This window comes from Chrysemys picta, chromosome 3 (assembly GCF_011386835.1).
Source record: "Chrysemys picta bellii isolate R12L10 chromosome 3, ASM1138683v2, whole genome shotgun sequence".
NCBI lineage: Eukaryota > Metazoa > Chordata > Testudines > Emydidae > Chrysemys > Chrysemys picta.
In genome coordinates, this window is record NC_088793.1 from 4592472 (window position 1) to 4663802 (window position 71331).

The 71331-nt window shown below is 47.9% G+C and overlaps 1 protein-coding gene and 2 pseudogenes across 1 annotated transcript; 2 read left to right on the forward strand and 1 right to left on the reverse strand.

Moving 5' to 3' along the window:
• Positions 1-11169, forward strand: part of LOC135982122 (interferon-induced very large GTPase 1-like) — a 12010-nt pseudogene extending 841 nt beyond the window's left edge.
• An 11061-nt stretch (positions 11170-22230) lies between these two features.
• Positions 22231-50849, reverse strand: LOC101936893 (interferon-induced very large GTPase 1-like). The gene is made up of 2 exons (XM_065587363.1): positions 50786-50849; positions 22231-31808 (listed from the first exon to the last, which is right to left on the reverse strand). Exon 2 carries the CDS (start codon positions 31747-31749, stop codon positions 24484-24486), a length of 7266 nt encoding a protein of 2421 aa, XP_065443435.1. The 5' UTR covers positions 31750-31808; positions 50786-50849; the 3' UTR covers positions 22231-24483.
• On the forward strand, positions 44283-44431 carry LOC135982707 (U4 spliceosomal RNA; annotated as a pseudogene).
• Positions 50850-71331: the final 20482 nt, after the last annotated feature.

Consider the following 71331-nt stretch of genomic DNA (forward strand, 5'->3'; position numbering starts at 1 on the left):
TGTAGAAATCAGTGTTCACCTGAGCTCAGCAGAGCAAAGCCAGGCCTGGGCCCAGGAGCAGGACTGGTGGTGTTAAGGGGGCAGGGGCAGGTGGGGGGCAGGCAGGATTGAGGAACAGACAGGGGTGGGTTCAGGAGCAGGACTGGTGGTGTTAAGGGGGCAGGGTGGGGGGCAGGCAGGATTCAGGAACAGACAGGGGTGGGTTCAGGAGCAGTCTGGGGAGATTAAAGTGTCAGGAAAGGGTGCCAGGGACAGGCTGCACGGGCTAAGGGGGAGGTGCCGGAGATCCGGGTGCGGGACTGGCAGGGCTACATGGGGGAACAAGCAGCAGCCGAAAGAGCCGGGGTATGGGGGGTGGAGGGGGGAGGGGGCTGTCTTGTGTCCATGAGCCAGCTGTCCAGGCTTAGGGTGGAGGCCAGGGGTCAGGGTGGGTCAGCAGGGCTAAGGGGGAGGGAGCAGGTTTGGGAGCAACTTAGTGGGGCTAAAGGTGGGGGTGGCGTTCAGAAGCAGGTTGGGGGATAAATGTTGGGTGGGGGCTGGGTTCAGGAGGGAAAAGGGGGGAGCAGAGTGGGACGGATCAATGTAAGGGGGGCGGTTCAGGCGACAGGCCCAAGTTCAGGAATCTGGACGGGTGAGACTAGGACTTGGTGGGCAAGGAGACTGGGTAACAACCTGCTACTGCTATCAGTGACTCAGTTACGTCAAGTGACAGAGGTCTGTGTGGCGGATCTAAAGGTTCCGACCCTGCTGATGACCCATGTGGTTTTCAGTATGATGCCAGATGATGGAATTGCTGTTGAAAAACTTTTTTTTAAAAACATAGGAAATGACATGCAGGCACACACACAAACTATGTTAAAAGAACATTACTACGGTTGCAAAGTTAAGCACTCAAAAGGTAGGAAATGCCAGAAATAAGGTTGCCCAGGCAGTCTTAATGGTACAGCCTTTAATTATATGATCACATACTATTTTTTCCTACCCCTGACACAATCCCGCCCAGAGCACCTCAACAGCACTACATCACATCCTATCCAGCGTCGTAGCCAGGGTGCTCTGATTTAAATCAAAGCCATTTAAATAACTGATTTGAATAATGATTTCAATCAGCAAGCAGGAATTATTGATTTAAATAATTTTAATCTTGTTTTGCATTTGTATCTTTAGATACTTACGTAAAGAAAGGTTGAGTCTCAGTGGTTGCTAACTACGAAAAACATGTTGATTTGCAATGAATTAGAGCCTTCACATTAAATTTGATAGTACTTTTTGCTAACCAGGAGGATACCCTATATCTATACAAATTTATTTAAATAATTACATTGCCTAACATACATTCATTTGGATTCTTAATTTTTACATTTCTTTATTATATTAGAAAAACAGTGAATAATGAATTTCTTATGTCTGAGATTATGTTTAATTTTTTACTTATGATTTGTGTCAAGTTCTATTTTAATGGAAATTGGAATTCAAGTGAAAATGCAAAAAATGCATTTAAAGTTTTGTTCTTATTAGTTAAATAAAACTACCTTAAATGTGCTGAATATAAGAAAAATGTTTATTAAAACATATTTCATATTTAAAACTGACAGATTTATGAAAGGAAGTATTATCTGTAGTTAGTAAATTGCAATATTGTTTCTGTTCATCCCAACCTGCAGGGTTTTAGAACTAGTAGATCTCATTCTCTCAGACCTAGTTTTTATTCATAGAATGGAAGAGGAAAACAAGAGTTCCTGCTTCATCAACTCCCAGTTCGTTTCTTAATTTTGAATGAACTGACCTAGTTGAATAAACTGAGATGAAGAAAATGTTCACTGCACCTGCAGAAGAGGCTACTGCTGTCAAAAGTTAGTTTAGCCCTTCAGCAAACTCTGGTTCCAGGTGCTTAGATAACGACTTCCAGCCATTCAGTGGTTTGACTTTCTTTAAAAATTAGCCAGCAAACATACTACTTCATATTAATTGTATTTTGTTTAAATGATTTTAATACATTATAATAAGTTTAGGCCTTAACATATATTTTGATCATTTCAAATATAATTTCAAATAGGTTTATTTTTTAAAAGAAAAATATATTTAAATAAAAAATCCTTAATTTATTTTTATTTTTTCAAAGTCATAATTTCTTATCCATCCTGTGCCACAGTGTAGCCCATTATATATTACGTATGGCTGGGAATGGAGCTGGCGGAGGTAGGGAGGGAGAGACGTCTTCATGAAAGTGTGATATTATTTTTCTATTCCATTTCACAGCCATGTCTACGGGAAAAGAAAAACCCAAGAATTCAGCTCAGGAAGACCCTGCAAAGGATGAACTAGCCAAGAGACTGGAAACAGTGGGTCTGAATGCAGAGCACTGGCTGCCTAAACTACACAAACAACTTGGAGTTACCTCTACCAAGCCTTGAAACACCTGCAATATGACGACTACCTAAAGTTAGAATGTGACGTACAGCACACATGGGAAAAGCAGGCGCTCCAAGAGCTACTTAAGATAGACAGCAAAGCAACAATGAAGCAGCTGCAGGAGCAACGCTTGGAGATGCTAAAGAAGAGGCAGGAGCAGGCTAAGTCGGCACTGAAGGAGCTAAAAGAAATGCAGGAGAAAGGCAGAAGCCGACATGAGGAAGCTGTAAGAAAGAAAGAGGAGGAGCTGCGGCAAGCTATGGACATCGCCCCAGAGTATTGGGCACCGTCTGAGAAGCCATTGATGGAGGTGATGGAGAATGTGCACAAGCAATTAAGCTTCCTGGAGGAGTCGGTGTCCCAGAGTGAGAATCTCCCTGACAAGGAAGTTTTGAGATGGGCGTCGGGAGGGCTGGCCCTGCAGGGCATTTACCAGACCAAGAAGCTTGCAGAGATGGTGGAGAAGCGAGAACAGCTCATAGACATCCCAGAAGGGTTCGAGCTCTTTGGTCCAGAGCAAGGGCCGTTGTTTGAGAAGAAGGAGTTTTCATCGGCTGAAGCAGAATCCACATTCACAAAGGCCATGGAGAAGCTGGGCTTCAGCATTAGTGTTGCAGCCAAAGGTGGATTTCGGGGGTTTAGTGCTGAAACCAGCTCAGATCACAGCAGCTCTTCAGAATCTGAAGAAACCCACAAATCCCGCTCTGAACACACTTACATTTGCACCACCAAGTACAGCTACATCCCACTGGCCTCATGCTACTTCCCCAAGGATCAGCTTCGACTTTCCAGTGCAGCGCTGCAAGAGTTAAAAGTCATGGAGCAGCTTTTGAGTCACACCCCAGAGCCGGACAAGCTCAACATGCTGAAGAGCAGGGGCGGGAGTTTCTTCAAGAGATTCGGGTCTCATGTAAACCAGGGCCCCCTTCACTTGGGTGGGATATTCTGGTGGAAAGCGTCTTCTGAGGGATTCCGGGCAGAGCAGCTGGACGAGGTGAAGAAACAAACATCTGATGCACTCAGCTCCTATGTTGGGGGCAGCTATAGTGGCTTTGGTTGGAGCATTTCAGCTGGTGTTACTGTGTCAAAATCAGGTTCTGAAGCCTCATTTCAGGGCACAGATAGAAAACGCATGCACACAGAGATTCAGTTGTTTGTGACCAAGACAGGGGGCCCACCTGGAGTGGATTCCCTCACAGCATGGAAATCTGGACTATTGGCCAGTAACAAAACCTGGTCTGTTATTGACAGAGGCTCTCGGCTGATTCCAGTGTGGGACATAATCCTGTCCAATCACAGACAAGATTTTAAAGATGTTTATCAAATGAGCAGCAGCCTCACAAGGGCCTATGAAGCCCTAACAACGCTCAGTGCAAGTACATTGGTTGGGGAGGAATCACTCAGTGCAGTGGATGAGGCCAGATCGTTCTTAGAGGAAATGAAGACCTGGGAAGTCACTGGGGATGAAGAACAGCTGGTGACTCTGCTCAATTTCAAACAGAAGCTAATTGAAAAAACAAAACACAACAGGACCTGGATCAACATCTGCCTGTCGGATAAGGTGCTTCAGGATTTCCTGGAAAACACAGTTTTACTATGCAAAGATTTACCTGCACATAACACCATGTCCACTAAATCTCTGCTGCGCTGCCTTCTGGACCCTCATGTCTATTCAGTTAAGAATTTCCCCAAATCTTCCTCCATCCTGCAGTGGATCTTTCATGAAGAAGAAAAGCAGCAAAAATCTGTCCGTGTTTCTGAATTTGCTGATTTCATTCAAGTCCTACAGGACATGAAGAATTACATACAGGCTGTTACCTATGGGCCTAACTCCTCCCCAGCCGCAGTGGAGGCAGCAAAAGTAAAGGCTAGCTTGGATGTGAGCTTAGCTTTCTGTTCCTTGCTGAAGGCTCTACAGGACGGAGAGCAGATAGACACAGAACTGTTATTGCTCTCCATTGCAGCCAGCACAGGATACCGGGTGGAAAGTCACACTTTTCAGTATCTCCTCGGGTGCCCAGAAATTAACTTCATGTTAAAGGAAATGCAAAGGGCACATGAGAGATATTTGACGCTTAGGGATCAGGATGTTTCCAGAGCTCAGGCTTTCCTGTTACTGACAGGTCTGACAGTGACAACTGAATTCAAAGACGTGTCTCCAGAGGAGAAGAACAAACGTTTGACTTTCATGAAGCGTCACCTGGGAAACTTGTTGTCAGGTGAAGTAGCTAATGTCTTTATGAAGCCTGATGCATGTGATGACTGGAATGCCCTGGAAAGAGACCTAAATACCCTTGTAAAAGGAGAATATGAAACTTCCAGTAGCAATCTGCAGAAACAGGATATAATAAAAGAACTAAGGCATGTCTGTCAAAGGGCTAAGCAGACACCCCTACCAAAGCCACAGCCCGAAGTGCTACCAAAGGATGTTAAAATGTCTGAAGGATTCAGAACTCAAGATTTTCTCAATTTGATCAGACGACTTGGACTTGAAAACTACTATCCAAGGAAAATGGGGATGGCAGATTTCCATGTGATTGACAAGACTTCTTTACATGACAGCCAGCCCAGCACCGAGAGTGAACTGCCATTTTATTTTTTGCAAAAGCTGTTGATGCTGGACTATCGGGTACGGTATCTGGTTTGCAAAGATGACTGTAAAACAAAACAAGGAACAACAAGTGCATTGAACACGTCAAGCAAGATGGACGAATACTCAGATGCAACCTCGGATATCTACGAGGACTTTTTAAATGATGATGAGGGAACTAATGAGTCTGGTACATCAAGGCAGACACACGTGCACCCAATGGACATCCAGATGGCAATTTTTCATTGTGCAGATGACTTCATGAGACAGTATCTTTCAACAAAGCTCGCTTTCTGCCAGTTTGCGCTCCCACTTCTGGTGCCAAATCCTCGTACTTCACAAATAGAATTCCCTCTTTGGTCCCTTAGCCAAGTTAAAAAGAGTTGGCATCATGGTGAGAAATCAGGAGTGGAGACTAGCATTAAAAATTATAAAAACAAACTGATTTATCAAGCAGATACACCTGTGGTGTCCTTCACACGGATTGGTCATTCGCCTCATTCTTCTAAGTCTAAGATCCTGAATGCTCTGCTGAGTAAGCACAAACATGACGTTTTTTTCCATCGTGATTGTAGAGGCAGCAGTAAAGATTGTCTCCTGATGAACGGGGTTGTGGAAATCTCCTGGTACTGTCCAGGTGGAAAGGATGATGACAGATTTGACAATTGCATCGCCTTCACTAATCTTCACGGGGATGCACGAGAGCACGAGCAACAGGTCAGATTTTTACAGGAGATCGCTTCTATAAATGTAGTGCTCTTTACAACTTCTGATGAGAACAAAATAGGCAAGCAAATTGTAAGTGATCTCCTGAAATCTCCAAAGCCTTTTGTATGTCTTTTGACTGAAAAAGAAAACGTTGTAGCAGGTAAATCCAATCTAAACATAAAAATAGGCATGAAGAACAGAAATGAAGCAGAATTAATAGATGAACTGGCAACAACAATTAAAGATTTACTGGCTGGTTCGAACCCCACTTGTAGTCTTGAAACCTGTGTAGAAATTGCTCGTCAGCATCGTTTTCTCATTGACGAAGACAAAGAAGAGTGTAAACAAGCCAAGTCAATGGCACAGACAGTGATGGTCCTCTTCAAGGAGACTAACGTATCGGGCATGAAGGAAGAGCTATTGCCTCTTCAAGGAGAATTATGGCACAAGTGGTGTAAGAAAGATAAGGAACTTAGCCGCTTACAAGATAAAATGAAGAGAAGCATTGAACAGCACCGGAGCCAAATTGAATCAGAAAAACGTGCTATACGACATGATCAGATAAGGAGAGCATCCTCCCACAATGATTTAATGAGGTCGGTGCTGGAAATTCTCCAGTCCCATTCAGAGATCACCAAAAAATATTTCTTGCAGTGGCTGAAAGTATTTATGGATGACCTGATCTCTGACCGCCTTGCAGAACTTCGCCAAAAATACCATGTCTTATGGTCACGAATGCTGGAAGAAACAGACCCAGGGGAAAATGGTGACTCAGAAAATGTATTGAAACGTAACTTGGAAACAGTCTCAGCTGAGATAACTGCTTCTACGATTGGCCTTGAACACATTTTCAGAGAGGTTGCTCAGATTTATGAAGCTCTTGGTACTTTGCCCCAAGAAGATCAACATTTTCTTGAACTTCCCCAAATTGCAGCTGACCTGATGGCTTCAGGGTATCCCGTTGAGCTGATGGACGGCGATGCTTCATACGTGCCACTGAAATGGGTGAGAGCAGTTTTTGACAAGTTGACGGAGAAGTTAGGAGACAAAAAGGTGTTTGTTCTTTCTGTGCTTGGTATCCAAAGCACTGGGAAGTCAACATTGCTAAATGCCATGTTCGGTCTGCAGTTTAGTGTCAGTGCCGGGAGATGCACCAGGGGGGCGTTCATGCAACTGATTAAAGTGGATGAGAATCTCCAACAAAGTCTGAACATTGATTATATACTAGTCGTTGATACTGAAGGGCTTCGGGCCATGGAACTAACCAGTAAATCAACACTCAATCATGATAATGAGTTAGCCACCTTTGTCATTGGTCTTGGCAACATGACTCTGATCAATATTTTTGGAGAGAATCCTTCAGAAATGCAAGATATCCTGCAGATCGCTGTCCAGGCCTTTCTGAGGATGAAGCAAGTAAAGCTCTCCCCAAGCTGTTTGTTTGTGCACCAAAATGTTGGAGAAATAACGGCAAAAGAACAGAATATGGAAGGACAAAGACGCCTCCAACAAAAGTTAGATGAAATGACAGTTACTGCAGCCCAGCAAGAGTTCTGTGATGTAAACCGCTTTAGTGACGTTATCCGATTTGACGTGAACACCCACATTCATTACTTTGCTCACCTCTGGGAAGGGGACCCACCAATGGCACCTCCGAATCCCAGCTACAGCCAAAATGTGCAGGAATTAAAGAGCAAGATTCTCATGGCTGCCAAAAAGGAATCCAAGGGCAGTGTTTTGAGGCTGTCAGAGTTAAAAGTCCGAATCGGTGATTTGTGGAAGGCTTTATTAAATGAGAACTTTGTTTTCAGCTTCAAGAATACATTGGAGATTGCAGCCTACAACAGGTTAGAAAAAATGTTTAACCAGTGGACGTGGCAGTTGAGAAGTCACATACTAGAACTGCAGACAAAACTGAACAATCGAATTAAGAAGAGAGAAATTCAGCATGTCACCAGGAGAAGCCTTGAAGAAGAAGTTAAAGAAAAATATCGTGCCATCATGAATGACACAGAAAGATTCTTCACCGAGGATCAAGACTGTGAAATACTAATTCAGTGGAAAGCAAGTACTGAAAATAAACTGAATGATCTGAAAGAGTCGCTGATTGATGAAACTAAGAGGAAATCTGAAGAATTTATCAAACTGAAGAAGAACCAAAGCAAACTTGTTGAAAAGAAGTCAGAATATGAAAATGAGCTATTCAAAAGAAGCAAAGAGTTGGCTCTGAGATTAAAAGGCAAGGAACTAAGTGGAGCAGCATTGAAAGAAAACTTTGACGGCCTTTGGAAACGATGGGTCTATGAAGTATCTTCAGATGCCCCTTCTGCTGAGGAACCTGACGTTAGCATGGATGTAGAAAACATTCTTCTGCAGCATTTTAAACAGGAACCCAATATCGCAGAGAAAATTAAAAGTTCCTCCCGCAAAAATACATTTTCTGTCGATATTTCCAAGCATATTGTCATGAAGAAAACACTAGGCATCTTCAATAAGACTTTGGATAACTGTGATATAAAGAACATAGAGCAGGTTACAGTTCGCATCATACAGCTTGTTAACATGAAAATTGATATGAAGGAGCAGCAGAGAATGGATTATAATCAAAGTTACATTCACGAAATATTGAATGAAATAAGAAGAGAGGTGGACTCTGCAGCCAAAACCTCAAAATACACATTTAATAATGAGTACAAAATAGAGTTATCCCTGTATCTGTGCAAAATGGCAGCAGAGCGGTTTGAAGACATGCACAGAGCATTTAAGAATGCCAACGATCCAACCGTCTACCTCGAAAAGAAAAGAGACGATTTTTTTAAGTGTTTTCAAATTTCCTGCCAAGGAGCAGCCTCCATCACAACATTTGCTGATTTCTTATGCACCAAGCTTTCTGCAGCTCTCCGCCAGGCGGTCTATGACAAGACTGCCATCGACATAGCCAATGAGATGAGGTCTAACTATTCAGCCTTCAATGGCAATAGATCCAAACTGGAAACCAGTATTCTGATATCCCTGGCGGAGGAGGAAAACTTTGAGAAGTACAGACAATACATTCATTTCCCACGGGACTTCTTAGAGAGTTTTATCAAGAAATGCGTTGATGATTATTGTTTAGACAAGAAAAATCCAAGACTGAAGAATTTCTTAATTATTTCCCTTGAATCTTTCCAGACTCTTGTTCTTTCAGCTATTCGTGACTCGACTAGAGTTGTCAAAGATAAATATGGCAACGTATCCTTGTGGCTGGATGAATTTTGCAACAGACTTGGAGATGACTTAGACCTTCCCAGAAGTGATCTGAAAAGCATTGAACATCAGGAAATAAAGGACATAGAGTTTCTGAAAGAGGCAATGAGTAAAGCTTTGCCCCCGGTCCTAGAAAACCTGAAACAGGAATTTTCTGGGATTGATATGGAGCCATTTAAACTGAAACCTCATAAAATACTAGTTGAACAGCTCTGCGGGTGCTGGGAGCAATGTCCCTTTTGCAAGGCTCAGTGCACAAACACAATACCTGGTCATGACGGAGACCACAGTGTTCCTTTCCATCGTCCTCAGGCCCTGAATGGTACCCAGTGGTATGGAACAGACCAGCTTGTCATTGAGATCTGCTCTAGTCTTGTAGCAAGTGACTACTTCATGGTGCTTTGTGAAAAGAATCAAATTCCATATAAAAATTATAGACAAGTGGGACCTGCTTATGCCAATTGGAGCATCACAGCCGACAACTCAGCGCAGTCTTACTGGAAATGGTTCGTGTCCCATTTCAGGTCAATATTGGAAGAAGATTATTGTGCAAAATTTGAGGGCAAAGGAGCAATCCCTCCAGAGTGGGAGGAGTTTACAAAGGAGGCTGTAATCTCTGAGCTGAAACAGCTTTAACGTTAGTATAGCATCCCCTGTATAAAATGGGGACATTAATGTACCAGACTTTGCTATTGTAGCCATTTATTAGTGTGTTATTTAGTCTTATGGATAATTTATATGCGATTTTTTCCTATAATTAATGTATGCTAGTAGATTTAAATGGTAGGATTATAGGCGTATAAGATGAACCAGTATTTAGGAGTGTTGTGTGTGTGTGTGTGTATATATATTAGACATATGGGTAAAGCCTGGCTGGTATGGAAGGCCTATGGGCTGAGGCCTGGAAGATTTAAGCTTCGCCAGACGAGGTCATAGGCTTAGGAATGCTTGTCAGGAGTGGGTGACCTACAGGTAACTCCATGCCAGTTAGGTCACAAGATTACTAAAAAGATGTGCCATTAGGCGATGGTACGGAAAAACAGATTGCAACAGACAGCAATGTATTGTCCAAGACCACAAGACACCTGATTGTAACACCATGGAATGTCCTGTCCTGACCACAGGTTGCCATAGATTCATAGATTCTAGGACTGGAAGGGACCTCGAGAGGTCATCGAGTTCAGTCCCCTGCCCGCATAGCAGGACCAAATACTGTCTAGACCATCCCTGATAGACATTTATCTAACCTACTCTTAAATATCTCCAGAGATGGAGATTCCACAACCTCCCTAGGCAATTTTTTCCAGTATTTAACCACCCTGACAGTTAGGAACTTTTTCCTAATGTCCAACCTAGACCTCCCTTGCTGCAGTTTAAGCCCATTGCTTCTTGTTCTATCCTTAGAGGCTAAGGTGAACAAGTTTTCTCCCTCCTCCTTACGACACCCTTTTAGATACCTGAAAACTGCTATCATGTCCCCTCTCAGTCTTCTCTTTTCCAAACTAAACAAACCCAATTCTTTCAACCTTCCTTGATAGGTCATGTTTTCAAGACCTTTAATCATTCTTGTTGCTCTTCTCTAGACCCTCTCCAATTTCTCCACATCTTTCTTGAAATGCAGTGCCCACAACTGGACACAATACTCCAGTTGAGGCCTAACCAGCACAGAGTAGAGCAGAAGAATGACTTTTCGTGTCTTGCTCACAACACGCCTGTTAACACATCCCAGAATCATGTTTGCTTTTTTTGCAACAGCATCACACTGTTGACTCATATTTAGCTTGTGGTCCACTATAATCCCTAGATCCCTTTCTGCCGTACTCCTTCCATAGACACGTTATGCATAGATGCTAATGAGAATAAGGGGAACTAAGAAACAACTTATTAAAAATGGGGCACCCCAATATTCATGGGGTGTGGAAGTACAGATAAGGAAAAGAGGGCTGAAACCTTCATGCATATGCATAAGGTGCTAGGTGTGGTCAGAACTACAATATAAAAGAGATTCCCTGGTTGGCTAAAAGTGGGAAGACCCCAAGGGTAACCCTGGCAGGAACTGTCCCTCTATCAATGATCATCCGTTGAGAGATCCATCAGACCCTAGAATATCTTTTGAGTATGACTAGAGTAGTAGTTATTGCATGGGTTTCTGTATGATTTGTATAGACATGGCTAATTGTGATTTTAATTATTGCTTCAATAAAACTCGCAGTACAGATAAGACTTTATACTTGTGATTGTGTTCGCGGTCACTATCCTTGGTCTTCGTGTGTTCCTGGAGTCTGCAAATTTGAGAAATGTCAGGGCTCCCTGCATCCAGGTCACTGTCCCCACCTGGGCTGCGTAAGGAGAGGGCAGGAGAGAAGCAGCTCTTGGTGCCTCCCAGCATGGCCCAGATGGGGAAAGTCACCTGGATGTACGGAGTACTTGGTACTGCTCTCGCTCCCCCCTTCACAGCCCCCTAGGGGGGCACAGAGGAACGTTGGCGGGGGGGGGGGGCAGTATCTGTGTATCACCAGTCGCTCCCCCATGTTCCTCCACTGGCAGGAAGCACAGAGGAATCTGGGCACCCCCCATGCAGCGCCCTCCTGCCAGCTGGGAGCAGTTTCTGACTCCACACCGGTAGTGCACACCTCTGCAGTGCTGCATGGTGCCCCCGGGAGGTCACCTGAGTGGCCCACCCCTAAGGCCAGTCCTGCCCCCACCCCACGTGGACCTGGCCCGAGTCCCTCTCCTGAGCCCCTCCCCTGCGTAGACCTGGCTTGATCTTCTCCTCCCTTCCTCACCCTGCTGCTTGCCCCAAGCTCCACTACTCACCTCCTCAGACCCTTTTTTGCAAAACTGGGTATTTGTCCCACTTGCTCTTGCCAACTGACGATCAACTGGCAAGAGCGAACAGGACAAAGGCCCGTTTTGCCAAAAATGTCAGGATGTCGGGGCAGGGTTTAAAAAGGGGGCTGCCCCAGCCAAAACAGGACATGTGGTTACCCTAGGCTGTAGTAAGAGCCACCAGGTAGCCCAGGCAGAAGTGGGGAGCCCCGGCCCCTCCACCTACCCTGGGCGAGGTGCTGTGGGGCCTGTGTCCCTGCCCCCCAGAGCGCGCTGCCCAGGGCAGGTGGAGGGTCCAGGGCTCCCCATAGTGGATCAGGCTCCATGAGCAGCTCTTACCACCACCCATCTTCTGGCCAGGCGAGGAGGCGGGGCCATGGGGGAAGGGGAGGAGCAGGGGGTGGGGCCCTGTGGCAGGGGATGGGGACCTGTGGTAGAGGGTGCAGAGGGCCCCAAATGTTCTTTGTGCCCAGGGCCTCAATACATTTTAATCCGCCTCTGAATGAGGCCAGTACCTGAATTTCTCCAGTCACATTCAGAGGCGATCAACAAATACTTCCTGCAATGGATGAAAGTATTTATGGATGACTTGTCCTCTGATTGCCTTGCCGCACTTCACCAGGCACATCATAGATTGTACTCTCAAATCCTGGAAAGAAAAAAGGAGAAAATAATGATTTGAAAAATTCCTTGCTAAATAATTTAGAAACACACTCAAATAAGATCAATGGTTCTACAATTGGCATGGAACACGTGTTGAGAGCGGTAGGTCAGATTTATGAAGCTCTGGATGTAACTAACCAAAATGATGAATGTTTTCTTGCACTTCCTCAAATTTCAACCCATCTGATGATGTCAGGGTATCCCATTGAGCTGATGGACAGTGATGCTTAAAATGGGTGGGAGCAGTTTTTGATAAATTAATTAAGAAGTTAGGAGACCAAAAAGTATTTGTTCTTTCAGTGCTTGGCATCCAGGGCACCTCTCCCCAAGTTGTTTCGTTGTTCACCAGAATGTTGGAGAATTAACGGCAAAAGAACAGAATATGGAAGGACAAAGACGTCTCCAGGAAAAATTAAGTGAAATGACACATATGTCAGTCCAGCAAAAGTTCTGTGATGTAAACCGCTTTAGTGATGTTATCTGATTTGATGTGAACACCCACACTCATTACTTTGCTCACCTCTGGGAAGGGAACCCACCAATGGCACCTCCGAATCCCAGCTACAGCCAAGATGTGCAGGAACTAAAGAGCAAGACTCTCTTGGCTGCCAAAAAAGAATCTCAAGCACCAGTGTTGGAACCTGGGGGTGGTGGGCAGGGGGCCGTGACCTTTCCTTTTAAAAGTGGGGGGCATTCCTCCCCCCTTTTTAACAAAAGAAACATATGCTCTTTGGGAAAAACATGATCATACTCAGAGGTGACGCGTAGGGAGGGGGCATGTGGGGTCACGTGTCCCCACCGGATTTCTGCCAAGGTTCACCCCAGAACAGGGCCAGCAGAAGCCTTTTGGCACGGGGCGGGAAGAGACAGGAGCTGCTTCCAGCTGCAGGGGGGAAGAAGGGGTGACCTGGCCTGTGACCTGGCCTGGCAGAGCTCATCCCTTCCCTCCCACAACCGTGCCGCTGGAAGGAGCTCCCATCCCTTCCTGCCTGCAGAGTCCTGAAAGGCAGCTAACGCCTCCAGGCTGCTGCTGGCCACCGACATAATCCGCCACCTCCTGTCTCCCAGCTGCAGCACAGGCAAGAAAGGGTTAAGTCCTAAGGAGGCGTTGTGCACTGAGCCCCCCGGGAACCTGACTGCAGGGGCTTCAGCGGAGCCTGGCCAGAGATGGCTCAGAAGGGGGGGGGGGGCGCCCCCTGCAGGAAGAGCGGCGCTGCTCGCTGGGACCAGGACCCAGACCAAGTGGGGGTGTGGGGGGCGGGGGAGGGGAAGAGGGTGCTAAACCCGTGCTTGGGGGGCTGCAGTGGAGCCTGCGAGTTCAGGGTGGGAATGGGCTGGAAATCACTCCCTCCCCCCCCCACTCTTCGTTTTTTCATTTGTTCGTACTATAATTATACCCTAAATATTATAATGTGGCTACATTTTGCATTCTGGTTATTTATGTGACAGCTCTACTCTGCGGGATATTTAAGCAGTATTTTAATTCCTCTGCCACTTTGGCCTTGCCCCTCCCTCCCCTCCACTTCTACAAAGGTGCCGGCGCCCTTGATCTCTGGGCAGTGTTTTAAGGCTGCCATGTTTAAAAGTCTGCATTAGTGACCTGTGGAAGGCTTTGTTAAATGAGAATTTTATTTTCAGCTTCAAACACGCCGGAGATTGCAACATGTAGAAAGTTAGAAATAACGTCTAGCCAATGGTCCTGATGGTTGAGAAGTCACGTGCTAGATTTGCAAATGAAACTGACCAATCGAATTTGGAACGGAGACATGCTCTGTATCACCAAAAAGCAACAGAGGGTCCTGTGGCACCTTTGAGACTAACAGAAGTACTGGGAGCATAAGCTTTCGTGGGTAAGAACCTCACTTCTTCAGATGCAAGTAATGGAAATCTCCAGAGGCAGGTATAAATCAGTGTGGAGATAACGAGGTTAGTTCAATCAGGGAGGGTGAGGTGCTCTGCTAGCAGTTGAGGTGTGAACACCAAGGGAGGAGAAACTGTTTCTGTAGTTGGATAGCCATTCACAGTCTTTGTTTAATCCTGATCTGATGGTGTCAAATTTGCAAATGAACTGGAGCTCAGCAACTTTCTTTGGTGATACTTGTATCACCAAAGAAAACCTCAAAGAGCAAATTCAAGGAAATGATGATACCATCATGGAGGACGTAGAAAAGTATTTCAGTGAAGACAAAGGCTGAAATGTTGAGCCGGTGGACAGGAAGTATTGAACTGAAAGAGTCGCTCATTGTTGAAACTAAGAGGAAGTCTGAAGAACTTATTGAACTAAAGCAGAACCAAAGCAAACTGGATGAAAAGAAGTCAGAAGATGAAAACGAGCTTTTCAAAGAAACCAAGAGCTGGCTTTGTCTTTAAAAGGCCAGGAACTAGTGAAACAGAACTGAGAGGGAACTTTAACTCGCTATGGAGCCAATGGTTTTTGTTGAATCTTTCCATGTGGCTGGGTCAAATATCCAGCAGCACTTCTCAGTCCGCAGCCTTTTTGTGTTTGCAGCAGAACTCCAGGATACCACACGGTGACCTCAGGTTTTAGGGGCTGTGACCTCTGATTTCAGAACTCTGTTTTTCTGCCGCTTCTGCCAATGCCCAGGAGATGGCAGCGGTGTAGAACACATTTCTTTGATCTCTTTCTGATGGCAGGCTTTTCATGTTGTCTCTGTTTCAAGAACTGCATTCCTCTTGTAACCCTTACCATTAATTTCCACCTTTAAGCAATTTATTTTACTATTTCAAAGTCATATACAGTTTAGGTGTTTATATCTTTCCATATTCCTTTTCTTTCTTGTGTCGTACGATTCATGCCATTTTTATAGCGCAACAATCATTTTAAAAAAGAAAACAAAAAATCCCTTATAGTTCCCCTAAATTTTGTGGCCCTAGTCGGAACGTTCTTTGTCATCTATTACCTTTCATTTCACATCTTTCAGGGCTTAAAATGGAACAAGAACCATCATCTTAGTGAAGGAACAAGAGCCATTAATTATTTACCCTAGAGGTGTATATCTAATTCATAAGGCAGACAAATGTACAATTTCTGATTTGGGGTGAAGATATATTGGATGTCTTTAGACAATCAGGAGCTCGGACCCATATCTGTCCATCTTTCTGTAGGTCACCCAATAATCATCCTTGCCTGCAGAAGCCACTCAAGTCCGTCTGCCGCCCTCGGCAAAAGTTGAGTGTGCCACGCCTCTCCCCACTCAAATTTGGCCTGGCCGCCAGGTCAGATCTGCCGCTCTAGGCAGCTGCCCGGAAATCTGCCACCCCAGGTAGCTGCTTTGTTTGTCTATAGCTAGAGCAGACCCTGCTTAACTGGTTCCATTTACAGTTTCTACACCACCCTGTGCAACTTAATGTAACTCCAGGACACAAGCGCTACTTTGCACAGGAAAACAAGGTGACCGTCTTGTCTGTCAACTTTTGGGGAGTTCTTTGTGGGTTAACAGAGAGTGGCAGGGAAGGTCTAGCCACATGCAAATCCAGGAAAGGCTCCTGTCCCAGTGAGTAACACTCGCGTGAAGAGTTTGTTCAAACGTTCCATATCCCGTTCCTGGGGGAAGAGAGCTTCTGGCGGGAGTGTACTGCGCGCTGCTGAAGACGTGGATTGCTGGTCACCTGTTCTGAGCAAACGGAGGGGGGGTGAACAAAAGTGCCTCTTGCAAAGGTGCGGTTTTGTATCTTTGATACTGGAACACAGCCATGGCTTTCCTGTTTCAGAGCTAGCTGGAACTGTCGTTATTAATGCTATGTTTCAAGGTATATTGGATATCGGTGCATCTTGAATTGACTAAAGCATCTTCCAGCAAGGCTCCAGTCTTGATTTGAAAACATCAAGATATAGAGAATCCACCACTGCCCTGGGCAGTTTGTTCCAGGGGTTGATCACCCCTTGCCCCCTGTTAACAAGAATTGTGCCTCACCTCTCCCCAGGAAGGCACTTATGCCCCATAATCTAGTCACCTCTCAGGCTTCTTTTTGATAAACTAAACAGCTTGAGCTCCTTAAGTCTCTCACAATGAGGCATTTTTCCCAGCCCATGAATCAGGGGTTATTCACCTGCTCGGTGACAGATTAGAGAGGATCTCAAAACACTACATAAAAATGAGAAGCTGTCATTACCTCCTGCCTTTTCTGTCTATATAATTATTATATTTATTTAAACTGATGGCAAATCTGGTGTCCAGGAGATCACGCCATTTTCCCCAGGTCATTCATCCAACGTGGATCCAATTGCAGAATCAGAGTCATGGGGAGAAAAGTGACAAACATCCCAGCCCAGACCTGGATCATTCACGTGTCCCCTCTTGTCCTCTGAGAGCCTGATGTGGGTGGAGGGCAGCAGTCTAAGCCCAGCTCTAGTAACCTCCCCATCACTGCCAGAAGAGATGCTATGCCAAAGGGTGAAGAGGAGACGACCGGGGGAAGCCAGGTACCATAACAGGAGCAGCACATGCCAGGAAGCTGTGACGCACTAAGGCTGTTTAGCAGGGAGGTCGGCCCATCCATCTAGCGCTGTCCTGACAGTTTTGCAGCCTTTAGTTTAAGAATTTGGACACCCACAAGAGCGTCTGTTCAGAGAGCTGCCTTGCAACGAGACAGGAATGGAGACCAGCTCTAATGTGTCTGTCCTGGATGGTGAGGGGAGGAGATGAGGTTTCCACACAAATGTAACATGCAGCTGGGAGGTATTTTAGGCAGAAGAGGAAGCCAAGATGGCTCAGGGGATGGGAGCTGTTCTATTTCTTCTGATTGCTGGAGAGCTCTGAAAAGTGACTATGTGAAAACCTAGACATTTATTTGGTTCTCAGCACCACTCAGCCCTATGCAATGACAATGGGGATAATACTTCCCCACCTCAGGGTCTGTGCTCTGTGCTGGAGATAGGGCAGTCAGATACCACAGCGATGAGTCCCTCCCACACACTCGAACCCTGACCAGCCTTTCTGTCCGAGTGCAGCTCTTGCAAAAAGGCTTTTCCCCTTTATGGAGCAGATTTACAAGCTTAACTCCAGCTCAGTGGGAGATTTTTGCTTGAATATATTGAAGTGTAAGTCCTGGGGCCTGATGCCCTGGAGAGCAGGGAGCTCACTAGGGACACCTGTTGGTGACCAGGGAGAAGTGCAGCCCAGAACCCCAGGTGACAGAAGCTCCATGCGGGAGGGAGCTCTCTGCTGCCATCTGCTGCTGAGCAGGGGGAACTGACTGAATGGGCTGGGCCTCATTTGCATTTCAGCTGTGTGATAGTTTGGGGCATTTTGGTCAATATGCAGTTAAGTGTAGAGTTCAGGGTGATCAAACATCATTACCCCTGTCAGGTAACAAAAGGGCAAGAGAAATGCACCAAATATGCCTGGGGTGAGGGGTCACCCTAAGCAAACCAGTCTGCTTGGGTAGCAGAGTATGGCACTAAAATAAACATAAAAAGGAAGAAAAATGGGGGGGGGGGGGGATTTTTGGAGGCTGCACAGGTCCCTAGCCAATAGGGGAGGGTTTGTTAGGAGCCAATCGGGAGAGGGCTTGTTGGAACAGTCCCTATATAAAGGGCTGCTCAGCAAAGCTGAGGCAGTCTCTCCTTGGAGTGCTAGGGAAGAGGGCTGGCTATCTGGAGGGAAATACCTTCCTGCAAAGCTGTGCTGGGTCAGGGGAGCAGCAGGGCGCTCCAACCTGACTAGCTGCCAGGCTGCAACCCTGATCCAAGGGCTGATAAGGTGCTGGGGCTATGGGGGAAGTGTCCCTACTTGCCCATGAGGAGAGTGGCCTAATCCAGACTGCAATCTGCCCCTGAAGGAAGGGGCTAGACTAGAGGCTGCAGTTAGCCACTGAGGCAAGTGGTGGGACTGAGGACTGCCTGTCCTCTGCAAGGGGGGAGCTAGCGGTCAGGGCACAGCCAGAGGGCTGTACCCCAAAGAGGGTACCGCGGTTCAGGACCAACACGGGTCCAGATAGTGGAGATGTAACAGAAGGGATTGCAGAGGAAACCGCCAGCAGAGGGTGCCCTGGGTGTCTACAGAGCTAATTCCCAGCCTGACCTGCAGGAGGTGCCGTGGCAGTGAGCCCACACTGTTACAGATGCTCACGCAGAGAGAAGGACAGAGTTTGACTATTGATAAAACAACCTGGCTAGGAGGGGAGGGGAGGGGAGAGGAAGTCTGATTTATGACATGTACAGATATTGTTGATTTATTATTACTAGATTATCGAGTTTATTCTGTGTCTCCTTTTCTCCCAGTAACATTCTTTGCTTTGTGCAGTGGCCTTGGTGCATGCGAGGGGGCAGTATTGCCTATCTAGGGTGCCCAGAGGGGTATTTCATTTTCCCAGGCTTCTGGGTGGGGTTCGAGCCAGCGTTAAGTTTTCAGAGGAACCCCCATGGCGTCCAACCCGGCCCTCTTTGATGCTGCCAACACCTGGCTGAAGGGTTACACAAGGAACCTCCTTTCTGCACCTACCGGGAGATGCTTCGGGGGATTAGCTGGCTCAGAAGCTGTGTCCCATAAAAGGGTTAGTTTTGGTCCACTCCTCTCTTGCCTATGTTTGGCTAAGGATGCGTTGGCTAGCCAGGCAGTGGTTCAGGGCACTGGGACTGCATTTGCTGTTGGGCCTCTTGGGGCTTGTGTTCGCTAGGAAACGGGTGCGTTTTAGAAACCTGATGGCCACCTCAAGTCAAAATCCTACTGCAGATGAGGCAAGACATAGCTTTAACCAAGGCCCTGGAGCTTGGTGGACAACCCAGCCCATGGCCTGGCACTTTTCAGATACCTGAGCCATGAGATTCACTCATTTGTAGACAGACTGTCCTGTCCCCACACATTCCTCCCCACCCCACGGGTGCCCCAGAAACGCTTCTCCCCCCTGCTCTCATGTCTGCTGGGCTGGTGACAGCACAGTCTTGACAACAGCAGCACAGAGGAAGCAGCCGGAGCTGCCAAACAGACTGTCAGGAGCAGTGCTGGGCAGTGATAGCGGTCCAGCTGGGGGCAGATGGACCAGGTGAGTTACAGGGGCAGGGTTGGGAGAGAAAGAGCAAGGGGGCTGGAGGGAGCCGAGTGGCTTGGAGTCATGCAGGACTAGGGAGAATTGGAGGCTACAAAACTTGGAGAGGGGAGCCAGGGGATTTGAGGCTGGGGAGGGGATCAGGGAGGTGGTGGACAGCAGGAGGGTGCCTGGAGTGGAAGGCGAGGGTTGCCAACTTTCCAGTTTTTCAAAACTGGACACTACAGCCCCCCACCCCCATGGCTCGCTCCCCTGGGAGCAGCACTAACGGCTGCAGCTAGGACATTAAACGTCAAACTGCACACTTACGGTGTCACCGTTTGTCATGTTTGGTGGAGTAATAGAAAGCCCTGACAAAATGAGGAGAAAACAATAACATAACAGTATAATTTACATTTGATGCCAGCTGCTCTCAAGATTTAAAAAAAACAAGGCACTAACGTGGATATATTAAGTCAACTGTATTAAGATAATATATTCTGAATTTTGTTTTAACCTTTAAGCCGGTAAAAACCACACCCAGAAGAGAGCAGGCAGAGAGTTTGGTCCATAACCCAACACCACGTCCCCATCACAGACAATGTTTCTTTTACAGATCAGTTACCAGCCATTCCTTAGAATACACACTTCTGTATCATCAAGTGACTGAGAAGCTGTAATTGTCAGGGGTTTCTTGGGATCATTTTTCGGTACGTCATTGACTCTCAACACATGGTCTCTGTTGTTCAAACCTTTGCTGAGTGTTGTGTCAGAAAAGTCGGGGCGGGGGCAATCGGGGCACCGCGGAGGTGGGGGAGGGGTCAGACCCCAGAGCGAGGGGACAGAGAGAGCTGGGACCCTGGGCGGCTGAGAAGGAAGTACCTACCTCCTCTCCACCAAAGCTGGGAGCCCGTCCCTAGGCTTCTCTCCAGCCCATCAACTGAGCTACCGCAATAGAAGCTGCTCTTCCTGCCCTCTTGGCAGTGGAGGCTGGTTACTGCAGTAACTGGACTTTTGGTGTCCTGTCAGCAGTACTGACTGGACACTGCACAGGTCCAGTTTTGCCTGGACTTTCCGGTCGAAAACCAGGCAACAATAGACTAACCCCTAATCCCTTTAGGATCCCCTGAGGGGGCAGAGCTAACTCATGGAGAACAGGGAGTTAAAAAGCCAGCTCATAAGGGACCAGCGGAGCCAGCAAATGGGAGTTTTGTGAGGGAGTTTAGAGAGGGTACGTGAGAGCCAGATACACCTAGCAAACATTCTCTAACTTAAGGGAATAACTGCCCCCCTCCCCCAAGAAAAAACAAACAAATTCTCATTCACACAGAATAAACAAACAAACAAAAACCCAGCAAGAGTAAAATGAACGCTGGCAGAAGTCCAGCAGCAGAGTCTGTGGGTGGGGATCCACTTTATAGCACTGAATGCAGCATGTAGGATTACCTGCCTTATGCGTGAGTTCAGTGCAAGCAGCTCCTGGCCCTCAGAGACTGACTACGGGCTCGAGACCAGAGTGGCTGAGCTGGAGGACATAAGGGAGACAGAGAAGCACACAGAGGAGACTTTCCAGGATATCGCACCCCCAGTCTGAGAGTCTCTGTACAGTTGAGAAGGATGAAAGTCTCAGGGAAGAAGAACATCAAACTGGAGCAGAGGGAAACAATCCCATAGCTGGGACCCTCCTTTTTTAAGGTCCGGCTTGACAAAGCCCTGGCTGGGATGATTTAGTTGGGGATTGGTCCTGCTTTGAGCAGGGGGTTGGACTAGATACCTCCTGAGGTCCCTTCCAACCCTGATATTCAATGATTCTAGGTGACGTTGTGGTGTCCTCTCGCCCTGAGCATACCCCTCTGGGGGAAGGGACCCCGTTTATTAGGAAGAGACAAATAATGGTAATCGGGGCTTCGATTATGAGATAGTTGGGTTTGTGATGACTGGGAGAACTGCATCTAAACATACATAAAATAAGCTTTCAAATGATACATGATGTGGCTGAGTTTGGTGGGCGCATTAAACTGCAAAAATATGGCCCTTTTTGGAGAGTTGCCACACGCCTATTTTAGGAGCTTGGGCGTTTCTCTCCTGGAGTCCTTTAAATTACATTTGGTGGCTTGGAACGTTACAGACCCAGAGACTGGTGAAAAGGGCTGTTGCCACAGGGACACTTTTAAGGGGAAGATAACTGGGATGTGGTTTCTAGTGACACATATGCCAAATACTGCCACGGTGCCTTAGATTCTTTACACTTCACAAGGGCCAAACCCTGACAGGTGCTGAGTACATGCAACTCCTGTTAACCGCAGCCTCCCATCCATTGATTTCAATGCGAGCTGCTGGTGCGTCTCAGCTCTCAGCATTTGGCCATTCCGTGCAAGCTGGCTGCCTTGGCTTGGTGTTCAGCTAGATTTGATGGGAATCGGTTTGATGGGTGACTGAGTTAGGGGCTGTCTTGGGATCTAGCAACTGAGATCAGATGGGTCATGAGTGCGAACCTCCTGCCACCTAGTGCTCAGTAGCTCCGAAGAGCAATTTGGATATTTTATTTGTAATTACATTGAAAAGTGAGTTTGAGGCCTAGAATTTTGGCAAGGTCCGTTTGATAGAAGCCTGTTTTATTTCAAGGATGTGATTTTTTATGGAGAATGAAGGAAATGTACAGGACAGAAATGTAGTGATAGTCTTTCTAGTTAAACACAGCTTTTCATATTTCCGGTTCTTTCTGTCTTGTGAGCATGTGGTTGAGAAATTGTACAGATGAATATGTAGCCCTAATGAATGATGACACTGTATCATTTTTTCACACTGATGATGTTTATTGGGAATCATGCGTATGTTTTAACAATGAACACAGGTTCTTTCCCAAAGTGAGCTACAGACATTTCAAACTCCTCCCTTTCATTCAGAGATTGACGTGATCTGCAGTAGAGCTGCCTAGGTACAATTATAACCTTACAAAGACACCAAATAATTGCACTACACAAAATTACTAAACAGCATCAACCTGTCGAAATAAGCAACCCACGTACCCAAAGCTGCAGGGCTAATGAACAATCTAAAAGTTAAGAATACAAAGATGAAGAATCAGCTAGTGGAGCACCTCAGAAGGCCACAGATCCAGCTGATGCAAGTTCAAGAGTCCAAGAGAACCCAAAACAGAGCCCTACACAGGATCTTTTATATTCCATCTTTTGAGACTTATTGGATATATAACCATATTGACCACCTTCCGTGACCATAATAAGGTAAGATTGATACATGCCCATTAGCCATATGTGGCTTTTGGGTTTTCATAACTACAACTTAATCATTAATAAGATACCTCATTCATTTCTTAATAATATCTTAATAATTCCGATACATAAATGCAGTCCAACTTCCTAGTTACTGCATAGCAACCAGGTTGCTAACCCAAAACTCCCTTCTTTCAAAATCCTGCCATGTACTGGCCCTTTCATGGTCATTTGTCTAACTTCCCAGAATGAGAGGGCAGAATTTGTGTTCTGGGGTTCTCATTTCATCTAAAATTCCACCTTTAACATAACTACTGCCACAAGGCCTCACACCAATATAACAGGCCCGTAAGCACAGCAAGCTTAATAACCCAGTTACTTATGTTCCCTACTTGCCCCAATGCACATTCCAAGCCAATAAGCAATATACACCCATCAATTTTATACCACTATAATGTCGTTCTGCCTATAGCAAAGCATAAAATCACTCACAAGATGTGACAGGGTCATAGGTCAACAAACAGATACACACCCTTTCTGCTAACTGCAGCTATTACACCTCTACCCCTATATAACGCAACCCGATATAACACGAATTCGGATATAACGTGGTAAAGCAGTGCTCCGGGGGGGGGGGGGGGGGGATGCGCTGCGCACTCCAGTGGATCAAAGCAAGTTCGATATAATGCAGTTTCACCTATAACGCAGTAAGATTTTTTGGCTCCTGAGGACAGCGTTATATCGAGGTAGAGGTGTACAAGTTTAGATAAACAAGACTCCCATACTTCAATGATGAAAAATTGGCATTTAATGTTAAAGTAAATGGTTCTTGCATACAAAGTACTTCTCTATCCAGATATACAGAACAAGGAGCAATGGTCTCAAGTTGCAGTGGGGGAGGTCCAGGTTGGATATTAGGAAACACTATTTCACTAGGAGGGTGGTGAAGCGCTGGAATGGGTTACCTAGGGAGGTGGTGGGATCTCCATCCTTAGAGGTTTTTAAGGCCCAGCTTGACAAAGCCCTGGCTGGGATGATTTAGTTGGTGTTGGTCCTGCTTTGAGCAGGGTATTGGACTAGATACCTCCTGAGGTCCCTTCCAACCCTGATATTCTATGATATCAGAACATTATAAAATTAAAAAAAACTGTTGACCATAATGTAACCATACCCAGATTGTGCATTTAAAATGAAACATGGCAGTGTACATTAAATACCTCTGCACTTTAGTTAGTTCTCCTGCCGTCTGGGCAGGATGGAGCCCACCAAATGTGTTATGCACCTCTATGATGTTCTGTCGTGAACCAAATCTGGCACGTTCTGAAGTAGGCTGCCAGTAAGGGACATGTGGCTGATGCCAACCCACCATTGTGTTTTAGGTCCTCCAGGGTTTTTTTTAATATCCTGCTTTCGTTGGGTTAAAGTCAAAGATAATTCTCACAGGGAAATTGGCATCAGAGTGTAACCTTTTATAAAAATGGTATTTACTAATGGCTTTCTTTGCTCTTCATCTGGCTATTTCTTGCTGAGCGAGTTAATCTTTCATAATATGCTCACAGCAGGGAATTTTTTTCTTTATACGCTAATACACAGGCAGGTGACTTCTATCACTGTAGTTGGGAAAGCTACAGGGCTCTGACATGATGAGGCAACTGCACTACTGTGCACCAAAATGAATAATCTTATTTTTCTCTGAGTTCTGTGAGGGATTAAATATAGTTTACCTTGGATGAGTATCTCCCTAATTCAAAATACAGGAATAATATTTGAAAATGCAGTTGTTTCATACACTTTCAAACAAGAACAACAAATTTGCTACAACAACTTTTCCAGCTCAGAGAGGACATCCTTTTTTGTAATTTGTTTCCACTGAGAAGGGATCTCCCCTTTGCCTTCAAATTTCCCATGGTACTGACTCTCTAACTCTGCCCTGAAATGACACACAAACCATTTCCAGTAAGGCTGCACAGAGGTGTCAGGTGTGATGCTCCACTTGGAATAACGAGGTCCTGCATCCCGATAATTCTTGTATGGAATTTTATGGCCTCCACTCAGCACTAATGAGCAATCACTTGCTACAAGACTGGAACAAATGTCAGTAACTAGATGATTTGTTTTGTACCACTGGATGCCAGTTGTAGCTTGAGGACGATGGAAAGAAAGACTGTGATCTCCATCATGGTTAAATATGGTATTTGTGCAAACAGCATTGCAAAAGGGACACTGCTCCCAGCATCCAGAGAGCTGTTCAGCAAGTATTTCATGTGGTTTTCTTTGAAATGGCTCCATATCAATGACAGCAAAGTCTTTTTTCAGATTGTCTACCATAGGAGCCAATGCTTTACTCATTGCTTCCTTAAGAAACTCTATGTCTGTTACCTCCTGATGTTCAATGCTTTTTAGATCACATCTTGGAAGGGTTAAATGCTGTAGCAGAGTCCTGCAAAATTCATCCAGCCATAAGGATACGTTGCCACTTCTGTCTTTAGTAACTTCAGTTGAGTCGCGAATAGCTGAAAGGACAAGAGTATGGAAAGAATCAAGGGACTTGTTTAGGAAATTCTTCAGTTTTGGATTGTTCTTGTCTAAGCAATAATCATCAACACGCTGCTTGATAAAATCCTCAAAAAGGTATTTTGGGAATTGAATGTATCGCTTGTACTCCTCAAAGTCTTCCTTCTCTGCCAGATACACAAGAATAGAGTTTTCTAGTTTGGATCTGTTCCCATTGAAAGCTGGAAGTGTAGACTTCATCTCACTGGCTATGTCAATGGCAGTCTTGTCATAGACTGCCTGGCGGAGAGCTGTAGCAAGCTTGGTGCATAAGAAATCAGCAAATGTTGTGATGGAGGCTGCTCCTTGGCAGGAAATCTGAAAACACTTGAAGAAATCTTCTCTTTTACTCTCCAGGTAGACAGTTGGATCATGTGCTGTTTTAAATGCTCTGTGCATGTCTTCAAACCTTTCTCTTGCCATTTTGCATAAAAATACTGATAAATCTATTATGTAATCATCATTAAATGTGTACTTTGGGTTATTAGATGCAGAGTCCACCTCTTGTCTTATTTTATTCAGTATTTCATGAACGTAAATTGAACTGTAATCCAGTCTCTGTTGCTCTTTACTATCGATCATTGCTCTGACCCCCTGCGTGATGTGACCTGTAACCTGCTTAATGGTGTCTCTATCACACTTCTCTAAATTCTTCTTCTTCAGTTCATACCATGCTCTCTTTATGGTGACATGCTTGGAAAAATCAATGGAAAACATATTCTTGCTAGAACAGGCCTTAATTATTTTTGCTACACCAGACTTCTGTTTAAAACGCTCGAGCAGGATGTTTTCTATATCAACCCTGATATTAGGATCTTCAACAGAAGGGGCATCAGAGGACACTTCATAGACCCACTTTCCCCATAGGTGGTTGAAGTTCTCTCTCAGTTCATTTTCACTCAATTTCTTGCCTTTGAATGACAGAGCCAACCCTTGACTCCTTTTTAAAAGCTCATTTTCATATTCTGACTTCCTTTCATCCAGTTTGCTTTGCTTCTTCCTTAGTCTGATAAGTTCTTCAGATTTCCTCTTAGTTTCATCAATAAGTGACATTTTAAGATCTTTCAGTTTAATTTCTATCTTTGCTTTCCATTGAATCAATATTTCAGCATCTGGCTCTTCACTGAAATACTTTTCGAGTTGATCCATGATGGCACCATATTTTTCTCTAACTCCTTCTTCAAGGCTTTCTCTGGTGATTTCGAGCATTTCTCTGTTCCTGATTTGATTGTTTAGTTTTGTCTGCAGCTCTAGCATGTGACTTCTCAGATCCCAGGTCCATTGGCTAAACATTGTTTCTAACCTGTTGTAGGCCGCAATCTCCAGCGAGTTCTTAAAGCTAAAAATAAAATTCTCATTTAACAAAGCCTTCCACAAATCACCGATTCGGACTTTTAATCTCGACAGCTTTAAAACCCTGCCCTTGGATTCCTTTTTGGCAGCCATGAGAATCTTGCTCTTCAGTTCCTGCACATTTTGGCTGTAACTGGGGTTTGGAGGTGCCATCGGTGGGTTTCCTTCCCAGAGGTGAGCAAAGTAATGAATGTGGGTGTTCACGTCAAATCGGATAACGTCACTAAAGCAGGTAACATTACAGAACTCTTGCTGGGCTGCAGTAACTGTCATTTCATCTAACTTTTGCTGGAGGCGTCTTTGTCCTTCCATATTTTTTCCTTTTGCAGTTATGTCTCCAACATTTTGGTGCACAAACAAACAGCTTGGGGAGAGATTTACTTTCTTCATCCTCAGAAATGCCTGGACAGCGATCTGCAGGATATCTTGCATTTCTGAAGGATTCTCACCAAAGATATTGATCACAGTCATGTTGCCAATACCAATGACGAAGGTGGCTAGCTCATTATCATGATTAAGGGACAACTTATTGGCTATCTCTATGGCCCGGAGCCCTTCCGTATCAATAACTAGTATGTAATCAAAGTTCAGATCCTTTTGGAGGTTCTCATCCACCTTAATCAGCTGCATAAATGCTCCCCTGGTGCATCTCCCTGCACTGACACTAAACTGAAGACCAAACATGGCATTCAGTAGTGTTGATTTCCCAGTGCTCTGAATGCCAAGAACAGAAAGAACAAACACCTTTCTGTTTCCTAGCTTCCCAATTACTGAGTCAAAAACTGCTCCGACCCATTTTAATGGCACGTATGAAGCATCGCCGTCCATTAGCTCAATGGGATAACCTGAAATCATCAGGTCAGCTGCAATTTTAGGTAATTCAAGAACACATTTATCTTTTTGGACCATTGCATCCAGAGCTTCATAAATCTGACCTACCTCTCTCAAAATGTGTTCAAGGCCAATTGTAGAACTATTTATCTCAGCTGAGAGTTTTTCTAAATCATTTTGCAATCTAGTTTTCAACTTATTTTCTTCTTTTTTCTTTATCAATATTTCAGACCATAATTTGTGGTATTTCTGGTGAAGATCTACAAGGCGGTCAGAGGACAATTCATCCATAAACACTTTCATCCATTGCAGGAAGTACTTTTTAGTGGCCTCTGGATGTGACTGGAGAAATTCAAGCACTGACTTCATTAGGTTATTGAGGGGGAATGCCTTATTTAATTGATCACGTCGTATTGCATATTTATCTGATTCAATTTGGCTGCGGTGCTGTTCAATGCTTCTGTCCTTTTTATCATGCAAGCGAGTAAGTTCCTTATCTTTCTTACACCACCTGTGCCATAATTCTCCTTGAAGAGGCAATAGCTCTTCCTTCATGCTTGCTAAGCTATGCTTTTTCAAGAGGACCATCAATGCCTGTGCCTTTGACTTGGCTTCCTTGCACTCTTTTTTGTCTTCATCAATGAGGAAGCCATGCTGCCGAGCAGTTTTTACACAAGCATCAAGACTACAAGTGGCAATTGAGCCTGCCAGAAAATCTCTGATTGTTGCTGTTATTTCATCTATTAATTCTGCCTCGTTTCTGTTCTTGATGGCTATTTTTATGTTCTGACTTGATTTACCAGCCACAATGTTCTCTTTTTCAGCAAAAAGGCAGATCAAAGGCTTTTGAGATTGCCAAAGATCACGGATAATTTGCTTGCCCCTTTTGTCATTCTGATCTGTATCTGATAAGAGAACCACATTTATAGAAGCGATCTCCTGTAAAAATGTGACTTGTTGCTTGTGCTCTCTTGCATCCCCGTGAAGATTAGTGAAGGCGATGCAATTGTCAAATCTGTCATCATCCTTTCCACCTGGACAGTACCAGGAGATTTCCACAACCCCGTTCATCAGGACACAATCTTTGCTGCTGCCTCTACAGTGACGGTGGAAAAAAATGTCATGTTTGTGCTTACCCAGCAGAGCATTCAGGATCTGAGACTTAGAAGAATGAGGCGAATTGCCAATCCGTGTGAAGGACACCATAGGTGTATCTGCTTGATAAATCAGTTTGTTTTTATAATTTTGAATGGTACTCTCAAGTCCTGATTTTTCAGCACTTTTCCAGCTCTTTTTTACTTGGCTAAGGGTCCAAAGAGGGAATTCTAGTTGTGAAGTAGAAGGATTTGGCACCAGAAGTGGGAGTGCAAACTGGCAGAAAGCGAGCTTTGTTGAAAGATACTGTCTCATGAAATCATCTGCACAATGAAAAATTGCCATCTGGATGTCCATTGGGTGCACGTGTCCCTGATTTGTAGCAGATTCATTGGCTCCCTCACTAAAATCATCAAAAAAGTCATCAAATGTATCTGAGGATTCACTCTCTTTGTCTGTGGTATTCAATGCCCTGGTTATATCTTGTTTTGCTTTACCGTCATCCTTACAAACCAAATACCTGACCCGATAGTCCACCATTAACAGCTTTTGCAAAAAATAAAATGGCAGCTTATCTTCTGTGCTGGGCTGGCTGTCATGTAAAGAGATATTGGAAATTATATGGAAACTGTCTGTCCCCATTTTCCTTGGATAGTACTTTTCAAGTCCAAGTCGCTTCATTAAATTAAGGAACTCTTGGTTTTCAATAGGTGCATATATTTCAACATCAGTAGATTGCACTTTTGGTTCTAATTTTGATGGTTTTGCTCTTTGACAGATGTCTTCTAGTTCTTTTATTATAACCCGTTTCTGCAAATGATCATTTGCAGCTTCAAAATCCCCATTTAAAAAGCAATTTAAGTCTTTTTCCAGTATGTCCCAATCATTCCGTGCACTGTGGTTTTTAAGAACATTTGCTATTTCTGCAGAGAGTAATTTTCCCATGTGATGTTTCATAAAAGTCAAACGTTTATTCTTCTCCTCCGGAGTTACATCTTTGAATTCAGCTGTCACTGTCAGACCTGTCAAGAGCAGGGAAGCCTGAGCTCGGGAAACATTTTGATCCCTGTGACTCAAATATTCCTTGTGTGCTGTTTGCATTTCCTTTAACATGAAGTTAATTTCTGGGCACCCGAGGAGATACTGAAAAGTGTTACTTTCCACACGGTATCCTGTGCTGGCTGCAACTGAGAGTAATAACAGCTCGATGTCTGTCTGCTCTTTCTCCCGTAGAGCCTGCAGAAAGGAAGACAAAGCTAAGCTCACATTTAAGGTGGCCTTTACCTTTGCTTCTTGCACTGCTGCTGCAGAGGACATAGGGTCATAAGTAACTTCCTGTATGTAATCCTTCATTTCCTGTAGGACTTGAATAAAATCAGCAAATTCAGAGACAGACATATTTTTTTGCTGCTTTTTTTCTTCATGAAAGATCCACTGCATAATGGAGGAAGATTTGGGGAAATTCTTAACTGAATAGACATGAGGGTCCAGAAGGCAGCGCAGCAGAGATCTGATGTATACAGTATTTTGTGCCGGCAAATCTTTGTACAGTGATACTGTATTTTCCAGGAAATCTTGAAGCACTTTATCCGACAGGCAAATGTTAATCCATACACTGTAGTTCTTTGTTTTTTCAGTCAGCTTTTGTTTGAAATTGATCAATTTCATCAGCTGTTCTTCAACCCCAGTGACTTCCCAGGACTTCATTTCCTCTAAGAACAATCTGGCCTCATGCACTGCACTGGCTAATCCCTCTCCAAACAATGTACCGACGCTTTGGTTAGTTAGGACTTCGTAGGCATTTCTGAGACTGCTGCTGATTTGATGAACATCTCTAAAATCTTGTCTGTGATTGGACAGGATGATCTCCCACACAGGAATTAGCTGAAAGCCTCGGTCAATGACACTCCAGGTTTTGTTACTGGTCATGAGCCCAGATTGCCATTGGGTGAGAGAATGTGTCTCTGGTGGGCCCCCTGTCTTGGTCACAAACAGCTGAATCTCTGTGTGCATGCGTTTTCGATCTGTGCCCTGAAATGAGGCTTCAGAACCTGATTTTGATGCAGTAACAGCAGCTCCAATGCTCAGACCAAAGCCACTATAGCTGCCCCCAACATAAGAGCTGAGTGCATCAGATGTTTGTTTCTTCACCTCGTCCAGCTGCTCTGCCCGGAATCCCGCAGAAGACGCTTTCCACCAGAATATCCCACCCAAGTGAAGGGGGCCCTGGTTTACATGAGACCCGAATCTCTTGAAGAAACTCCCGCCCCTGCTCTTCACCATGTTGATCTTGTCCGGCTCTGGGGTGTGACTCAAAAGCTGCTCGATCTCTTTTAACTCTTGCAGCGCTGCACTGGAAAGTCGAAGCTGATCCTTGGGGAAGTAGCATGAGGCCAGTGGGATGTAGCTGTACTTGGTGGTGCAAATGTAAGTGTGCTCAGAGCGGGATTTGTGGGTTTCTTCAGATTCTGAAGAGCTGCTGTAATCTGTGCTGGTTTCAGCACTAAACCCCCAAAACCCGCCTTTGGCTGCAACACTAATGCTGAAGCCCAGCTTTTCCATGGTCCTTGTGAATGTGGATTCTGCTTCGGCCGATGAAAACTCCTTCTTCTCAAACAACGGCCCTTGCTGTGGACCAAAGAGCTCGAACCCTTCTGGGATGTCTATGAGCTGCTCTCGCTTCTCCACCATCTCTGCAAGCTTGTTGGTCTTGTAAATACCCTGCAGGGCCAGACCTCCCGACGCCCGTCTCAAAACTTCCTTGTCAGGGAGATTCTCACTCTGGGACACCGACTCCTCCAGGAGGTCTAATTGTTTGTGCACATTCTCTATTACTTTCTTCAAACGCTTCGCAGGCGGTGCCCAATACTCTGGGGCGATGTCCATAGCTCTCCGCAGCTCCTCCTCTTTCTTTCTTACAGCTTCCTCATGGCGGCTCCTGCCTTCCTCCTTCATTTCTTTTAATCCCTGCAGTGCTGTTTTAGCCTGCTCCTGCCTCTTCTTTAGCATCGCCAAGCGCTGCTCCTGCAGCTGCTTCATTGTTGTCTTGCTCTCCGCTATGTTAAGTAGGGTTCGGAGAGCCTGCTTTTCCCATGGGTGCTCTACTTCACACTCCAGCTTTAAATAGTCTTCATAGCTTAGATGTTTCAAAGCCTGCACAGAGGTAATCCCCAATTTGTCTCGTAGTTTGGGCAGCCAGTGCTGTGTACTCAGTCCCACTCCATTGAGTCTCTGCCCCAGTTCTTCCATCTTGGGGTGTGTTTCCTTCACAGGGGCGCTCTGAACTGGATCATCACGGTTTACCTCCTCTGCAGAGAAGGATTTAAACACAGGAAACATATTTTTGTCACTTCCTCATGAACACGTTTACCCTCCATCAGATTGTTTCCTGAATCTTGATGTACTGAAGTATTCTGACATTTTACCAGTGCTCACCCTGGAAAAATTAAAATATTGCTATCCCCACCCTGTCCCCCAAACCCCATACACACTGCACTAATCCAAACCACGTCTATGCACTCGCCCCATAGGACTAGGGTGGACTGGCCGTTCCTTTTCAGCAAAGTCTCTGGTCCTTAATTGTCTAATTTTTTCGCTCTATCCACCCAGGCCTGTTGTTTTATTCATTTCTCCTACATGCAATCTTTTTTTTTTTAAATCTTCCTTTTTTAATGGTGTTCCTTTTATTTTTTTAAAGGATTCACTCTTCTATTTTGTTACCTTCCCTTTTTAAGTACTCTCTCCATCCCTCAGTTGATTTTCTCTTAAGTTGTATTACACAGTACCTAGAAGCCCTGAGCAAGTTCAGGTTCCAATTGTGATAAGAACTTGTGTGTGGAACTCAGGCACAGAGAGATTAAGTGATGTGCCCAAGGTCACAAGGGAATTGAATCCAGAACACTCAAGTCGCAGGCCAGTATCTTTACCAGAAGCCCATCCTTCCATTCCTCAGTTGTCCTTTCTTTCTTATTCTCTGCTTGGTGTTTTTGTGTGGATGTGTTTGTGTGTGTGTGTCTCCCCACCCCCAATTTCTATTTGGTCTTTTCTGTTCCTATTTTTGTCCCTGGTGTTTCTATTTCTCTTTCCCCTTTCTTGGCCATCCCTCATCTGTCTTCCCCCTTAGTTCTATCTCCATCAGTCCCCTTCTCTTCTGCAAAGGACCACAATCTGTATTCCCTCCCTCCAGGGCACTCAAACTCTGCTGTGTCTCCTTCTGTATTCATCTTCGTTCTTTCCTTCTCTTCTCCGGGGACCAGTGTGGTGCAAAAAGTGCCCCATTTCTCACATCCCCTCTTCCCTTCTAGTGCCATGGGAAACACAGACATTCCAGAAACTGCTTTACGTGGACAGTTAGTATAGAAGGTGCTGAAAGAAATGCAGGAGAGAAGTATCATCTTTCATTCAGTATCAAAAGGTCGACTCCCATCCCCAGCTGACCCGCGATGTCAGCCTCTATTGCCCACTTATTAAATTTTCAAACACCTCTGTGCTTTCCCCCATGCTGTCCCACACGCTTGGGAGACGTTCCCCGTAAACATCAGCAAAACTAGCTCACTAGCCTCCTTCAGAACCCTCCTTTGCCATGAGGCCCACAAAACCCTTGACAACGGGTAGGCTGCTGGTGTGCTGAGACCGCTGCCTGTCACACTGACCAATATTGTCTGTGTTTCCTTGTGCTCCCCCAGCGGCCTGTCAGTGCCCATCTGTTGTCTCTTGCCTTAAACGTAGATCGTCAGGTGTTTGGGACAGGGAATGTCTTTTTGTTCTGTCTGTACAGCGCCTGGCGCAATGGGGACCTGGCTCATGCCCAAAGCTCTAGGCACCACGATAACATGGCTAATAAATAATAAAAGTAAAGGCTGCCATGAGTAAACAGCTCAGAAAAATCAAACTAGTAAATGTGGCTTTGGACATGATTCATTTTAGTCCCTAAACGACCTTTGCTCCACACAGCATTGGCTTCCCCTCACTTTTGGTGCAAATTACTCACATCAGAAATGAAGGATCAGACGGAGGTAATAGAAAGAATTATCTACAGTACAGGACAAATCCTGCATTTAAAGCTTCCCGTGAAATACTTGATGACCTTTGTTTTGGGTCAGTGTCACCCTTTTGTGCCATGGTGGTTGCAGGCATAGGCACCAACTCTGTGGGGTGCTCCAAAACAATTAGTGGGTCCTTAGCACCGAGTGGTGGCCCCACAGATCAGCTCCTCCCCCTCCCTATCCTCCCAGCCATTGCGATCAGCTGTTCTGCTGGAGGGAGGGGAAGGAGCAGGGATGGGACACGCTGGGGGAAGAGGCGGAACTGGGTGGCAAGAAGCGGGGCAGGAAGAGGGGGAGGGTGGGGGATTGGGGGGGGGCTGGGCCTGCGGAGGAGCAGGGATTGAGCACCCCCCCGCACAAGGAGGAAGCTGGCGCCTGTGGTTTCAGGAACTCTCAAATTATTAGGAGTAGACCCATCAGCAGGTCTGACTCCTACAGCATTGCAGGGGTAGGCGGAAAGATGGACCCAGTTGGGTCATCCCTTCTCACAGCGCCCCCTGGAGACAGAACTGTGCAAGGGTGTCCTTTGCAGTGCCTCCCCCTTACTCTTCCCTCCCAAGCGATAAGGACTGGAGAGTTAAAATTTAAGGGAGGAGCCAACCCTTGGAAACCTGAGAAACTAAACCTGGCAGGAGCAGACACAAAAGAGCCTTAGCAGGTCCTGCACCAGGCACCCTCGGACACCAGTGATGCCATCAGGCTGGTAGTCTCTTGCACCAACCCCCTCTAGCCTGTCCCTTCCCCCTCTCCTTTCTGGATCACCTCTCCACTCCTGTGTCCTTTCATCTAGCTAATTTCCTCCTAACTGGAGGCCTTGGATGAACAAGGAAAGAAAACAGAAGTAAGGAAACAGAGGTTAACAATGGACAAAGTGTGAATTCACAAGTGGCCTAGTAAATAATTCATAGCTAGTAAATAAGAATTTAAGAACCGCCAGACTGCGTCGGATGAATGGCCCATCTAGCCCAGTATCCTGTCTTCTGACAGTGGCCAATGGCAGGTGCCCCAGAGGGAATGAACCGAACAGGGAATCACCAAGTGATCCATCCCCTGTTGCTCATTCCCAGCTTCTGACAAAGAGGCTAGGGACACCATTCCTGCCCATCCTGGTTAATAGCCATTGATGGACCCATCCTCCATGAACTTACCTAGTTCTTTTTTGAACCCCGTTATAGTCTTGGCCTTCCCAGCATCCTCTGACAAACAGCTCCACGGGTTGACTGTGTGTTGTGTGAAGAAATACTTCCTTTTGTTTCACCTTAGAGACTAACAAATTTATTAGAGCATAAGCTTTCGTGGACTACAGCCCACTTCTTCGGATGCATATAGAGTGGAACATACATTGAGGAGATATATATACACACATACAGAGAGCATGAACAGGTGGGAGTTGTCTTACCAACTCTGAGAGGCCAATTAAGTAAGAGAAAAAAAACTTTTTAAGTTATAATCAAGATAGCTCAGTACAGACAGTTTGATAAGAAGCAAGTGTGAGAATACTTACAAGGGGAGATAGATTGAAGTTTTTCTTTTCATTGAATGACAGACCTGCGTGTGGCTATATTACAACAGAAAAAGTTCAAAAACAGACTCCAACAAGAGACTGCTGAGCTGGAATTGATATGCAAACTAGACACAATCAACTCAGGATTGAATAAGGACTGGGAATGGTTGAGCCATTACAAACATTGAATCTATCTCCCCTTGTAAGTATTCTCACACTTCTTATCAAACTGTCTGTACTGAGCTATCTTGATTATCACTTCAAAAGTTTTTTTTTCTCTTACTTAATTGGCCTCTCAGAGTTGGTAAGACAACTCCCACCTGTTCATGCTCTCTGTATGTGTGTATATATATCTCCTCAATATATGTTCCACTCTATATGCATCCGAAGAAGTGGGCTGTAGTCCACGAAAGCTTATGCTCTAATAAATTTGTTAGTCTCTAAGGTGCCACAAGTACTCCTGTTCTTTTTGCAGATACAGACTAACACGGCTGCTACTCTGAAACCTTCCTTTTGTTTGTTTTCAACCTGCTGCCTATTAATTTCATGTGGTGACCCCTAGTTCTTGTGTTATGAGAAGGAGTAAATAACACTTCCTTATTTATTTTCTCCACACCAGCCATGATTTTATAGACCTCTATCATATCCCCCCTTAGTCATCTCTTTTCCAAGCTGAATAGTCCCAGTCTTATTAATCTCTCCTCAGATGGAAGCTGTTCCATACCCCTAATCATTTGTGTGGCCCTTTTCTGAACCTTTTCCAAATCCAATATATATTTTTTTGAGGTGGGGCGACCACATCTGCACACAGTATTCAAGATGTGGGCTTACCATAGATTTATATAGAGGCAACATGATATTTTCTGTCTTATTATCTATCCCTTTCTTCATGATTCCCAACATTCTGTTTGCTTTTTTGGCTGCCGCTGCACATTGAGTGGATGTTTCCAGAGAACTATCCACAATGACTCCAAGATCTTTCTTTGTGGTAACAGTCATAGGCGCTGACTCCCTGGGTGCTCCGGGACTGGAGCACCCATGGGAAAAATTAGTGGGTGCCCTGCACCCACTGGCAGCCAAGCTCCCCCTGCCCCACCTCCTCCCCCGACCGCTGTTTGGTGGTTGTCAGAATGCTCCAGGAGCAGGGCCGGCTCTAGGCACCAGCAAAGCAGCAGTTGCTGGGGGCGGCAGATTTGCAGCGGCGCAAGAATCCAGCCTGGGAGCTGAGAACCAACAGGAGGCCCTGGGAGCTGTAGTTCCTTGGTTAGCTCCCTGCCTATAGAGCCAGCCCTGGAGCAGGGAAAGAACTACATTTCCCAGCATTCCCTTGGCCACTAGCAACAGGAAAGGGAGGGGGAAGGAGTATGGAACTGAAATCTGCAGCTTGCTGTGAATGGTAGGAACAGAGCCAGCTCTAGGTGTTTTGCCGCCCCCCCACCCGCCCTGGGCTCCCCCCGCACTCCTGTGTTGCCCCTGCCCTGGACTCTCCCCCGCCCTGGGCTCCCCCTTGCCCCCCCCCGCACCCTCCTGCAGCCCCAGCCCTGGGCTCCCCCTTGCCCCCACCTGCACCCTCCTGCTGCCCCAGCCCTGGGCGTCCCCGCCCACAACCCCTGCCACCCCAGCTCTGGCCCCCACCTGCACTCCCCTGCTGCCCCAGCCCTGGGCTCTCCCCCCACCCGTACCTCCTGCCGCCCCAGCCCTGGGCTCCTCTCCCCACCCGCACCCCCTGCCGTCTCAGCCCTGGGCTCTTCTCCCCACCTGCACCCTCTGCCACCCCAGCTCTGGCCCCCACCTGCACTCCCCTGCTGCCCCATCTTTGGGCTCTCCCCGCACCCGCACCTCCTGCCACCCCAGCCCTGGGCTCTTCCCCTCCCCCCCCCCACACCTCTTGCCGCCCCAGCCGTGGGCTCTCCCCCAAAGAAAGAATTGGGTGGAGTAAATGGACATTGCACCTCTCTATCTGAAGCCTAGCAAGGGAGGTACGTGGATCCCACTAGAATTTAAAATGAAAACTAAGGGAGGGGAGGCTCTGGACCTGGGCAGCTTTAGATACAGTACCAGGCACGTAGGAGGATTTCCACTTCTGAGCCATGGACGCAGAAATTGACTTTTCTTTTCCAGATTTGAACACCCCTCAAAATTCAGGAATGCTCAAGCTCAATTTGGGCAGCTGTTACTTCATTTCCCCCAAATCAAATCTACTGATCCACTGTAACTTGCTGTAGAAAAAGTAGAATAAATTGAGCAAGAAATGCTTCCCGGTGGTTATTAGGACTGGAATTGCTATTTTCAACAGCCATTGCCTTTTGTTTGTTTGTTTGTTTAAAGGGAAGACAGTGATACTGCATTGGCAAATTCCCCATAGAAACAAAGAATGGAACAAAAGAATAATAAAGGCACCTCAACTTTTCCTCATTTATGTAGGACAGTCTTATAATATGCATCCAGATATCCTCCAGTCACACAAGCTGAAAATTGTTCCACTTTACTGCAGTTCTGTAACCATATGGGAACCAATCCTGTCTGTGTTCTGTGCACATCCAAAATTCCTGCTGAATGACCCGCCCTGGGAGCGAGTTACCAGTGACCCAGGGCTGTGGCAGAAGGAGGGTGCAGTTGGGGGGGGGGGAGGGGGAGAGCCCAGGGCTGGGGGGGGGGGGGGGAAAGGGGGCAGCCAAATTTTTTTTTGCTTGGGGCAGCAAAAAACCTAGAGCCGGCCCTGTTTATGAATCTGTTGAACAATAGTGATCCCAGTACAGACCCCTGGGGGATACCACTATTTACCTCTCTCCATTCTGAACACTGACCATTTATTTCTAGCCTTTGTTTCCTGTCTTTTAACCAGTTACTGATCCAGGAGAGAACCTTCCTTTTATCCTATGACTGCTTAATTTCCTTACGAGCCTTTGGTGAGGGACCTTGTCAAAGGCTTTCTGAAAACCTAAGTACACTGTATCCATTGGGTCACCCTTGTCCACATGCTTGTTGACCCCCTCAAAGAATTCTAGTAGATCAGTGAGACATGATTTCCCTTTACAGAAAACATGATTCTTCCCCAACAAATCATGTTAATCAATATTAGAAAATTCTGTTCTTTATTATAGTTTCAATTTATTTGCCTGAAATTAGCCTTACCAGCCTATGATTGCCAGTATAACCTCTGGAGTCTTTTTTTTTTTTTTTAAATAGCATCACATTAGCTATCCTTGTCTTCTGGTACAGAAGCTGATTTAAATGATAGGTTACATACCACAGTTAGTAGTTCTGCAATTTCACATGTGAGTTCCTTCAGATCTCTTGGGTGATACCATCTGGTCATGGTGACTTATTGCTGTTTAATTAATAATGTGTTCCAAAACCACCTCTAATGACACCTCAATCTGGGTTAGTTCCTCAGATTTGTCACCTAAAACGAATGACTCAGGTTTAGGAACTTCCACTTTTGAAAGGATGCCTTTTTGCCTCTCACTGCTTCTTTTACTTTGGTGTTTAGCCACGGTGGCACTGTTTTGGTCCTTACTATGTTTTTCAATTTAGGGTATACATTTAATTTGAGTGTCTATTATGGTCTCTTTAAAAAGTTTCCATGCAGCTTGCAGGGATTTCACTTTTGGCACTGTAACTCTATCATATCCCCCCTTACTAAAGAAGCAGTAAGAAGAGTGATGTGTGATTAGTTTGCAGCTGTAGTTTTGTGTTCTCGCACACGTTGTAGCTCATGGACAGCTTGTGATCTATACAGGGCTTGAGTCACAAGATTAGAAGCCAGTCATAAAGCCTGTGATACAATGTGGAAAGTAATGTGCGTGTGTTGGTGTGTTTTAGAATATGTACCTAATCTCATAGGTGCTGACTCCATGGGTGCTCCAGGGCTGGAGCACCCATGGAAAAAAACCAGTGGGTGTTCAGCACCCACCAGCAGCCCTGGCAATCAGCGCCACTCTCTCCCTCCCAGTGCCTCCCACCCGCCGCGATCAGCTGTTCAGCAGCGTGCATGAGGCTCTGGGGGAGGAGCATGGGTGGAGCGCGGTTGGGGGAGGGGGCAGAACGGGGCGGGAAGAGGCGGGGGTGGGGATTTGGGGGAAGGGGTGGATCGGGGACAGGCCTGGAGTGGAGCACCTGGGGTGGAGAAGAGTGGAGGTTGAGCACCCCCCTGGCAAATCAGAAAGTCGGCACCTCTGCCTAATCTGATTGATAATTATGCACTTTGGAGTTGTGGTGCACCCTATCCCACTGCCCTACCCCTGAGCCTGGTCACCTCAGGTGTAGCTTTATGAAATGCCAAAAAAAGAAACCTCAGTGACAAGTCCACATTTGAACTGAGGGTTTGGATCCCAGAGAGCTGGATGAAGTGTCTCCCAGAACTGGATGGGGTGTTCTGGATGAGCTGAGTGGAAAAGGTCTCAGAGGGAATCCCAACTCTAACTAAACCCCATCCAAAGAATTAAATATAATGTGGCACTAATGACATTTGCAGACCTTCACTGTGCTAGTACGTTCTGCCCTGTTCCCACAGAGCTGGTCTTGTTAGATCTTTGGGGCGGGGACTGTCTTCTACTCTTTTGTTCAGTGGCTGACACACCAAGTCCCTGTTCTCAGCTGGCCCTCAGGCATGGCCATGTCAGGAGTACGGCAGAAAGGGATCTAGGGGTTATAGTGGACCACAAGCTAAATATGAGTCAACAGTGTGATGCTGTTGCAAAAAAAGCAAACATGATTCTGGGATGTATTAACAGGTGTGTTGTGAGCAAGACACGAGAAGTCATTCTTCCGCTCTACTCTGCTCTGGTTAGGCCTCAGCTGGAGTATTGTGTCCAGTTCTGGGCGCCGCATTTCAAGAAAGATGTGGAGAAATTGGAGGGGGTCCAGAGAAGAGCAAGAAGAATGATTAACGGTCTTAAGAACATGACCTGTGAAGGAAGGCTGAAAGAATTGGGTTTGTTTAATTTGGAAGAGAGAAGACTGAGAGGGGACATGATAGCAGTTTTCAGGTATCTAAAAGGGTGTCATAAGGAGGAGGGAGAAAACTTGTTCACCTTAGCCTCTAAGGATAGAACAAGAAGCAATGGGCTTAAACTGCAGCAAGGGAGGTCTAGGTTGGACATTAGGAAAAAGTTCCTAACCATCAGGGTGGTTACACACTGGAATAAATTGCCTTTTCCTTCCTGGAATTCAACCAATTCCTCTGAATCACACCCTGCCCCTAAGAGGGCCCCGTGCCCAAGCCCCGGTACCGGGGTGGCCCGGCTTTCCCAAGGGGCAATTTAAAGGGCCTGGGACTCCCAGCAGGGCTGGAGCCCCAGGCCCTTTAAATTGCCACCAGAGCCCCACTGCTGGAGCACTGGGGTAGGGCTGCGGGGCTCTGGGGGCTATTTAAAAAGTCCGGGGCTCCTGTTGCTTCTACCACCCCAGAGCCTATATGCTCGGGGTCTTACTGATCGCCATATTTGGGGTCGGGAAGGAATTTTCCTCCAGGGCAGATTGGCTGAGCCTCTGGAGGTTTTTCGCCTTCCTCCGCAGCATGGGGCAGGGATCTCTAGCAGGAGGGTCTCTGCCGATTGAGGTCACTAATAACAGGATTGGGGACTTCAGCAGCAGAGTCCAGGGAAGGGGCGGGGATGGTTTTATGGCCTGCAGCGTGCAGGGGGTCAGACCAGATGATCATAATGGTCCCTTCTGACCTTAAAGTCTATGAGTCTATGAGTCTATGAGCTTTAAATAGCCGCTGGAGCCCCGCCACTTCCCCAGGGCTCCCTCGGCTATTTACAGGGCCGGGATAGTGGAAGCAGGGGAGCCCCAGGCCCTTTAAATAGCCCCCAAGCTCTGGGCTGCTGCTGCTACCCCAATGGGGGAGGGAGGAGGAGGAGGAGGAGGGGGGCATTTACTGTACAGGGTGGACTGTACCCGCACCCCCTGCCCGCACCAGCCCCGCACCCCCTGCCCTGCCCTGCCCGCAGCCAGCCCCTGTCCCCAGCCAGCCCCACACCCCCTGCCCTGCCTGCACTCAGCCCCGCACCCCCTGCCCTGCCCACAGCCAGCCCCTGTCTCCAGCCAGCCCCGCACCCCCTGCCCGCACCAGCCCTGCCCCCCTGCCCCGCCCCCCTGCCCTGCTGCTGCCCGCAGCCAGCCCTGCACCCCCTGCCCACAGCCAGCCCCTGCCGCACCCCCTGCCCTGTCTCCAGCCAACCCCTGCCTCACCCCCCTTCGGCCCTGCCCGAAGCCAGCCAGCCCCACACACACCCCCTGCCCTGCCCGCACCAGCCCCGCACCCCCTGCCCTGTCTCCAGCCAACCCCTGCCGCACCCCCTGCCTGAAGCCAGCCAGTCCCGCACTCCTCTGTCTCCAGCCCTGCCAACCCCTGCTGCACCCCCCTGCGGCCCTGCCCGAAGCCAGCCAGCCCCACACACACTCCTGTCTCCAGCCAGCCCCGCACCCCTTACCCTGCCTGCAGCCAGACCCTACCTCCAGTCAGCCCTGCCCTGCCGCCAGCCAGCCCCATGTCCAGTGGTGCCCTGCAGTTCCCAGGGCAGTAACCCAGCACACCTGCTTCAATGAGCTGGGACCCACACATGTGCACACCCCCCCAGGGAGTGGTGGGGACCCACACGTGAAATAGAACTCATTTGTAGTTTCTAGTCCAGGCCCATCTTTTTAAAAAAGAACTTTAGGTAGGGTTAACATACATCCGTATTTTCCCAGACATGTCAGGCTTTTTGGTTCTTAAATTGCTTGGAAAATACGGACGTATGGTAACCCTATTGGTACAAAAAATACATATTGTGGCACATCCCTTAAATCAGAACTTTTTATAGGGAACCGGTTGCTAAGAAATGAAAGGCTTTTTTTTTTTTTACATCGTTTTTTTTATTTTTTAGTCATCCCTGCCGGGGCCCCACCAAAAATGTTCGAATTGGGCCCCGCACTTCCTAAAGCCGGCCCTGCACGTTGGTGTGACGCGTGGCTAGAAAGAGTTAAACAGCTTGCAGTCTGAATGACCCAAAGCCCACCTTTAAAGTCATGTTAGAAAAGTCTGGGAACGATAACTAGTGCCATTCATGCTAAATAGGCTAGAATGTTGAAATGCAACATATATTGTTAGAAGTAATACTAATTGTGTGTATCTTAGATGCTACCCCTAAACAGACAGTTCCTGTCTGTCACTATAACCATTGATTCAGAGATCAAAGGGAATATTAACATTTGGATGAATTTTGAGTAAAATAATGTCGTTGTCTATATGTCTCTTTGAAGTTTGTAATAGACTGCCTAATGGATAAATTGCCCTATGTTAATTTGTGTAGCTAATTACTAGTGGTGTTTAGAAAGCAAAAGGTTACATCAAAAGCCGATTGTTTAACCAGGACTGTGTGGTCAAGTGGATGCTAGAACACTGATTAAAAAGACCCTTGGGTGCTGATTCTGTTATCTCAGATCTGCTTAGACTTCATCAGGAGAAGTTTGAGTCGCAAGTCCAAAGTCCCAGTTATGCTGGTACACTTTGAATGTGAGATTTGGACATTGGACTATGACCTATGACCTGAAAGAACTCTTCACAACTACGAAGCTCACCTACTCTGCTATGAATCAAAACCTCAATGAATTGAACTTATGTCTGTTTACAGAAATTTTCATCATATTTAATGTGGGTACCTGGATGGAGGTCTGAGGCTGGATCACTTTAAGGGCACTGCGTTGTTTGGACTTCGGAGTAACCAGTGACGTCATAAAGAAGCTGTTTTATACTGGCTTGGTAAATCAAAGTATTGGAATATCCACCAGCTTTTTGTGGTTTGGCTTCCCCATTCTTTTCAGTTCACCCTAATTGAGTGACCACAGCTGGCTCCCCACTGGGACCCCGGTCACACATTGTAATGATGCGGTTTTGGCAGGACCCAACTGAGAGTGCTGATTCAGGACAAATCGCTAAAACAGGGCAGTTACAGCCCAAGGCTGGGGGTTTTCCACCTCTAAGGCAAACCAAACCAGCCAGACAAAGAGGACTTCGGTCTCACCCCCTGGCTAACCGCAAGTCACACAAGCAATTCCCTTAGACACTCCAGTTTCCCAGTATCACCACCAGTGCCACTTGTTATGGGGACAAATGGTTATGAAAACCAATATCCCAGTAAAAGAAAAAAGGTTCTCCCGATCCCAAAGGACCAAGCCCCAGACCCAGGTCAATATACAAATCAGATCTTACCCACAAATCACGCTGTTGCCAATCCTTTAGAATCTAAAATCTAAAGGTTTATTCATAAAAGGAAAAAGATATAAATGAGAGCAAGAATTGGTTAAATGGAATCAATTACATACAGTAATGGCAAAGTTCTTGGTTCTGGCTTGTAACAAACTGCAGGTTCAAATCAAGTCTCTGGAGTACATCCCCAACTGGAATGGGTCATTCGGTCCTTTGTGTAGAGCTTCCGTTTGTAGCAAAGTCCCTCCAGAGGTACGAAGCAGGATTGAAGACAAGATGGAGATGAGGCATCAGCCTTTTATAGCCTTTTCCAGGTGTAAGATCACCTCTTTGTTCTTACTGTGGAAAATTACAGCAAAATGGAGCCTGGAGTCACATGGGCCAGTCCCTGCATACTTTGCTGAGTCTGACGGCATATTTGCCTTCTCTCAATGGGAGTGTCTATCCTGACATTCCTGATGGTACTGGTGCTTTATTGGCGACTCCGCAGTAGGCTGGGTACATTAAAATTGGTATATTTGACCTGGCAGGTTAGGGAACTCTAGGGTCAAGAGGAGGGACTGAAGGGTTAAAATCCATGTGCATTTTATATAACAACCCAGTATATGGATTGTGCCTGCTCTTTTCCAGACCCAAAGTCCAGAGTTTGGTCGAGAGACCAGAGACCTAGCAAATAGTGATTAGCTAAGAGAAAGCAGAATAAACAAGATAACATTGCCTTTGCTAAGATATGCTTGGTCCGTAGAAATGCCAGATGTTGAAGCAATAACTGAATAATTATGTTTCATCCAATGTTTCAAATTGAACAAAGGATCCCTGTTCCTATTGTGTTTCTCCTGTAGGGAAACATTCTTCCCACAAGTATCAGGGGGTAGCCGTGTTAGTCTGTATCTACTCCTTGTTATTCTTCCCACAGATCCAACCTTGAGTTTATGAAAAATTGGCACGTCAGTATAAGATACGGCATCCTTCCACCTCCCTTCCCAGGGACCAATGCCCTGCCTTGAGACACACAGAAGACAATCTGTATTATCACTGCTTTGCGCAGTGGTAGTATCATAGCCAATGAGGTTAATCTGAGGCGTGATTATTGCTAGTTGAAAACTTTTCCCTTCACTGTTTGTTTGCTTTAACCCCTAGGAATGTACCTGTTGGACAATCAAAGGAGTTGCTCCATTCCTGTGGACCCCAAATCAGAATTCAACATATATATTTTATACTAATAACATTTTATCAAAGTATTAATTAAATGTTAACTTGCTAGCTTGAGACCATGGGCGAGACATTATGTAACCTGTTAACCATTGGCTAATGTGCTATCTTGTCTTGCTGCAAAACCTATCCCGGGGTGTGGAACTGCCTACCCCGTCACTTTCCCCCGCCCATGGAAAATCTATATATTCCATTGTAATCAATTGATTGACAGTGTCTCTGAGCCTAATAAGCCAGGTGACACTCCGCCAGCAGTGTGTGTAATAAACTCCTATGCTTGACCTCTATACAGTGTGGATTTATGTCCTTCAGAGGGGATGGCAGCCTGCAGCCCCACCAGTCATTCTGGGCACCAGCAGCACTGCCAGTGGTGCCCACAATGTGCCAAGTGCTCGCCACACACGGAAGCAGACACTGTCTCTGCCCCAAAGAGCTCATAGCCAGAAAATATATACTGTGTTTATGGTGACTATCAACTATCCCCAAGTGCCTCTCAATCCAGCCCAGAGTAGCCTCTTGAGGGTGTTGTGGCCCAGGTGAGGCTTGAGGAGGGCACTGACAGAGCAGAGGGTCGTGGCTCTGTGGATAGGCTGAGGCAGGACATGCCATGTGGAAGGGGCAGTGCAGAGAAATGGGTGATAGAGAACTGCACAGATGGGGGATGGAGTTTGCCATTGCTGGCACGATGGAGGGGAGGGGCAATGCGATCAGAGGCAGGAGCAGATAGGAAGGGAGAGAAGAGTGTGAAGAGTTTAGAGAACGAAGGGGTTTGTATCCACTCAGACACAACACAGAGAAGGCAGAGTTTCTCTTAGCATTTGTGAGCAGGTCTGCAAAATAGTTTTTGTCCCCATCCCCCATTAGGCAGAGCAGACGCCTGTCCGGGATTATCACACTGCTGTGTCCAGAGCTGGCCTGAGGGTTTGGGGAAGATCAGTCATGTGACAGAACAGACCTCATTTCCCACAGGAAGTGAGTACAGGGGGGTGTTGGTGAGCATGTGGGGGAATCTCTAGGGCCCCCGTTGCCTGCCGCAGAAACAGAGTCCAGCTACTAACTCCTTGAAGCCCCAGCGAGTGCTCTACATCGGTTTATTTGCTTTATGGTTTCAAGGCTCTTTGCCAGGAAGAGAGCTAGAAACGGCCTTTGGATTTTGAAATGAAAGCTGGCAGTCTCCTTTACATTTGTGGCTCCTCCAAAGCCGGGCGGCTCACGGCACCAAGAGCCCAAAGACAACTTTGTAGGAAAAGCAAGTGGGGGACCCCCCTGAAGATGCCCAGAGGGAACAGACTTGCTCTCCTCTCCTCAGAAATCCCTACAGCCAGGGGTGGGGGAGGGCTGTTTGTGACAGTGGATCATTTTCCTCCCTACAGGGAAAGGAAGGGGACCCATACGGCCTGATAAGCTCACAAGCTCTGGATCAGGGATGGGCAAACTTTTTGGCCTGAGGGCCACATCGGGGTGGGGAAATTGAATGCAGGGTCATGAATGTAGGGCTGGGGCAGGGCATTGGGGAGTGGGAGGGATGCAGGAGGGGTGCGGCAGGGGGCTCAGGCCAGGGGGTTGGGGTGCAGGGTGCAGCAGGGGGCTGGGGTGCAGGAGGGGTGCAGGGTGCAGGCTCCGGCCCAGCACCACTTACCTGGAGCGGCTCCGGGATGGCCCCGGCCTCAGCCCTGCGCTGCTCCAGGAAGCAGCCAGCACCACATCCCTGCAGCCCCTCAGGGGGAGGGGCAAAGGGCTCCGCGCACTGCCCTTGCCTGCGGGTACCTCCCCCGAAGCTCCCATTGGCCGCGGTTCCCTGTTCCCAGCCAATGGGAGCTTCAGGGGAGGTACTCACAGGCGAGGGCAGCGCGTGGAGCCCTCTGCCCCCGCCCCCTCCCCCCCCCCCCCCCGGGGCCTCAGGGACGTGGTGCCGGCTGCTTCCCGGAGCAGCGCAAGGCCCGCCGTGCCCCAGGGGTGGCAATCCCACGGGCCGGATCCAAAGCCCTGAGTGGCTGGATCTGGCCAGTGGGCCGTAGTTTGCTCACCCCTGCTCTGGATGCTTATCCAAGCTGCAGAAATAACTATCAAATCCTGATTCATATTAAAATAACTTAAAAGCCCTAGATTTTGTACAGCCCCCGCAGTGGCTGAATAACCCACAAACACCTGGTTTAGCTGTAGGATTGTGCCTGGGAAATTCTGGGCTCCTGCTCACTTCTGGCTACTGTCCTGTGCCTGATCCCAGGTCCAACTCCAGTCCTGCCTGCCCGCCCATGAATGTGGGCTCCTCATTCCCCATTGAACCTGCCAGCTCAGGGGTGGGCAAACTTTTTCGCCTGAGGGCCACATCTGGGTATGGAAATTGTATGGTGGGCCATGAATGCTCACGAAATTGGGGGTTGGAGTGCGGGAGGGTGTGACGTTATTGACATGAACTGGGACCGTATAAATCATTGGTGCAACCAACATCCTCAAGTGGCACCAAATCTTGTATAAAGGGGGTCAAATAAGGTGTCTAAGACAAGGTTATGATTTGCTGGTTATGATTATGCTATCTGTGTGCATGTATTATCTTTTTTTAGAGTAGCAGCTGTGTGTGATGGGTTGGATCACAGAAACCCCCTTGGGAGCTGCCACCCAATGTACCAAGACTACCCCTGCTCCTGTTTTCCCTGCCAGCTCAGGACTCCAGCACCCTGTCTTGCTGAGCCAGACACTCCCATCTGCTCCAACATAGACCCTGGGTCTGAATCACTTGTCCCAGAGCTGCAAGTTTACCCGAAAACAGCTCACAGAAGTGTGCTTGTTTTTAGCACTCAGATGCCCAACTCCCAATGGGGTCTAAACCCAGATAAATCCGTTTTACCTTGCATAAAGCTTATGCAGGGCAAACTCATAAATTGTTCGCCCTCTATAACACTGATAGAGAGGTATGCACAGTTGTTTGCTCCCTCAGGTATTAATACATATTCTGAGTAAATTACTAAATAAAAAGTGATTTTATTAAATACCAAAAATAGGATTTAAGTGGTTCCAAGTAGTAACAGACAGAACAAAGTAAGTCACCAAGCAAAATAAAATAAAATGCGCAAACCTATGTCTAATCAAACTAAATACAGATAATCTCACCCTCAGAGATGCTTCAGTAAGTTTTTCTCAGACTGAACACCTTCCAGGCCTGGGCACACTTCTTTCCCCTGGTACAGCTCTTGTTCCAGCTCAGGTGATAGCTAGGGGATTCTTCATGATGGCTCCTCTCTCCCCTTTGTTCTGTTCCACCCCTTTATATATCTTTTGCATAAGGCGGGAACCCTTTGTCCCTCTGGGTTTCCACCCCCCTCGCTGGAAAAGCACCAGGTTAAAGATGGATTCCAGTTCAGGTGACATGATCACATGTTACCGCAAGACTTCATTGCCCACTTGCCAGCACACACACACACACACACACACACACACACACACACACACACACACAGGAAGACTAACAGGTAAACACAGCCATCTGCAGACAATGGTCCTGGTTAATGGGAGTCATCAAGATTCCAAACCATCATTAATGGCCCACACTTTACATAATTACAATAGGCCCTCAGAGTTACATTTTATATATCTAGTTTTAGATACAAGAGCGGTACATTTATACAAATCAGATGATCATACTCAGTAGATTATGAGCTTTGTAATGATACCTTACAAGAGACCTTTTGCATGAAGCATCTCCCAGTTACGTTATATTCGCTTATTACCATATTTTCTCTAAAACTATCCCAGTTACATTATATTGACTTATTATCAAGTTTTTATAAAACCATATAGACTGCACAACGTCACACTGTGTTAGTCTGTATCCGCAAAAAGAACAGGAGTACTTGTGGCACCTTAGAGACTAACAAATTTATTTGAGCATAAGCTTTCGTGGGCTTCAGCCCACTTCTTCAGATGCTGTAGCCCACGAAAGCTTATGCTCAAATAAATTTGTTAGTCTCTAAGGTGCCACAAGTACTCCTTTTTTTGTGTGTATTATCTTTGTATTTAAAGTTATAAGTATTAGCTGTATACTGTCTGTAGTTCAAACTTTTGCTGTGCTTCTGGGTGACACCCCAGACAATTTGTCTTCAGCACTGCCTAGCCTGCTTGGTGGCCCATTAAGGACCATCCACTGTACAACTGACCCACTGAGAGAAGGCAGATACACCTTGTGACTCAGCAAGGCAGGGACCTGCCTATGGACAGAACTCTAAGGTTTTTCCAGGCCATGTGATGGACAGCTCGTCCTTGGGACAAAGAAAGCAGAGACCACATGGCAAGAGACTATAAACAGCTGCTCAGCTCCTCCATCTTGTCTTCAATTCTGCTTCATACCTCTGGAGGAACTTTGCTACACTGAAGCTCTGAACAAAGGACTGAATGACCCATCCCAGCGGGGGATGTATTCCAGAGACTTGATTTGAACCTGAAGTTTATTCCATCGCTGCTACAAACCTGAACCAAGAACTTTGCCATTTCTGTATGTAACTGATACCATTTAACCAATTCCAGCCCTCATCTATATCTTTTTCCTTTCATGAATAAACCTTTAGATTCTAAAGGATTGGCAACAGCGCGATTTGTGGGTAAGATCTGATTTGTCTATTGACCTGGGTCTGGGGCTTGGTCCTTTGGATCAGGAGAACCATTTTTCTTTTACTGGGGTATTGGATTGCATAACCATTCATCCCCATAACGAGTGGCACTGGTGGGGATACTGGGAAACTGGAGTGTCTAAGGGAATTGCTTGTGTGACTTGTGGTTAGCCAGTGGGGTGAGACCAAAGTCCTTAGTCTGGCTGGTTGGGTTTGCCTTAGAGGTGGAAAACCCCAGCCTTGGGCTGTAACTGCCCTGTTTTAAGCAATTTGTCCTGAATTGGCACTCTCAGTTGGGTCCTGCCAGAACCAGCATCGTTACAGAGGGGTGAGGCTGGGGATGTGGGCTCTGGGGTGGGGCCAGAAATGAGGAGTTCAGGGTGTGGGAGGGGGCTCTGGACTGGGGCAGGGGGTTGGAGAGCCGGGGGGGGGGGGGGAGGGGGAGGGCTCTGGCTGTGGGCTCTGGCGTGGGGCTGGGGATGAGGGGTGGTGCAGGAGGTTGCTCCGGGCTGGGACGGAGGGGTTTGGAGGGTGATCAGGGCTGGGTCAGGGGGTTGGGGAGTCAGGGGTGCAAGCTCCAAGCAGTGCTTACCTCAAGCAGCTCCCAGAAGCAGTGGCATGTCCCCGCTTCAACTCCTATGTTGAGATAGGGCAGAGCGCAGTCTCACCTGGCCACATCTGCAGGTGCCGCCCCTGCAGCTCTCATTAGCCACAGTTCCTGGCCAATGGGAGTAGCGGGGGCAGCGCTTGGGGCAGGGTCAGTGTGCGGAGCCCCCTGGCTGCCCCTACAGGTAGGACCTGGAGTGGGGACATTCCTCTGCTTTTGCGAGCCGCGCGGAGCGGGGCAAGCCCTGGACCCCGCTCCCTGGTGGCCGGATTAAAACGTCTGGAGGGCTGGATGTGGCCCCCGGGCCGTAGTTTGGCCACTGCTGTGCCAGCTAGTTCTGATACGAGGAGCCCTCCCGCTCCCCCCAGTTAGCGTCCATAACCCACAGCCTGCTCCTGAACCCAGGTGTCCCCCTTTGCCCGACCAGATAATCTCTGAACTCTGATCTTCCCATTGTCCCTGCTGGTCAGCTGCTGAACCCAGGTCACTGCTCTCTATTACACAGCACACCGGGGTGATTTTAATAGTTTTCTTCTCTAATTTCCCTCAGGCCGCCCAGTATCAGCAAAGCAACAGGAAAGTGGATAACTCTGTGGTAAGTGTTGCCTGATGTAGGGAAAGCCCCAGCACCGCAGAACCATTAGTGCAGCAGGAAAAACAAGGGTGGGTAGAAAACAGATTGCAAAACACAGACAGATCAATCAGAACCCTCGGCACTGTTGAAAACCCCCTTAGGCCTCTATCTGCATCTTTAGGCATCTCAATATCTTTGAAAATCTGTCCCCAGGAGCATAGCAGCACTCAGAAAAGATCTGGACATTTATCTGGATGATGAGAACTTCCAGCGTTACACTAGCAGGGGTTTTAAAAACAAACGTTTGGAATGGACAAGACCCTCCTGTGTCAAGGCAGGAGCCAACCTCTAACTGCCTCGCTGGGGAGTAGGAAGAAATTTATGCTAGAGATTATCCCAAAATTAATTGCTCACTTCTTTCATCTTCCTCTGAAGCATCTACTGGCCACTGTCAGAGACAGGAGACTGAATGGGGTGGATCACTGTTCTCATCTAAATCCTGCCTGTGAGAATTCCTAGGTTCCTAAAAGGCAACACTGTACCTTATATCACCAACGTTTTCCAGCTCTCGGCTTTGCTCTGTACTTCCTCCGCTCCTTCCTCTTTCTCAAACCGGTGACTCTGCAAGGCTATTTATACAGCAAAGTCTCAGTTTCAGTTTCCATAGCTTAACAATAACGTCCCCTGATTTCTTGTAAATCACAGTGTTCTTAGAAAGGGTGAAAAATGTAATCTGCTGGATAAACGAAGTTCTGAACGGAGTATCAGGTCAGGCATGTAAATACTAGGCAAAGTGAGACCTGGCAGGGTCTGGGACAGATTCTTAGCAGGACTTTCCTGTTTAAAATTGAATGGAAAATAGGTTGTAACTTAACATCACAGAAAGACGTCTGTTTCATAATGTGCTCTAATAGTGAGAGCCTACTGAGCAGCTCTGTGAATATTCTGTTGCTCCTTGACTCTTTTCAGGCTGTTGTCTATGCACGGAACAGCCTCCTTATCCCCGACTACCAAGCCACTCCCTGTTCTCATTTAAATCCTGCCTGGGGATCCACATCCTCCAGAGTGCCCAGAATAAGTGGGGCAGTAATATCTGCCAGCCTCTTCATTTTTTTTTAATATTAAAAACCAGCAACAACTTAAGTGGCTCATTCTGACATGCATGTGCCAAAGTGGGCTCGCATGGCTGTGACCTGTGTCCTTCCTCACCCCAGCCGCTCTCTGCTGTTCACCCTCACTAGTGGGGTCTTCTTGAAATCCTGTCCTCCCTTGGTTTCTGTTCTCTCTTGGTTCTCACCTACCTCTGTAATTACTCCTTCAGTTTGTCCTTTAGAGGAACTGCCTCATCCCACCCACCCCCTCCAACTTTCTGCTGCGGTTCCACAGAACTCTGCCTTTGGGCCCCGTCTCTTCTCTCGCCACACTTCATCTCTGGGTAACCTCCTCTGCAAACACAGATTCCACTATTATCTCCACGCTGATGACTCACAGATCTACCTCCCTACTCCAGAGCGGCCTCCTTTGATCCAAACTAGAATTTTGCTCTGTCCCTCTGACATCTTGTGATGTCTAGCCATGAGCTGAATCTGAACACAGCTAAAACAGCTCTTTCTGTGACATTTGGTTCTTCTCATGGTGTGGCATTTTGAGAGTCTGTTCCAACATCCATTAGTCACTTACCGGCCTGTGTTCCTTCCGTGTCCTGCTGATCAGGTCTCAGCAGAGTGTGTGTTTCACTGTCATCCAAGTCCATGTTTATGTGTTGAGTTCATAATGAGTGAATGGACTGGCGGTTTCTTTGCAATATATACCCATCTACTACTGTATTATATGGACAAGGATTTATTAGTTCAACACATGCAGTTGGAAGCAACCTACATGATTTGTTCTGAGGAAATCATTTGACCCTGACAGGGTATCTGGGTTGTAGTTCTGGTGAGTCCATGGGGCTCCGTGCGCTGCCCCTGCCCTGAGCACCGGCTCCACACTCCCATTGGCTAGGAACCATGGCCGCTGGGGGGGGGGCAGTGCCTGCAGGAGAGAGCAGCGCATGGATCCCCATGGCCCTACCCAGCTCTGACACCACACAGCGTTTACCCCGTATTCCCCTTCCCAGTTCTGATGCCGCACAGCCTTACCTGTGTCCCTGTTCCCCATTCCCTATTCCTTGTTCCCGTTGCCCCCTCAGCAAACATAATTCCAACTTCCTTTCCCCTCCCCCCCCACTTTCTGTTTGACCCCAGTTTCTATAATAAAGTGCTCAGCTATACCTTAACCAATCATTTTACTAAAATTTAACAAACCAGTCCTAACGTATTGTAAGAATTATTATACCTCTGTGTAGTCAGGCACGGACTCACCCCTGCAGCGCCTCCTGCTGGTTGTCTCAGGAATTAGCTCACCCAGCATCCAGAGCACCCTCTGCAGGCCAGGTGTCCCACCTGTCATTGGCCCCTGTGTCCCTCACAGACCCCAGTGTCCTTAGCTTGGGTGCTGCCCCCCTGGCAGTACCCCACTCTCTTTCTGGGTCTCCCCACCCAGAGGAACCCCCACCCCCTATCCCAATGTCATCTCAGTCATGGCTACTGCCAGTCACCATCTAGCCCCCACACCCTGGGGCAGGCTGCCATCTATCAGCCAATCATCACAGGCAACAAGAGGTTTGGACTGGCTGCCTTCACCCACCCTCCAGCTGCCCCTCTGCAACCCCAATACCTATATGGGCCTAGGACCAGGCCCTGCAGCCTGGGGAGTTGCTGGCCTAGGGCTTCCCAGCCCCCAAGGCCTTTCCCCAGCCCTGCCTCACTCTAGGTCCCCGGTGAGCTCCCTGCAGCCAGGCCTGTCTCTCTCTCCTGGCAGAGGGAAACTCCTCAGCTTTGGCTGCCCTGGCCCTTCTTGTGAGGCTGAGTTGCTCAGCTGGGGCGTGGCCCCAGCTGCAGCCACTTCCCCTATCAGCCGGGGTTTTTGCCCCTTGCCACAGCCCCAGGCCTCGGCAGGGCTTTTCCAACCCCTTCAGGGCTCAGAGCCGTAACTAGCTATTTTGTGCCCGAGGCAAGAATATAAACTTGCGCCTCCCCCTCCACCCGAAACACACACACACACTCACTAGGGTTACCATATTTAGGGCCTCCGAAAGGAAAACACTCCACGGGGCCCCGCCCCTGCCCCCGGTCCCACCCACGCCCCCAACTCCGCCCCTCCCCAAAGTCTCCGCCCCCTCCCCTGCTTCCTGCGAACATTTGAGTCGCGGGAAGCCTGAAGCAGGTAAGGGGGGGTGTGACAATGCGGTTCTGGCGGAACCCAACTGAGAGTGCCAACTCAGGACAAATTGCTCAAATAGGGCAGTTATAGCCCAAGGCTGGGGTTTTTTCCACCTCTAAGGCAAACCAAACCAGCCAGACTAAGAGGACTCCAGTCTCACCCCACTGGCTAACTGCAAGTCTCACAAGCAATCTCCTTAGATACTCCAGTTTCCCAGTATTACCACCAGTACCACTCGTTATGGGGACAAATGGTTATGAAAACCAATACCCCAGTAAAAGAAAAAGGTTCTCCTGATCCCAAAGGACCAAGCCCCAGACCCAGGTCAATATACAAATCAGATCTTATCCACAAATCACGCTGTTGCCGATCCTTTAGAACCTAAAATCTAAAGGTTTATTCATAAAAGGAAAAAGATAGAGATGAGAGTTAGAATTGGTTAAATGGAATCAATTACATACAGTAATGGCAAAGTTCTTGGTTCAGGCTTGCAGCAGCGATGGAATAAACTGCAGGTTCAAATCAAGTCTCTGGAATACATCCCCCGCTGGGATGGGTCCTCAGTCCTTTGTTCAAAGCTTCAGCTTGTAGCAAAGTTCCTCCAGAGGTAAGAAGCAGGATTGAAGACAAGATGGAGATCAGGCATCAGCCTTATATAGTCTTTTCCAGGTGTAAGATCACCTCTTTGTTCTTACTGTGGAAGATTACAGCAACATGGAGTCTGGAGTCACATGGGCCAGTCCCTGCATACTTTGCTGAGGTACAAGGCGTATCTGCCTTCTCTCAATGGGTCCATTGTATAGCTGATGGTCCTTAATGGGCCATCAAGCAGGCTAGGCAGAGCTAATCTCAGCTTGTCTGGGATGTCACCCAGAAGCATAGCATAAGTTTGCCATACAGACAGTATAGAGCCAATATTCATAACTTCAACTACAAAACTGATACACACATCTAGACAGCATAATCATAACCAGTAAACCATAACCTTGTCCTAGACACCCCATTTGACCCCCTTTATACAAGATTTGGGTGCCACTACAGGACCTTGGTTGCAACAATGATCTATACGGTCCCAGTTTATGTCAATAACGTCACACCCCCAACGCAAAATTGATGCAGGAAGGGACGACACAAACATCACTGACTGCATCCCAAGAGCTCCCCATCCTGGGTTCTGTCTCACTACAGCTAGTACTGGGTTAGAAGCCGTACCAGTGTATAACAGAAATGGTTCATCAAAGTCATGTTCAATAACATGATTGAACCTCTTTACAAACTCAAGGTAACACTTAGTTAGAACAATAGTGGATTGGATCTGCTCTGGCAGCATGGTTCCTGTATGTGCCATGTGATCTTGCCAAGAGCTAAAGAAAACTGCTACTTTATCCATACAAGCTCGGGCCAATGTTTGGAACCCAATTAACATCGAATAAATGCAGATATTAATGTTCTTCATAGTCCAGGAATCTTGGCATTTAGCCATGAAAGCAATATGGTAGTGTGCCTCAGTCTTCCTTTTCATACAGCACATTAGGTCTGGAATGTCCTCTCCCCTGTGAAAAGTTCCCATATTGTTTATATGCATTGCCTGTGAAACCCCAGTGTAACAAGGCCTTTTAACATAACGTGTGTTTTCATGTATTCCTTTTAACATGTTCAATGAATTCTCCAAAAGATTAGGCACATTGTATATTTTTACCGTTTGTGGCAATAGCAACACATTAATTACAAAATTTAGCAATAACAACAAGTTCATTGCAAGTGTCCATCTACAGTCATGTTTGTCATGCCACCCCTTTGGCTCAATACCATTGGAGTTTGGGCATTTTAGGGTTAATCTGTGGCTTCCCTTTGCAAAATTCAGTTTTCTCTTTCCTCCTTGTCCTGCAGGATCAAACCCCGATTTCTCTTGCTTAACAGAATTCACTGGCTGATGGGGTGGGCCCTCTGTGCTAACAGCTATTAGCAAGTCCTTCCTTTCCCAGCCAGGCAAGTAATTTGCACTACCCCAGACCAGAGCCAGTCCACCAGTTTTCATATTCGTAACTGCTATCATCTCCAAGGCTGGACTCTGTCTTAAAGAGATACCACACAAATCCAAAAAGTCTGCGGGTGAGAGTTTGCTTCCTCTCCCCCGCATCCTCAAGCATTTAGCCATAAAACTGCTCTGCTCTGACACATCAGTAACCAAATCTGTCCTCAAACCCTGAAGCACAAACTGCTCATTTAAAGAATCAGAAAGGAGACATTCCTGTTCCAACACCATTGTCTCCCCAACAAGTTGGCCCCACACAGCCACTTGGTTATAGGGATGCCTCAATCCCTTAACAACTTTTACTTCCTCTGAGACCTTCTCAAAGCTACCCACACTGGATCTTTTACAAGGAAAGTTAGTGGATCCCTTCACAACAGACAATTTTTGGCTGCTAGGAACTGAAACTTCCTTGATTAAATCACTCTCACACCCTTCAATTGCAGGGAACTGCTTGCACCGAGTACCATGAGGATTCCTTTCTCCAGGAGCTTTTCTAAGCAGCAATTCACCCCTCCCAGAAATTCTGCCCTTACCCTCTTCACCTAGGGCTTGCTCTAAAGGCACACTTTCCTGAGCAACAACAGACTCTGTCTGGGTCTTACTTACATTCAGGATCACCTTTGGCCCATCAGGCAGATCTCTACACAATCCCCTTTCAGGCGAACCCATAGACTTCCTAGATAAAAGGTTAGAAATACTTCCCTTCTCTTTGCCACACACAAGCTTAGGAATTTTTTCCTTTTTGCTACAAGTTGTTAAACTGTCCGTAGGTAACACAACCAAATTACCTTTCTGCTCTCCTTGTGCCCTGGCTAGGGTATCACCCTGATCAGACAGAGTTGTTACACCCTTCTCCAACCACACATGAGCAACAGGCAAAATACAAGCACCAGAACTGTTTGGTCTCTGGGATTTTGCTAAGCCACTAACTGGATGCAACCTAGTTACGGGGCCATTCTCCCCAGCAGATGCAAACTTAGGACCATTCCCTTCCTGGGCTTTGGTTGAATCCAGAACCAACTCTGAGACAACTAAATTACTCTCAACCATCACAGGCCGAAAGGCACCTTCTGTCTGCTCCACAGACAAAAAAGAGTTGGAGACGCATTTTCCTTTACTAGACATATAATTTGGGATTTCATTTCCCTTGTCCCAGCACACCGGGCTGTTCACAGACAACTGCTTGGAGACTGGGGTAGCTTCCTCCATAGGCAAGTCAACACCCCTGACAGACACAGGCACATTTCCTTCACTGTCACTATTCTTCGCACAGGAAACAGATAAGGTATAGGGGCACTCATCTTCCACTCTCCTTGCCTTCCCAAACTGCTGACTAGATAAAGCCATCAGCTCACAAGACTGCCTAGGCTCATCCAAAATCTCCTTGTTCTCCTCTCCCTTCGCTTGATCTAATTCCAGATTTACTTCTGAGACATTAGATAGACATTCAGAAACTTCATTCACAGCCAAACAGCTACTTTCCAAAGACAAACTTTTGGAGAAACCCTCCATAGGCACAACCTTAGGATCAATCCTCTCTTGTGCCTGGTTTGTATTAACTTGACTGACCATAGCTTTAATATCATTTCCAATCATAATATCCTTAGGGATTATGTCTTTTACTCCCACAACCATGGTGCCCTCCAATCCCTTCCATTTCAGGTGGATTTTAGCCAAAGGCACCCTGACAAAATACTTAGATAAGGCTACAACAGTTACATCTTCACCTGGCAAATAATCTTCCTTCCTGACAAGACTTGCTTTAACCAGAGTAATATCTGCTGCGGTGTCCCTCCATGCCATACACCTCACTCCATTCACTTCTGCACTGCTAATAAACTCTGCATTATTTCCCCCATATTTAGCTTTAATGTGAGTTTTAAGATCAAATCCTTCAGAGACAACAGAAACAGCATTTGCACACAGGGCACCAATGCTGGGCTCTGTGTGGCTTGCCTGTGAGTTTACAACAACAGGGTTAGCATTGGCCGTGGCATTTGGGGTTGCTGGTTTTGGGCTGCCCTTCAGTGTCGGGCAGTCTGGTCTCATGTGGCCCAGCATACCACAGCGATAGCATGTAACCTGCTGGGGATGCGAGTTCCTACCCTCCGGGCCCCCTTGAACTCCTTTAGAAGAGTCAGGTTTATTTTTAAATCCTTCCCTCCTCTTGAACTGGGGAGACTGGTGATCAGTTTTCCCCGGGGTTTTACACCCTTCTCGAGCCCTGTTTTGGGTATGGGCATCGGCAATCTCTGCTGCCCGTAGGACTGACTCAGGGTCCCTGTCACACACAGCTGCTCTCACATTGTCAGGCACAATGTCTAAGAACTGTTCCAAAGTTATTAAATCCAGCAGTTTTTCAAAACTCCCATGAACCTTGGCTCCCATAACCCACTTTTTAACAAAACCCATCAGCTTATGAGCACATTCTACAAAAGTACAATCCTTAGGCATTTTAAACTCTCTAAACTTAACTCTGTAAGATTCAGGAGTAACCTTGAATCGCCTTAACACAGAATCCTTAAACCGCTCATAATTTAACGCTTCTTGTTCCCCCAAGTCATTAAACACCTCCCTGGCTTTTCCAGTCAGTCTGGTTAGCAGGACAGGCATTCGCTGACCCTCAGGGATCTGGTACAGATTGCAGAGGCGTTCAAAGGTAGACAAAAACTCCTCTATATCCTCAGTATCATTGTAAATGGGACACATCCTTTCCCAGTTTTTCTCATGGCGGGGGGGAAGTGGAGTACCAGGTGGGGATGACTTTCTCCGCTCTTCCATTACTTGGAGCTGAAGTCTGGCCGTCTCCTGTTCCATCTTGTGAGTCTCCTGTTCCATCCTGTGAGTCTCCTGCTCAGCAGCGAGCAGCTCTAGACGCCCCTTACGGGCTCTCTCTTCAGCCTCCTTCTTTCTTTGATCAGCCTCTTTCTCTCTCTCAGCAGCCTCTTTCTCTCTCTCAGCAGCCTCTTTCTCTCTCTCTCTTTCTAACTCTGCTATTTTGTGCTTCTCCAGCAATCGAAGATCTGCCAGCTTCTGTTCATGCTCAAATTGCAGTTGACTTGTCACCCTTTGCATCCTAATTTTTTCTGCATCTTCTGCAGCCTCAGGTAAGGGCTGTGCTCTTGCCCCCTGATCACTGGCTATTAGCAGATTTCTCAATTCTTCCTTTGTAGCTTTCTTTCTAAAGCTTATCCTCTTTTCTGAACACAAATTTTCCAGGGCTTTTTTCCCAAGTCCCTCATATGCTCTTTGCTCAGTCATTGCAGCAGCTCTTTAACCAACAAAACTCTCAATCCCAAAATTCAAATTTGGATAGCGTGGGGTTCTGACCCAAAGCTTAATTGACCTGGTTCTGTGGATCCAAGCACGACTACGCCACTGTGACAATGCGGTTCTGGCGGAACCCAACTGAGAGTGCCAACTCAGGACAAATTGCTCAAATAGGGCAGTTATAGCCCAAGGCTGGGGTTTTTTCCACCTCTAAGGCAAACCAAACCAGCCAGACTAAGAGGACTCCAGTCTCACCCCACTGGCTAACTGCAAGTCTCACAAGCAATCTCCTTAGATACTCCAGTTTCCCAGTATTACCACCAGTACCACTCGTTATGGGGACAAATGGTTATGAAAACCAATACCCCAGTAAAAGAAAAAGGTTCTCCTGATCCCAAAGGACCAAGCCCCAGACCCAGGTCAATATACAAATCAGATCTTATCCACAAATCACGCTGTTGCCGATCCTTTAGAACCTAAAATCTAAAGGTTTATTCATAAAAGGAAAAAGATAGAGATGAGAGTTAGAATTGGTTAAATGGAATCAATTACATACAGTAATGGCAAAGTTCTTGGTTCAGGCTTGCAGCAGCGATGGAATAAACTGCAGGTTCAAATCAAGTCTCTGGAATACATCCCCCGCTGGGATGGGTCCTCAGTCCTTTGTTCAAAGCTTCAGCTTGTAGCAAAGTTCCTCCAGAGGTAAGAAGCAGGATTGAAGACAAGATGGAGATCAGGCATCAGCCTTATATAGTCTTTTCCAGGTGTAAGATCACCTCTTTGTTCTTACTGTGGAAGATTACAGCAACATGGAGTCTGGAGTCACATGGGCCAGTCCCTGCATACTTTGCTGAGGTACAAGGCGTATCTGCCTTCTCTCAATGGGTCCATTGTATAGCTGATGGTCCTTAATGGGCCATCAAGCAGGCTAGGCAGAGCTAATCTCAGCTTGTCTGGGATGTCACCCAGAAGCATAGCATAAGTTTGCCATACAGACAGTATAGAGCCAATATTCATAACTTCAACTACAAAACTGATACACACATCTAGACAGCATAATCATAACCAGTAAACCATAACCTTGTCCTAGACACCCCATTTGACCCCCTTTATACAAGATTTGGGTGCCACTACAGGACCTTGGTTGCAACAATGATCTATACGGTCCCAGTTTATGTCAATAACGTCACAGGGGGGATGTGGGGGGAGGAGGCGCGGCCCAGGCTGGCCCCCCCGGCGTTTCCAGCCTGGGTCGGCTCGGGCCCTGGGGTGCCAGCCCCGGGCCCGGCCAAGCACCCCCGGCCCCCGGCCGAGCACCCCCGGCACCGCACCGCCGGTCCCCAGCCCGGCCCCTGGCACCGCCGGCCCATCCCCCGAGCCCCTGGCCCGGCCTGGCACCGCTGGCCTGGCCCCCGAGCCCCCGGCCCGGCACCGCCAGCCTGGCCCCCGGGCCCCCGAGCCCCCGGCCCGGCACCGCCGGCCCGGCCCCCGAGCCCCCGGCACCGCACCGCCGGCCCGGCCCCGGAGCCCCCGGCCCGGCCCCGCCCCGCTCCGATTTTCCTGGACATGTCCGGCTTTTTGGGATTTCCCCCCGGACGGGGATTTGGAGCCCAAAAAGCCGGACATGTCCGGGAAAATCCGGACGTATGGTAACCCTAACACACACACACAGCATCGCCCGGCCCCGCGGAAACAATCCCCCTCTCCCCAGCGCTGCCCGCCCCGCGGAAAGAAACCCATCTTCCACTCTCCTGGCCTTCCCAAACTGCTGACTAGATAAAGCCATCAGCTCACAAGGCTGCCTAGGTTCATCCAGACTTTCCTTACCAGGCACCTGGCCGCTCCCAACAGATACACTGCTGCTCTTCTCACCACACTGAGCTACTGCCAGCAAATCACAGTTACCTTCTCAGGTTCCCTTTTACAAGCTGTACTAGCCAACAATCCATCACCCATCCAAAATCTCCCCTTTCCTTCCTCAGTTAGGGCTTTCATCTGACCATCCACTTTAATCTGCTCCAGAGAAACATTGTCCTCACCAATGGGATCTTTCTGCTCTTGATCTAACTTCAGATTCACTTCTGAGACATTAGACAGACATTCAGAAACTTCATTCACACAAACAGCTCTTCTCCTCAGACAAACCTTTGGAGAAACCCTCCCCAGGCAAATCATTGCCCACAATAGACACAGGTTTAAGATCATTCCTGTCCTGTGACTGGCTACCTGGACTGAACAAAGCTTTAACATTTTCCCCAATCAAAAGATCCTTAGGCAATAACTTCCTTACCCCAGCTATAACTACATGCTGAGCCCCATTCCACTCAAGGTGGATTCTGGCTAAAGGCACAGGGACAGTAAACTCATAGAGGACTACAACATTCACACTCTGATTTGGTAAATAATCTTCCTTTTTGTATATCTGATAGTCCTTAATGGGCCATCAAGCAGGCTAGGCAGAGCTGACACCAGCTTGGCTGGGATGTCACCAGAAGCAGATATATGCATCCGAAGAAGTGGGTTGTAGCCCACGAAAGCTTATGCTCTAATAAATTTGTTAGTCTCTAAGGTGCCACAAGTACTCCTGTTCTTTTTGAGGATACAGACTAACACGGCTGCTACCCTGAAACCAGAAGCATAGCATAAGTTTGAAATACAGACAGTATAGAGCCAACCTTCATAACTTCAACTACAAAACTGATACACACATATAGACAGCATAATCATAACCAGCAAACCATAACCTTGTCTTAGACACCTCATTTGACCTCCTTTATACAAGATTTGGTGCCACTACAGGACTTTGGTTGCACCCATGTTCTATACTGTCCCAGATTATGTCATTTTTCACAGCTGAAAAGGAAGGTTTTTTGGGGGGTGGAGGAGAAACAGCATGCATAGGGTGACCAGATCACAGCAGTAAAATAGGACCCCTCCCCGCTCGGCCCCACCATCACACCCCTCTTCATCCCCTAGCCCCCGCTGGCTTGCTGTGTCCCTCCTAGTCAGTCCCCCACCCACCATTCACCTCCTTTCACCTTCTCCCTCCCCTGCCAGAAATCCCCATGCCCGCCCCTAGAACCCCTGCTGGCTCACTGCTCGCCTCTTTGCCCACCCACCGCTTGCCCACCTGCTTGCCCCTGACTCGCTGCTTGCCCCCTCGCCCCCCCCAAGTATAAAGCCTCATTTAAAGACCTGTGGAAGGCAGGCATCTCCAGAAAGCTGCAACCCTTGGAAAGGGGATGGGAGTCAGACCAAGGACAATCAAACTTGTCAAGTGGGCTGACTAGAGGGCCTCGGGGGTTAGAAGCAAGCACCTTCCTTTGGGAACACCCTCTTTGCAGCATTGGGTCAACCCCCAGCCCAGAGAAAAGCAGCAAAAAGGACCAATGGACACAGTCCCAGATTTTGAATCTGGGAGATTTGCCCCACTCCAGCCACCAACTCGATGCTCGCCTCGTCACCCCCCACCAAGTATAAAGCCTCATTGAAAGACCCAGGGGGTCACTATATTAATGCACACAGCAGTCAATCAATGCAGTACCAAAAATTAAAATACTGAAAATGGATGCCCCTCCATCCACCGACTTGCCTCCTCACCCCCCTCCCCCGCTCCAAGTATCAGGGGCAGCAGGTTTGTAGAAATTTTGGTGGTGCCCAGAACACTCAGAGCCTGCCCCCCAACTCTGACCCCCCACCTGCCTAAGGCTCTGCGAGGGAGTTTGGGTGGGGGGAGGTCTGGGGTGCAGGCCCTGGGTTGGGGCAGGGGATTTGGGTGTAGGACGGTTGAGAGGTTGGCTCTGGGATGGAGTTTGGGGGCCGGAGAGGGGGTGTGGGATCTGGGGGCCAGGGGACTGCCATCACATCTGGCTTCCTTCCTCCTCTGCTGCCCCTCGCCATAGCCTCACTGGGGGTGGTGGATGGGGCTGCCCCTTGCCCAGTTTGCAGGAGTGATAGCTGGGGTGTGTGTGTGCGGATCACAGGATCAAACACTCACAGAAGCCCCAGCAGTTGCTCAGGTGATGAGTGAGGTCCACTGCCAATGATCCTGTTTCCCACCGGAAGCCCCCTCAGTGTCTCCTCCAGGTGAGTGCCGGGGGAGGGGAAGGCTACTTCTCAGAAGCACGTGTGCCTGCCTTTGTCCCAGGGCCGGCTCTGGATTTTTTGCTGCCCCCAGCGGGGAGCGTGGTGGGGAGGGCGCCGAGCCCGGCCGCGGGCCCGCTCTCCCCGACCAGCCGGAGCGCCAGGGGGAGGGCGGCCCCGCTCTCCCCGACCAGCCGGAGTGCCGGGGGAGGGTGGCCCCGCTCTCCCCGACCAGCCGGAGTGCCGGGGGAGGGCGGCCCCGCTCTCCCCGACCAGCCGGAGTGCCGGGGGAGGGCGGCCCCGCTCTCCCCGACCAGCCGGAGCGCTAGGGGGAGGGCGGCCCCGCTCTCCCTGACCAGCCGGAGCGCCAGGGGGAGGGCGGCCCCGCTCTCCCCGACCAGCCGGAGCGCCAGGGGGAGGGCGGTGAGCCCAGCCGCGGCCCCGCTTACCCCGGCCGGCTGGAGTGCCGGGAGAGGGCGGCGATCCCGCTGCGGCTCCGCTGTCCACGAGTGAGTGCCGCCCCCCTCCAGGTGCCGCCCCAAGTACATGCTTGGTAGGCTGGTGCCTGGAGCCGGCCCTGCTTTGTCCTACCCCTCCCCTTCCTGACTTGCAGCCGCCAGCTGCTCACTCGCCCTCAGGCTCATCTCTCTGCAGGCCGGCGTCTCTGGTTGCCATAGAAGCAGCAGCAGTGAGAGAGCAGCTGACACTTGCGCCCCTAGGCTCTGCATACCTGAGACAAGTGCCTCACGGCACTGTCAGGGCTGGAGCAGGCGTTCACCCCGCTACACTCTGTAACTAGCTAAGGCCTTGGCTACACCGGCGCTGTACAGCGCTGCAACTTGCTGTGCTCAGGGGTGTGAAAATGCCCCCCCCCCGAGTGCAGCGAGTGCAGCGCTGTAAAGCGCCCGTGTAATCAGAGCCTGCAGCGCTGCACGCTCGCTCGCAGCACTGCAAGCTACTCCCCTCGGAGAGGTGGAGTACATACAGCGCTGTGAGAGCTCTCGTAGTGCTGGCGGCGCAACTACACTCGCGCTTCACAGCGCTGCCGCGGTAACGCTGTGAATCTGCGAGTGTAGCCACGGCTTAAGTGATAAAAATACACCTAAGTTCTTAAAGAACAGGCCTTCACAGGCAGGCCTAAATATCTATATTCTAACAATACAGCAAAGTTTCAGTTTCAGTTTTCCAATAACTTCCCCTGATTTCTTGTAAATCACAGTGTTCTTAGAAAGGGTGAAAAATGTAATCTGCTGGATAAACAAAGTTCTGACCCGAGTGTCACCTCAGGCATGTAAACACCAGGCAAAGTGAGACCTGGCAGGGTCTGGGACAGATTCTTAGCAGGACTTTCCTGTTTAAAATTGAATGGAAAAAAGGTTGTAACTTAACATCACAGAAAGACGTCTGTTTCATAATGCGTTCTAATAGTGAGAGCCTATTGGGCAGCTCTGTGAATGTTTTGTCGCTCCTTGACTCTTTTCAGCCTGTTGTCTATGCAAAGAACATCCTCCTTATCCCCGACTACCAAGCCACTTCCTGTTCTCATTTAAATCCTGCTTGAGGACCTACATCTCCGGGGTGCTCAGAATACATGGGGCAGTAATATCTGCCAGCCTCTTCATTTTTTTAATATTAAAAACCAGCAACAACTTAAGTGGCCCATTCTGACATGCACATGCCAAAGTAGGACCACATGGCTGTGACCTGTGACCTTCCTCACCCCAGCCTCTCCCTGCTGTTCATCACCCTCACAAATGGTGTTGGCTTGAAATCCTGTCCTCCCTCGGTTTCTGTGAGTCTGTTCTCTCTTGGTTCTCCACCTACCTCTGTAATTACTCCTTCAGTTTGTCCTTTGAAGGAACAGCCTCATCTCACCCCACTCCCTCCAACTTCCTGCTGGGGTTCCACCAGTGCCGGCTCTAGCATTTTTGCCACCCCAAGCAACAAAATAAAATAAAAATAATAAAAAAAAGCTGCGATCGCGATCAGCAATTCGGCAGCAGCTCTACTGCCGCTTTATTCTACAGCGGCACTTCGGTAGCAGGTCCTTCGCTCCCAGACGGAGTGAGGGACCCGCCGAATTGCTGCCGAAGACCCCTCTTCATTGGCCGCCCCAGACACCTGCTTGCTGGGCTGGTGCCTGGAGCCAGCACTGGATTCCGCAGAACTCTGTCTTTGGGCCCCTTCTCTTCTCTCTCCACACTTTATCGTTGGGTAACCTCCACTGCAAACACAAATTCCTCTACCATCTCCACACTGATGACTCTCAGATCTACCTCCCTACTCCTGAGCAGTCTCCTTCCATCCAAACTAGAATTTTGGCCTGTCTCTCTGACATCTCCTCATGATGTGTAGCCATCAGGTGAATCTCGACACGGCTAAAACAGAGCTCTTTCTTGTGACAACAGGAGACTGCTTTGCATTTGGTTCTTCTTGTGGGGTGGCATTTTGAGAGTCTGTTCCAACATCCATTAGTCACTTACTGGTCTGTATTCGTCCCGTGTCCTGCTGATCAGGTATCAGTGGCGTGTGTGTTTCACTGTCATCCAAGTCCATGTTTGTGTGTTGAGTTCATAATGAGTGAATGGACTGGCGGTTTCTTTGCAATATATGCCCATCTACTACTGCATTATATGGATGAGGATTTATCGGTTCAGCACATGTAGGTTGCTTCCAACTGCATGATGTGCTCTGAGGAAATCATTTGACCCTGACAGGGTATCTGGGCTGTAGTTCTGGGTGGTGTTTAGCTTGTCGGTTGTAGTAGGCTTTGTCCTTTGCGCATCTCTCTTCCTTTTTTGTCTGTTACTCTTTCCACTGCTGCTGGCTGTAGGAATGCTTGGGCTACAGGCACCAAGGCATGCAGGCATCTTGATGTCAAGTGTTGTTATCAAGGCCTTTTGTGGGCATGTTTCTCCATTCAGGAATGGTTTGCCATAGGCTTCCTTTGCTTTGTTCAGCCTCCTTTAATAGTCTTACCTGCTGATCCTGCTTTGCCATTTGACTGGCTGTGGTACGGTGATGACATGGTGTGACTGATTTCCCACCCCTAGACAAATTGCACAAACTCACTGCAAGTAAGCTGGGTCTCTTGCCTGAAACTGCACAGGTTGGGATACCATGCCGGCCGAAACGCTTCATTGCTTTGTCTGTGGTGGTTGCTGCTGTAGCGTCTGATCATTCACACTGTAGCAAAGAGAGAGAGCATGGGGGCCTGGTGCCCTGAGGCCTGAAGCAGAGGCTGTGAACCAAAGTGCGCCCTCCAAAATTCAATCCCAGCAGCTATTCCTGAGCCCAAGCCTGGCCACTTTCAGAGTGAGGGGTAAGACAAGTCTGTCTCTTTGCTCCGGCTTCCCAATCAAACCAGGGCCTTGGGATCCCCTGAATTTAACCCACCTGCTGAAATTCACCAGCTCAGCCCTTCTCTGGGAGGCTGGGCTCAGCGAGTACATGATCCCTGTTTTGAGGAAGGTGATTTCTGACATCTTTGTAACACATTTCACCTTTGTTTGATCCCCCCCCCCCCTTCTAATCTTTACTTGGCAGGACCCTGGCCAAATTCTGCTTTCAGTTACACCGGAGTAATTCTGGATTAACTCCATTGACTTTAGAGGAGTTGCTTCAGATTTAGATCCTGTCTATACTGCACCTATTAACTGTGATTTTGTAACCAGTTAGGGGAGTAGCCAGTTACTGTTGGTTGTGTGATTCTGTTATTGGTCACACACAGCCTTTTTGTCATTGCATCCGCACTTAACATGCTGCCTAACCTTGTTCGTATCAGTGCATGCTGGGAAAATCTGGGCAGCTCTCCTCAACAGAACTATCCTCACTAGAGAACAGAGTGGCTGAAGGATATGCAGAGAGGGCAGCACCAGTAGCCCATGGGGCAATGCATTCTGGGATAGCCCAGCTCACAGAGAACTGGGAAGAAGGCAGACTGGCCAGATCGGTTGGGGGTAGGGAGAGGGTCCTGTCCGCAACAGCGTCACAGCCGAGTTATAGTGACACAGCCATAGGCAAGTGTGAAACGCTTTAGCTGCCATGGCTACTAACCCTGTTTTCACCAGGTGTTGGTTGTGTAGACACAAACCATGTTGAGAGCCAATCAGTCCATGAAATGGTTACAAACTTGGTTCACAGTTGTCATGTGGCCAGGGCCTTGCACTGAGGTCACAGAGCTCAGAATCCCTCCCCCTTTTCCATCAGCTCTGAACTCAACTCCTATTCAACACCTGGTTCAGCACCACTTAACTGCTGAGCATTGGCTGAATGCATCCCAATGATGTGGAATTGTTTGTGCTTATTTTCTGCAGACTAAGGAACCGTCCGTACTGATCCCGGCCTCTATTTAGTCACGTCTCTAAAACCACCCATCATTTTCATCACTGGAGCATCCAGGCACTTCAGCGTGATTAAAAACTACACTCATAAATAATACATACGGTTATCCCTGGGAGCAGCCTGGAGCCCATCCCTGCAGCAGTAGAGAGTTCTGCTGCCAGGCAAAATCCTCCCCCTCAGGTTTGTGTAGCTGCAAAAGGGCCAAACTGGGCATCTTTACACAAAGAGCCCTTGTGCAGCGGGTCTCAGCGGGGAGCTAGCGGAACGGCAGCCTCTCCCCAGGGCACGGCCCACCAGCTTAGCTGTGATCGCATCACTGCCCATTAACGGAGATAAAAGCCGGGGGATCCATGTGGCCATGGAGTCACTGGCCACATCCACCCCCCACCCCCTGTCCTTCCCTTTGCACTGCTGCGGACTAACCCAGGAGAAAGCACTGCTTTGGGGGACAGAGACCACCACTTGCTGGCGTAGCCCACCATCACCATCTTGCCCCATCCCGGTCCTTCTGCTTCCACACAGCAGGACACGGAGCTCAACCAATGTGCCCTGCCCTGAAGGCTGCCAGACAGGGGTTCTGGGGAATTTTGCACTGTGTCTCTGGCAGAATGCCACTGCTATGTCTTATAATGCTGTCAAGCCTTTTGGGCTAATGTGGTTGTGGCCCGGTGGGCCTGTCCGCCAACGTGGGGACAGAGCAGTCAGCCACCCCCAGCTCTGTTTTAATCCCTTCCACTGGGACGCAGCCAACCATTACCTGCTGCTTGGCTGGATCAGCTGGTTCCCGACACCCGCTGGGCTTCTACGTGGGCCAGGGCTTGCTGCTCCCAGGCTCTGCAGGCCTTTAAAGAGGCAGACCGCCCTGCTCCAGGGTGGGTGAGAAAGAGTGAGAGAGAGAGAGAGAGAGAGAGCTCAGTGGTTTGAGCATTGGCCTGCTAAACCCAGGGTTGTGAGTTCAATCCTTGAGGGGGCCATTTAGGGAGCTGGGGCAAAAATCTGTCCGGGGATTGGTCTTGCTTTGAGCAGCGGGTTGGCCCAATAACCTCCTGAGATCCCTTCCAACCCTGCTCTTCTATGATGCAAACTGCGAGTGCCACAGTTTCCATTATTGGTTGTGCAGCACTGACCCTGTGCTAGGTGTTGTACAGAACAAAGGCAAGTCCCTGTTATACTGGTTTCTAGTTCAGTAGCATTTACAGTCTCTGATCAAGCTCAAGGCCCTGTTGTGTTAGGTGCTGTACAGACAGAGAAGAAAGCAAGTTCCCTGCCCCAAAGAGCTTGCATTTGAAAGACACAGAGAAGCCAGGACCCACTGGAGTTGCACCAAGAAGGACATAAGGTGGAGGGTTTGGGTTTGGTGATTGTTCACCCCCTACCTGTGAACATTGCAGGAGAAGTGAGTCTTTGGAAAGAGCTTTCAAGAGAAACCCAGGTCAAATGCACACTGAGAGCTGACATCATTCTCAAGCAGTGGGCTCCCTCTGTACTAGCAATCAAGCGTGGGTTTTTAAACTGCAGCTTAGTGAGGTCCTGCAACAGAGTCTTTGTGCCTTCAGTAACGTATTTACCAACAGCTGCCCAGGGAATTCCAACTCCACAGACTACAGGAGCGCAGCAGCAAAGGATGACGTAAGTTAGCTGCGTGGGGCCCCTGGTGGCAGCACCACGCTCGACTCCTCATAAAATCTGAGAATATTGATGGCAAAAAAAATAAAAGCCCAGATTTTCAAACTGTGGGGCCTAAAGTTAAGTGCATACATTTAGATTAAGGCACCTAAATAAATCACCTGATTTCAAGTGATCAGTACTGTTGCCGGCACAGAGGGCCCAAGGACAGCAACAGCGGGGTTAGCTGCCCGGTGTGCTTCGCACCAATGAACACACCAGGGTGGAGAAGCAATCAAAGTTTATTTGAGATCTCAAAGCGGTGCAAGGAGACTAGCACGTCTCAGATCAAGCACACTGAGACAAGCAGTTTTTCTCTTTTTATACATTTCACAGCTAAGTTCCTCCCTCTTCCCCCCTGCCTTCCATTCCCCCTCCCTTCCATTCCCCCTCCCTTCTTCTACAAAAGCCATGTTTATACATTTAAGCAGTTAAATCATTTTGGCGGCTATAAGTCTAGCTCATTAGTACCACTTCTCTAAACCATTATCTGGTCCTGTTTCCCTTTGATTCATTATCTCCCCTTCAGCCAGAAACATACAGGCCTCATTATTACCGCTTGGTACCGGTATGAGTGGGGGGTTGCAATTGATAACTGGCTGTTACACACTCCAATTTCTGCCCCTAGCTTTTGAGGTCGATTAGAGTTAAACATTTAGGCCTAGTGCAGGAAGGCTTCATCGACACTTGTGGTCTTCCACCCTCCCGAGTTACCTAGGGTTATGCCTAGTGACACCAACAGTACGCAATAGCTGTCACTAATTTCAACACCCACACACACTATATATATATATATATGTATATTATAAAACAGAGACAGTCCGTCATACAATCAGTGGGGAAACTGGTTTGGAAGACGTCATTATTATCACCCAGTCATACCATTTCCACCTTCTACTCCCTCCTGTATTGTTTTTCAGACAGCGACTTCATTCCCTTTCTTAGACAAACACTACAAGTAAAAGGATCAATAGCCAGTGTGTGACTGGGTGCCCTGTGGCTCACATACGACCCATTCTGGGGACAGTACGTGTCACAATAACGAACTGTGGCAATGCCGTCACCTGGGCACAGATACCTACAAAGCCCTGCCGAAGGCCCGGTTTGAGGCATTCCGAAGGGAACTGAACCAGGTTTAATAGCCACTTCGGCTGTAACTGGAATCTTTTGCTAGAACCAGGTGATGAGTGGAACGCTTCGCTGCAGAGACAAAGGGCCAAAGCCTGCCTCCCCTGAGTTCAGTGAGAGCTTTTGGTGTCAATGGAACGAGGATTTTGCCCAGTACAATGTACAGTAAAAGCTGTGTTCTCCAGCACTTTTCCAACCGGAAATCGCTATAAACTGGGATTTCTGATCTTCACTGAAAGTCCGGTTTATAGTCCGGTTGGTGCGGGGCCAGCAGACTCCCTACCTGGCTCTGCATGGCTACCCGGAAGCAGCAATATGTCCCTGATGCTCCTAGGTGATGGTGCAGCAGGCAGCTCTGCATGCTGCCCCTGCCTTGCCCCGCCCTGAGCACTGGCTCTGCAGCTCTCATTGGCCGGAAAGTGTGGCCAATGGGAGCAGCGGGGGCGGTGCCTGTGGGTGGAGGCAGCGTGCAGAGCCGCCTGGCCACGCCTCCACCTAGGAGCAGCAGGGACATGTTGCCCCTTGCAGAGACCCACCCGAGGTGAGTGCTGCCCCGATCCGGCTCCCTGCACCCCTTCCCATGCCCCAACCCCCAGCCCTGAGCCCCCTTCCACACCCAAAAATACCCTCCCAGAGCCCATGTCCTGCACCCCGTTCTGCACCCCAACCCCCAGCCCTGAGCCCTCTCCTGCACCCAAACTCCCTCCCTCTTAGTTAACCGGAATGTTTTACTTACCGGCAGCCTCCATTCCTTCAATATGCCAGATAACAAAGCTGTTACCGTATAGTCTTTGGTCTGGTCTATACTACCCGCCTGAATCGGCGGGTAGAAATCGACCTCTTGGGGATCGATTTATCGCGTCCCAACAATCGATCCCCGAATCAGTGCTCTAACTCCACCAGCGGAGGTGGTAGTAAGCGCCGCCGACAAAAAGCGGCAGAAGTCGATTTTGCCGCCGTCCTCACAACGGGGTAAGTCGGCTGCAATACGTCGAATTCAGCTACGCTATTCACGTAGCTGAATTTGCGTATCTTAAATCGACTCCCCGCTGTAGTGTAGATGTACCCTTTGTATTACTGTCCTCTCAGTGGCTGGAGCGAGGTTCCCCCAGGGATACAGGAGGGTTCTTTGACTGGGTCTCAGACCTATTGTTGACCTTTCTCTTGGATTCTGAGGGCCAAAGGCATCGCCAAGCTCCTAGTAGCCCGTTGGTGTCAGTGGAGTAGTTACACCAGGAGTGGATGTGGATGCCTTGTGCACATGCACTGGATGGCAGATCAATGCAAATTGCACTAATTCCA

Coding starts and splice junctions, on each gene's coding strand:
- LOC101936893 (XM_065587363.1), bottom strand. CDS start 31,749: ATGGAAGAACTGGGGCAGAGACTCAATGGAGTGGGACTGAGTACACAG.